At 36.6% G+C, this 72,089-nt stretch overlaps 1 protein-coding gene across 7 annotated transcripts; it reads right to left on the reverse strand.

Annotated features, from left to right (window-relative positions):
- Nucleotides 1–1,703: 1,703 nt before the first annotated feature.
- Nucleotides 1,704–60,353, reverse strand: WWP1 (WW domain containing E3 ubiquitin protein ligase 1). 7 transcript variants are annotated; one of them, XM_071421636.1, is made up of 24 exons: nucleotides 60,216–60,353; nucleotides 36,868–36,958; nucleotides 33,116–33,254; nucleotides 30,761–30,885; nucleotides 27,896–28,033; nucleotides 27,732–27,795; nucleotides 25,521–25,702; nucleotides 22,256–22,607; nucleotides 20,904–20,999; nucleotides 20,110–20,284; nucleotides 16,765–16,819; nucleotides 16,586–16,670; nucleotides 16,358–16,486; nucleotides 15,316–15,388; nucleotides 15,152–15,223; nucleotides 14,080–14,168; nucleotides 11,264–11,423; nucleotides 8,423–8,556; nucleotides 8,186–8,326; nucleotides 7,162–7,282; nucleotides 5,900–6,004; nucleotides 4,430–4,526; nucleotides 4,072–4,144; nucleotides 1,704–2,859 (listed from the first exon to the last, which is right to left on the reverse strand). In XM_071421636.1, exons 2-24 carry the CDS (start codon nucleotides 36,935–36,937, stop codon nucleotides 2,760–2,762), a joined length of 2,775 nt encoding a protein of 924 aa, XP_071277737.1. In that variant the 5' UTR covers nucleotides 36,938–36,958; nucleotides 60,216–60,353; the 3' UTR covers nucleotides 1,704–2,759. The 7 variants fall into 7 exon arrangements, with proteins under 7 accessions (XP_071277737.1, XP_071277736.1, XP_071277738.1 ...); XM_071421635.1 differs by having other exon boundaries at nucleotides 27,732–27,798; XM_071421637.1 differs by lacking the exon at nucleotides 5,900–6,004 and having other exon boundaries at nucleotides 27,732–27,798.
- Between the last annotated feature and the right edge of the window lie 11,736 nt (nucleotides 60,354–72,089).

The raw sequence follows: 72,089 nt of genomic DNA on the forward strand, positions 1-72,089 counted from the left end.
TCCCAACTACCATAAAGGAACTATTATTTTTCTATTAGTAGAACATAATAATGAAGTCATCTATGTTACAGTGTCTCAGGGTGGGTGATAGAGTGTTTGAGAGAGAATTTTCTGCATTCATATTCTAAAAAAACATCTGCATAGTTGCTTCCAGTAGCTTTGTGGCAGAGGCATCTTTATTTAGGTGCCTTTTCTACTGCTGCACAAAGGAAGAATATCCAAAGTAATAGCTGTGAAGTGTGTAGTGAAAAGTAGCTCAATTGCAGGAAGAAAGGAAACAACAAAACCCACAAACTACACAACAGCTCCTTCAAGTCGTATTACTTCCCTGGTCTGATCTCCAACCACTGCTGCTTTCCCTCTTTTTGCTGTCTTACTCACTCTCCCCAAGTATAGGTGAAATATGGGGAATTCAAGTGGGAAAAGAAAAAATTACAACACAGTCTGTCTGAAATTCCCAGAAAATGCAAGTACAGTACACAAGTACACACATGCACACAGGTATACATATTGCTTTCTTTTCCTCCAGAGTCCTTCTTTCAGTCAGGCCCTTGACACCAATTCACAGGTCATACACAGGAACAGAAAGCTACTGGATTTGGTTTTTTCATGCTTACTAATCCTTACCCCCACAAAAAACTACTGAAGGTATGAGACAGCTGAAGTTACCAAAACAATAAAACAACTACATTCTTGTGGTGTGCTGTCTTTTTTTATTTCGTTCAGTTACTCACAGATTCACAAAATTCAGCAGTTGGTAGTGGGTCACCACGTCATTCATTAGTGCAAATTCATTAACTGTGACATTTAGCCCTCCTTGTCTTTTAGGCAAGTGACACACACACTCCTGGTGCCTGGCCTTTGACCTTCTTGGTTTGTTTTCTTAAACTTCCTCCATTCTAACCAGCATAAGTGATAATTTACGTGGATTTGCACTTCAAATGAATTTAGTGCTATATAAAAATGGTTTTGCAAAAGATATTTGGTGGTGTATGAAAAACCCTCAAAGTGGTGGAAATTTCTGAAGCTCTTACAGAAAAGTTAATGTAAGACAGCAGTCTGTTTGGGCCTGCTGCACCACTGCTGTGACCAGAGCTCTGTACAGCTACAGCTCCAGGGTAAGCTGTGCATATTGAATACAAAGCCTTGAGACAATCCAATATGTAGAAAAATAAACTTTTGGCAGAATTCAGCTGCTGCATTGGAAAGATACATGAACAGATATAGCTGTTTTTTTCTGCATGTACACTTTTAACAGTGCAATATGATATGTTAACACAAGTGTGTTGAATCGTATTCTAAAATCATGTGTGTACAAAATTCTGTGTAATTTAAATGTAATGGAATTTACAGGTAATATTTAAAGCATATTACAGATGGTGATTTAAAACACATTTTTACTCTATAATAAGGAAGCACAGTTTGCTAAAAGTAGCATTTAATATAATTCACATGAATAAGGTGTTAAATTTTAGTATTTTTTTAAACATGTCTTTGCAGTTCAGCAAATATATGCCAATAAAATGCCAATAAAACTCATTTTAAAATGTTTTTATATTATTGTGCACTTATGACAAACTTGATCTACATAAAAGGATGACAGGTTTTAGATGTACTTTATTCAAATACATCTAAATTTCAGTTAAGAATTTTAGAGAAATGAGAGTATTTAATACTAAATAATATTTTTATCTGTGCAAAGCTTAAGTAACTTTAATTTTATTTGAGTTTACTAAATCCAGTATCTGAAACTGAACAAGAACACCGAAAGCAGCAAAATTCACATTTCCTTTTGTATACCCTTATAGCTCAGTTTACATTAACATAACTACAAATTTATAAAAAGGACATCACAGATTGAAAAGGAAACCAAACAAAACCAAATTAAAAAAAAAAAAAAAGCCTGCAAGACACCAGACCAAGAAGAGAATGGGTAGTATTTTCTCTTTTATTATTTTTTCTTTGAAGATTACCTAACATCCTCATGGTAATAACCCAAGGTACTATGTAAACAAATTTCAATGCTGCTCAAATGAATTAAAATACTCTGTTCAGCTCCTGCAGTAAGTCAGAACAGTGGCACCAATTCCTTTCAACATTACATCACATTCATCTCATTGTACATGACTCTTGTGCAAGTAGTAAAGGCTTTATTCATGACCTTGGCTACATCAGTAGAGAGGGATATATCAGCTATTTATGTATTTAAAAAAATTTAACTGACAGAAGAACAGATTCTGTCGTCTCAAATACCAGCAGCATCTTTCTACATATTTAGGATACATTTGGCCTAAGCCTTTAACACCTTTTAGAACAGCCATGCAGTAAAACAAACTTGGAGATGTTTCTTTAGAGAACACTGAGCAGTTTAAACATTTTTCTGAATGATAAAGCCAAGATAAAGCAAATCCAGGCCCTTTTAAATGGCTGCAACTTTTCATACACTTAAAAGCTCTATAAAACTAGAGCCCATTAGTATATATATTTATATTTTTATATATATATATTTTAAATAAGTCTCTTTTCTGCTTTCAAAATTTATGGAGGGGTTTTTCTGGTCTTTTGAAAGGGCAATAAATAAAAGTAGAAAAGGCTGAACTGTTTTGCATATATTTGTGGAAGAACAGAGAACAATTAAACTTTTAGAGTTCCAGAAAGATCACTGTACAGAACAGAAAGCTTATATACAATAAGGTGTGCAATTTTCGTTGGCTGGGCCTTTTATTATTCAAGATATCCTTTTTGACTAGAAGTCACTTCTACTCTTGTCCAAATCCCTCTGTTTCTTCAATGGCAAAGAGCAACTTCTCTTTTAGTTGTTCATAGCTTTTATATGGTGGCAAATCCAAACGATTAAAACTGAGCAGGAAAAAAACAGAATTTTGTTAAGTTTACTTAAATCCCATGCAGAACTCTACAATACTCAATTGTTATAGTAGAAGTTATAAATGTTCTGATCTAACAATTAGAAAAAAATAAATAACAATCAGCACAAATTCACTGCCTTGGCATTTCTACAAGAAAGAAAAACAGTCGAAGTTTCAGAGCAATATTTTAAGAAACAAGACTATTACCAGATGAAAAACCAGAATGGTGAAAGACTGTCCAAGATACAGGGAACTATAATACTTTGAAAAACTACAATATAAAAACATGATACTTACAATAATAATTGATTATAATAGTAATACATAGAAAAGGAAATTTTCAGCATGAAGTTTAATCCTAGTTTGATGCATCTCCAAATTTCAACATCATGAAAAAGCTGAACTTTTCTCCTTCCTACACATGCTTGGATATAGGTGGGTGTTTTTTCCCTGTAAACTTTCCCTAAAAGACTTCTGCCAAAACATTTCATTCCATGTCTTCCTCAAAATTATCCTAAACAAGGTATGTTTAACTCTTGCAAACATCACTCAAAACAAAATCCAGTGGAGAAAATGTAAAATGAAGGATACCCTTAAGTAGTTTAAAAATATGATGAATATTATTGTCACAGGTTGCCAAAGGAAGCTGTGTCCATTTTGCACAGTCTATATAAAAAACTGATCTGTGTACCTGATGCACCAGTTCAGTATGCACAGGAGTGCCAAGCCAATAATGGCCCATCTGAAGCCTGGTGGGAAAAAGTATCAGCATTCTTGGCTAAGCATCCATCTTTTGAAGGTTTGCTGTCATTTCTTTCATGCTACTTCTTCTTGTGACTATACATTTTATCTTCTATAATGTTACTTCATAATAACTCTACCTAACAACTCTGTGCCTACTATTAACATGACTTGTTCAGTTATTTAATATTCTCTAAAAGAATTAGGAAAGCACCTTTCAGTCCTACACAAGGATATTCTCATATTTTTGACAGATCTGACACTGACAAACTGTTGAGCACAGTTGCAAAATTTTAGAAGAGGGCAACTAGGAAAGTTTTCAATACTGGCATGTCAGGGCAATCAAATGAAGCTGAAGATGGAGACAGAGAATTGATCCAAATTAGATTTCATTTGATTTGGCCAATGCAAGCCTGGAAGAGATAAACTAGTAAAGTGTGAAAGTTATCACATAACAACTCACCAAGTGTGACTTCTTGGTAACCAGGTTTCCTTACCAACTTTTTCAATGCAGAATTTCTGAGGACCATTACTTCCTAGAAAATAAGATTTTGAAAAGTGTAATCTGTTCCTTTTAAGTACCATACATAATACATACGTGAATACTACACAACTCAGACACAGCAGAGTTCATTAATTACATGAACATGCTTCTCACAGAAACAAGCTAATTTCCAAATAGTTTATAAACATTTTCATGTGATTTACGATATAAACGCCTTTCTAGATCCAAGGTGATGAACATGAATTTCCTCCTATCTGTAACTTGCAGCAAATGAAACAGTGACAATATAAAACAGTTCTGGTCACCTTTTACTTACCCATAAGTTCAGCAAATCCACCCAGTGGTAATCTGCAAGTGCCAGTGACAAACTGCAGAAGTCGCATGCGAACCTCGTTGTCTGTTTCTTTTACAAACTAGGCATAGAAATTCAAATTATTTAACAAAAAGCTTTAACACAGCTGGACAAAACCAAGAACCTCATGAGATGGTTGAAAAAGTAGAATTCCATTTAAAAAAACACCACCTTGTTTAGCACTTGTTTGCATTTCTTTACTTTAGCAAAATGGGGTGGAGAGAAAAGAACAGTGATTTCAGATTATATGCACTGTCAGCCACTACAATGTGAAGGCTGGGAACAGCAAATAAGAAGACTCCTTGCCTATTATATTCTACACTAAAATATAAATCATGTCAATGCTTTGTATAAAGACTACTGCCATTGTCATTAAACACAGCACTAGTCCACTAGCCACAGACTTTGGGTATTTCAAGACTAAGAAAAACTTGCATATAAATGTTGGTGCTTAAACTTCTGGTTTAGATTCTTTCAGTACCAAGCATCTTAAAAAGATTTATCATCAGATCTTATGATATAAATAAGATAGGAAATAACTGATTTGCCCACTTTCCCAGAGAAACTTAGTCAAAAGCATCTCTAAAATGGTGGTTTTTCAAAAGATAGGAAGACCCTAGGTCTGCCTTCTCTTTAGGAAAATTTGTAGAATAATGACAGAATAGTATTTGAGGGTTTTCCTTTGTCAACTCCATTAAAATGTGAGTGAAGATTAGTCAGTGCTAGACTGCAACAGTTAATATGACAAATAATCATAAGTACTAAGTGAAATTTTTAGATCACTGAAACAGAATGGTTTGGGTTGAAAGGGACCTTAAAGATCATCTAGTTTCAGCCCCTCTGCCACAGCAGGCCTACTTCCCCTAGACCAGGTTGCTCAGAGCTCCATGCAGCCTGGCCTTGAACACCTCCAGGGATGGGGCATCCATAGCTTTTCTGGACAATCTATTTCAGTGCCTCACCACTCCCACGGCAAAGAATTTGCTCCTAATATCTAACCTAAAGCTACTATCTCTTTGAATCCACTTCCCCTTGTCCTGTCACTACATGCTCTAGTAAAAAGTCACTCTCCTCCTTTCTTCTAGGCTCCCTTCAGGTACTGGAAAGTGAAGATGTTCAGGTGTACTACATGTAAGAATATTAGAAGGTAGATCACTAAGAATAAAATAAACCTCACTGAATAATCAGTAAGGACAAGATACAGAAGAAAATATTCATAAGCCAGCATCCAAATGTAATGTGTGAATCTGTCTACCATTTCTCACCCTAAAGTATCCTCCCTAAAGACCAGTAATCCTCCTTTCCTTCTCTGAAAAGACAAAAGAAAGGAAGCTGTAAGAATCTTCATTTGGACAGCCCTCCACTACACATACCATTTGTGTTACAGATCAAAACAAAACCTACAGAAGTCAGAAATGTAACTGATTAACAAACCTGCCAGAACCATATGATCTGCTTGCTATTCCTTGTGTAATGACGATAAACAGTGTTCCTCTGCCAGTCTGCTAAATCTACTTCTTGCATACCACAGAGCATAACCTAGAAAAGAGAACAATTTCTTTATATTGAACACAAAAATTAAGAGTATTTTCTGTTTTATATGAGACATGGTAACAAAAATCAAAGTCTCTGCCCTGAAAAAAGGACTGGTAATTTTTTTCACTTTATTGCACAATTAGATTTTCCTTTATCCTAAGTTTACAGTTATCCAAAATTGTGTATGTATATAAGTGGTCTGAAAGACTGAATACCAGAGACTTGGTATCTTCCAACTAATAGCTCAGTAATAAAACCTACTACCTTTTTCATAAGAGAAATTTTTATATTAAGGAGTATATTAGCCTTTCCATTAAATCTTCACCTCATATTCCAGAATGATGATGATTAAATTGCTGCTACTACTAATAAAGATAAAACATACTGAAAAGTGTAAGTCTGAAAATTATTCATTACAAGAAGCAATGAAAGCTGAAAGTTCTAAAGGCAAAGCTTTCAACACTGAATAAGACTGAGCAAAGTCTTTTTTTTAGAAAAAAATCCTCCCTACTTAACTTAAGATGGTTTCAGAAAACTGCTCATTAAATACAAGGAAAGTTGTCAAGTCACACAGAAATAAATGAGCACAGCACTACAGAGCCTTTTGTCCCTACTCCAGATGACAAACCCCAAGAGTAAACACAGGCCAGGCTGATTGTTAAGTAAACATGGAGCATGCAAGCAATCCCTGTTATCAGCCTTTGGGTTGTGTACTGAGGATCTGCAAAGTTCCATTTCATGTCTTGTTGGTTCCTCCAAGCTTTAAATATAAGAACCCTAGAACCTGTCTTATACATTGTATTTAATCCTAAGCAATCACTATGAACTACAATCAACTTCTGTGTCATCTGTTGCAGAGTAATTCTACCCATCTACCACAGGGGGAAAAGTCTGTGACTCACAGATCCATCAGTGATCTCATATACTTTCACAAAAACTTTCAAAAATACATTTTAATGCTGAACACAAGAACACTGATTCAAGAACATTGATTCAATTTTTATCATGATTTAATCCCACTGCTCTTAATAAATTCTCCATGTTCCAGAAGCTATCAAATGCAGCATAAACAGACGAGAGATTCAACCTGACCTATCCATTTAATCTCTCCATACATATTACCTTAGCAAATGCTAAAAATGCTGAATAAAAACCCTTACCTCCAGTTCCTTTTCATCAAAATAATGTAGCCATTGTAGAGGAACTACTTCATTAAAACCATCAAGGAAAGCTTTGGTTTGTTCTCTAACTCCCCGAGAAAATCGCCACTCTGCCATTAGCCTGGGATAGAACAAAACCAAACATGAATTAATCATTTAGCATTTAACATGAAGAAGTTCAAACACATAGGATTGTCTATGTGTTCCCATCAGGTAAGAATCCCTCGTTTCACTTCTTACACTGTTCAATGCCATTAACTATAAGTAACCTGCTACACTATATTATCACAAATCTTCACATTTAGATAAGAGTAAAGTAGCAAGAGGTAACTTAGATTACCATTCCAGTTAAAAATAAATATTATTATTATATTATAGAAACTATTTCTCTGAGAAACTGAAGACTGCTAATGTAAGTGGAAACTTTATGTGCAGCACTGGACATACACTGTATCACAGAAAAGGGTCTGTGTACATCTGCTTTTGCGATCACGGAATAGATCAGAAACAGAGGTTAAAAAAAGGGCAGTGATAAAATTAGGCAATAAGCAAAAAAGAGTAGTAAAAAGAGTTTAAAAAACAGTTGAAATCACAGCATGTTACACACTATTCTGATTTTCAGTTTCCACATTTGTAGCAAAGTTCTAAACAATTTTAGGATCTTCTGTCAAATAGACATCTTCCCTCTACCTGGATTTGTTACCTGAAGTTACTGAAAACACGCTTGCTCATTTCAGTTTCAGCTGTTCTCACTGTACATATAAGAGCATTTCAGGTCATCTCTCCACATGGTCTCCTTTTGTACCAAGCAGTTGTGTATCAAGATAGCAACATGTACCAAGGTACTATTTCAATAACAGTCACAAGAATTACATAGTAACATGGGAAGAAAAAGTAAAACAAAACAAAACAAAACCACCAGAAACCAACGTGTCAAAAAAGACTAGAGCAACAGGAGAAACATGGAACATGTTTTCAGCATCTACACCTTTCTACCCAATATATTCTTCTTTGTTCTCCTTACCCAATATATTCCTCTTTGTTCTCCTCAGTTACCAAGATATTTGAACCTCCTGATTTCAGCTCATGTGAGGTTACTTTCCCTAAGAGCTCCATATCCACACAGAAGTACATTTCCAAGTTACACTCCTCAATGTTATTATCCCTGGATGAAAAGAAAAAAATATTGCAATGAATTCTATATAAACAAAAACAAATCCATAAAATATCAAACACACACACAAGAAAATAAACTACAAACCTTATCCAAATTAGGGAGTTGTAAAATTCAGTATCAATAGATTCCAGGTCTTTAATAGTAAGCTTTTTGCTCAGCATTCGTTTGTAGAAAGGCAGAGAAAAACCAGTGTCAATAAATTTCCCATGAAACAATGCCTGTTGAACAGAAAAATACGTTTCGTTTTTATTGAACTACTGAATTATTAAAGTGTTTCTGGACTTGAAGTCTTTTTTTTTCTTTCTCCTTCAAATAATGAAAAGCACCAAATAGCAGTAGCAGCTTTATAAAGCCATATTTATAAGGAACAAAACATTAAATTAAATGGGAAGCAAAAAAATTGGACAAAATTTATCCAAGCATATGTTATTTATATATATTACAATTTAGTATTTATTTATATATATTACAATTTTATATATATTACATATATATTACAATTTAGAAATTCTTTGATTAAAAATAAAACTTCTCATAAAAGGACTTCATCCCTTCTTCCCTTAGTTATATGAATAGGCATAATTGCCAAGTGTTACTTTATCCTACTTGATCAGAATATTTGATCTTACTTGAGTATTACTGCCATTTTTTACTACATACATACATCCAGCAACATCATCATTTACAGAATGCTACTGCAGCTTGTAAGAAAGAGCTTTGGGAACCACATTTTTTTGTAGGTGAGTAACAGAACTGAGGCATTAGGTTCTCCACAAAACTGAAAAAAAAAAACCCAAACCCAAAACATGGTCACACTTGTCTCACCACACATGCACTTAGGGTGTAAGCTGAGTAATAATAGTACTGAAGCACAGCATTACACACACACACACATACAGTGGTGTCTCTAAGAGCTCACAGAGCACAACCATAACCATGAAAACCCTTTCTTCCTCTTAGCTTTATCAAGTATACTTTCTCCACTTAAATAGCTCTTTTAAAAAAACCATCCTAAACATAGGCCATGTATGGCATTCATTGCTTCTCTTTCCTCTCAGCTGAAATTCTGAGAGCAGAAGAGCCAATTACAGCCCATTTCCTCTAGGCTCCATCTTTTTTCCCCACCTAATTTCCCCCTTTTAGGCTTAGCCTATTATGCATTTCTTCTGCTTAAGGAGACCTTAAAGAAGTTCTCTTAAAGGCCTGTATTTATTTGTTTGTTTGTTTGTTTGTACATCTATTTACTTTGAAACTAGTTTATTCTTCTCATGGGAGGCTGACCTGGTAGAAATTCCACGTCAAGTGCAGCACCTGGGCATATGGTTTTCTGCTATTGCAAAATTAAGCTCTTAAAATCAGGTTATTTGATGTGTATGATAATCTTATAGCAAAATATAAAAGTTGCCACAGCCAACTTCATTTAACAGGTTTTTATTATGAAGCAAGATGTGTACTCTTTATGTTTAATCCTGTTTCAGTTGAAAACAACTGTGGCTACTTCAGTACTTAAAACTAAAAATCTCACTACTATTTTAGAACTGCGAGAAGAACAGAAACTGCCACTTTGTTTCCCAGTTGCATTATTACCTGAGCTATCTTAAGCCACTAGAGGGTATCCCAGGAAGCACTGCAGAAAGCTCCATCCAGTATAAACCATGAACACTCAAACCTTGCAACAAACCAAATCAGGCAGCATTACATGGGTCTCTCTCTTGGCCCACTTGGAGAATTTAAAATATAAACACATAAATACTTCAGGAAATAAAAGTTTGTCTTTTAATTACATTAATTACTTTAATTAAGTTCTCTACTATGATCTGTACTGTTATGAAATAGCTTTCCTAAAGTTAACATTTCTTACAGACAAGATCAAAAATCACCAGCAAAGAAACACTGGCTCTAGCACCTAACTGGCTTTATCACACCTTCCTGCTGAGTGGCCCTCTAACTTGCTGAGGACTCTAAAATAAAGAAAAAATGTGGCAGCCTATTGAAAGTGTAAACTCAATGAGCTAAATTTTCATGACAGCCCAACAATTGTGAACTCAGCCATAAAACGCTTGAAATGAGAGATGTTGTCATAGCTGAATATAATTCTTAAGAAGCATCTATAAGAAAAGCAGAACTAAGAAACCACCCAAATCTAATTTATTTTAAGTCTGAAAGTATTTTTTCATTTATGTTACGCTTGGCTCGTGTTCATTCTAATTTTGTACAAAAAACCTGAACAACATGAGGCGATATGAAAATGCTTTCTACTCTTTTTGGTTTCACTATTCACCAGGTTGAGGGATGTTGCTGAGGACTACCTGTAGACGTAATGATTATGTGGAAAGATGACTGTATACTACATGGAGGGAAAGAAATGTGACAGAACAGGAGTCACTATAGAAGACTGACTTAGTGATACCAAAGAAATGATACAACGTGCCTGATCAGCTTGTGGTTTAAAAGAAATTGGATGGCAGAGAATCAGCTCCCTGACAGCTTCTGCTCTCCTCAGTGTCTGACTTTTATTTTCATTTAAATTAAGGCCCAGTGTACTCTGCAAAACATTCTAACTCATTTTTTCAAATATCCTCAGGTATACCAGGTCCAACTGAGGAGCCTTTTTCACAAAATATTCAGTCACATTTTTCAGAGCATCAGTATTCAGACACTCAGGCAACAGTTTGCATGAAGTACACACATCCAATTGATGAAAATAAAATATTATACCAAATGTCATATTAACTTTGATAACTCTCCCAGGAAACATGAGTGTGCAAGACGCTTAACTCTCAGGGAATTGGCTCAATAAACTTATATGCCTTAATCTTCCATTTCTATGAGATTAATATAACCTTTAATAACTGTACAAACAAATACTGTTCAGGAGTAAATGTATAGCTACAGCAAATATAAAACCTTAAAAATCTAACCTACCATGGCAATAAAGCGCCCAATGAAACAGAAATATGAAAGATGGTCAGGATTGATTGTTGATGCTGGATTTATCTGCAGGCAATAGTTGCTCTTGCCAGCATATTCAAATAGGCAGTACATAGGGTTCAGTACTTCATGGGAAAGCAAGAAAAACCATTCTCTAAGGAAAAAAAAACATGTATACACATAAAAACCATCAAATACAGATGTTTATCACCATTCCCCTTAGGTAACCAGCAAAATGGTCAAAATATATGCAAACTTTGAAAAATAATATAAACAGTGTTTACATACTGAGTATTAGAATCACAGAATAATATATGGTATTATATATTTCTTAAATATAGAAAATTAATTATTAGACCCAATAATGTTAGAAAATCATGGTTTCCAAAGTTTAGAAATTATTAGAAGTTAAGATTTTCATCTTGAACACACCCTCACAGCACAGGTTTTAGCTGCCTATCAGTAACATTTTTTTCTTACACAGTCCTTGCTTCAACCAGTACACAGCATTTACCCTGGTCATGCCTACTTTACTGTCTACAACTCACATCTTTACTCAAAAAAAGCACAGATTATTCCGTGCTTATTATAAACAACTTAGATAAAACGAAATAAAACAAAGAAATTGAAACCTCAGCACACCTTATTTGCTTTTCCAGTCTGACAGCAAAAACACATACTGAGTTACTGTTGTTTAACAAATTACCATGCATTGGTTAAGCCTACATGACATGAAAGTGTAAAAGTATCTTTTTGCTGAGGTTAAATGAATACATGTTTTTCACCAGCTTAATTTTTTTCAACTCAGCTGATCTGAAATAATACCAGAATCTGGTATTCAGTGTTCAGATAGGTGATTTTGATAATATTTCTTGCTTTCTAATATTTGTATATAGTATTTGCAGAGACCTCAGAACAGTCATACATACTCAGGGGCTTTTTCATCAGGCAATAAATGTTTGGTAGTAAACAACCAGGCCTAGAGATAGCCCATAAAAACAGCTGAAAGTCTGTTCTATAATAACTGTAGGGACTGAATTCCATTCTGACTGCCTTTCAGCTGTCATAGTTAAAAGGCATCTCTTCTATCCTTGCATTTATTCAAGATCAAGGAATAGAAATGAGGTTTGCTGGCATGTTTCTCCTAAGAGTGCCATGAAACTCAAGTCATGGATCATGGGTCACTATGATACACTTCCAACCCAAAGGCCAAGTAGAAAGAGTAAACAGAGAAAGGCAGCCAGGATCCAATAACCCTAACAGGGTTCCGTGTATCTTCCAGCAAGCACGAGAATGTTGTACAGCATTCTAGGCAAGTTTCATACTGAGACAATTACATTAACTACACAGAGGCATCAAATTTAATAGGCATTTAAATTAGAACAAGTCAGATAACAAGGGAGGAATAAACTAAATCAGCCATTAACAAGAAGCTGCAGAAGCAAGGAATTTTTCATATCAACAGCTAAAAACTTGCCACAGGACATAATGTCAGATTGGTCCTGCTACATGCAAGGTAAAAATCTGACAGGAACACTGAGTTTAGTCTGCTGAGAGACAGATGATCTATATTTGTATTAATGCTGTATTTCATTAGTCAGTACGTGAACATTTATTTAGTGTCACTTAAGAACTCTCAGCTCAATTTACAATGAGATCCTGGCTGGTTCTCAATTTCACATTAAAAATCTTGAGCAAGACTTAAATAACTATGAAACTACACTAGTTATATATTTTTTATTTATTCATTCTCTACTTTATTTGATTAACACACTTCAGTTGAATTATTCTAATATCTTCTCTGTGGAAAGATCTATGAACTGTTCCAGTTCCCACCCTAAACCTATGACCCTCACAATAGGGACGTCAACAAAACAAAACCCATACAAAGCAAAAATTGAATTCCTTCCTGAAATCACTCCCCCAAATTCTATGTGATACTGTAATGAGAAGCAAAACACCACATACCCAAAAGAAGCTCAACCTTCAGAGGCAACCTTCCTTGCATATAAATACTATACATTTTCACTGAATTCAATTTCAATGCAGGAAGCTACATAAAACCAGAACAAAACCAAACCCAAATATCTTTACATATTAAAAAAAAAACAAACCCAAAACAACCTAACAAGAAAAATTCTATCACCTATGACCCTTTCCTGTTCTCTGGATATACAGTAGTACTGACATTTTTTACCAAGCAATAACATTTCACTGAAGTAACTAACAGCAGTAGTCAGTGGCTGTATTCTCAGTGATCAAGAAATGAAATCTTGTCTATGGTTTTCCTGTTATCAGATTTTTCCCCTCTGAGTTCCACTTCAGATTCTAGAAAAACCCATAGTCCAGCTGTTTCACATTCCAGTGGAGCCAACATAGTCTGTCAGTTGTTCCTTCATGCCTGCACTACTCTCCTGTTGTTTATTTCCTTTCTGTTCTTATCAGCTCCAATCTGGTGTTTGCTTGCCATTTTTCCAAATAAGCAGAACACTTCATTTTCCCACAGCTCCCACTTCTAGGAAAATAAAACTTTCTGATAGAAAGTTTTTGAAATAACTCAGACAAAGCAATTAATTTCATTCTAATTTAAACACTACTCTTTGTCAAAGAATTGAAAAACTGAGACCATAGTTTTACCAATGTGAAGTTATAACCTGTGACAATAGCCAGTGCTGCCAGTTCCACCTCCTTAATACATTTAGGGGGACTAAAAAGGTATCTAGGGTCAGACTGCAAGAGAAATCAAGGCTAGAGTGCGATTAAAAAAATAAAAACTAAGAAATTTGGGAAATTAAGAAAATTTCTTTTACCTTGCCAAGCCACCATAATCCAATCCTTCTTCTCCTCTAAATATAACATATAATCTTCTCCTCAAATCATAGGGCTTTAATGCCATAATCTATTAAAAAATAAATTAATGTTATAAATTATGCATTGTTACCACACCACTCATTCAGATTTAATTTATGTTGATACAGAAATTGTATATATGTCAAATGTTACACAAATTTGAAAAGCAAGTAGACCATCTCATGGAACAAGCAATCAATGAACTACACACAAAAATACCAATTTGGACTTAAAATCTCTTAGCAGCAGACTGCTAGCAAGTGGAAGGAATATCTGGAAAGTAATGCTTTATGGGTACCCTGTTCTTACATTCTTCCTAAGGCAGTCATTATTTAAGGAAAACAGGTGAAAAGGCACTTCATCTGATATATACGATTTTTAGTTTTAGGGAAATCACTTAAAATAAATAATTTAATCCAGACTAAGTTCAATATACTTTCATTTATAATATACTTTTTTAACTTATAGAGAATTCCTGCCTAGAGGTCTTGTGGTGAGAGCAGCAAGAATTTTCATCACTCATTGGCTGCAGACTGTAAGGGCTCAAGGACTGTAAGCTTCAGTTACACAGATTTAATTTTTGAAGGACAAAGCAGTTTTAACTGGAGAAAACAACATGTCGTAAGGTATCTAAAGACACACAGGAGTCAGAAAAGCAAATCCAATGTGGATGATGCCACAGTAGTTAAGCTATGGAACTCCACCACAGGAGGCTGTAGATGCAAAAAGTTCACAAGAGGAGCACAGGCAAGCTCAGAGAAGAGAAATCCCTTGAGGATTAGTAAAATACTCAGAAACCACTTCAAGCTCAAGAATCATTTCAACTGTATACAGCTGGAAAATGAAAGATCATATGGTAAAAGTATTATATACAATACTTCTTTTCTTACAGTCTTCCCTAAGAAACCCCCACTAGCTAATACCAGAGGAAGATTACTGTGCCTGAAGGACCATTAGTCTGAACTAGCTATGGCCATTTTTGTTCTTCTGCTTTGTCTTGATAAACAAACACAATAATTTTTGCAGGCTTACTTGCTGGAAGGAATCCTCAAACAAAGTCTGTCTGGATACATTGATTTTCACATGACTTGGCAGTGCATTCGACTGTAATCATAAGGCAATAACATTAAAAGGTAGCACACACATTTGTAAAAACTCATATAATTTCAATAAATAAATAATTAATAAATCAGTACCTGACACAAGTAACGGAAATGAGCAAGTTTCCACCTAAAGCTACGCTCATAAGCAATCTGTGGCCCTTTATTTCTGTAAGAAAACATATTGGAGATACATTAAGCATGCAGACATCAAATCAATGCTAAATAACAGCATGAAGATTTCAAAAATACACAAAAATTGTTATTGTAAGATATGATCAAATGCACCTGGTGGTTTGGAATGCCAGTCTTCCTTTCCACCATTCCTTGCCCCCCCCTTTTTTTTTTTGCAAGTCAATTTACCAAATTTAATAGAAAGATAAAAGATCAAGAGGGCATAAAAACCCTATGAAATGTATAAAGAAAAAGACTGCTAAGTTAGGTTTTATAAATTCAGCTGCTTCTGGAACTATGAAGGACATTCTAGTGCAACATTCTACAGGCTTGTTGCCATCATCACTATTTGACAGAAGTAAACCCTACCCATACAAAAGACATTAAGAAAGCCATTATAGGCTGGGTCAATACTTTTAATCAAAATATTTAAAAGAATATAATATAAGAATATAATATAATATATAATATAATATAATATATAATATAATATATAATATATAATATATAAGAATATAATATAATATAAGTTTACATTTGCATGTAAACTTTTTCAGAAGTATTTAGAACTACTTTGTTTAGACATTACTGTGTATCCATTACTGAGTGTGTATCATTATAAGGAATACTCATAATGTCCATTTGCTGTTACTTTAAAAATGCAACTATTAGTTATATTAGTTCATTATTCAAGTTAACCTCATTGCCCCTCTCTATTTATAAAATTATTACAATCTTGGTATTTCAAAAGCATATAAAAACTATTGAACATCAGAGCAGTACGGCAAAATGTGTCATAAAGTCACAAATAAAATTTTTAAATATATTAAACTTATAATATAAAAACTTGTTCATAATTTAGTGTGCAATTACAGCTAAAAGATCATTTTATAGTATGAGAAAATTTCACTATTTAATTATAAAAAGGTAAAGCATTCCAAAATATATTTAATTTCTCACTTACACAGAAGATTTCCCAGTACGAGGATCATTGAAGGTGGTGGTTCTTGTATTGTGATCAACAAAATATCTGACACCTTCTCTGGTGTATCTGATTTCCCAGCCCTCTGGAAGAGGGTCCTCATTTTGTAAACTGCAAAAGAAATTGCAAGCAGTGCTTTTTCCCCCATATCATGACATAAAAGAATTAAGCAAGATCTTTTGAACTTATACAGTCATTATACACACCTACCCTTGAGTTCGAGGGTCCTCCCACTGTGTTGTCTTTGTGTTATGATTTACAAAATACACCCTATCATTTGAATCCACTCTTCTTTCTAAGGGAAAAAAAGAAAAAAATCCACTATACAACAACTGCATTCCAAATTTCTGTAGCTGCCACTTCCTGAAATCCACAGCTAATTAACTTACCCCAGCCTGGTGGTAAAGGCCCAAGTGGATCATTTTCTGCTGACAACATCGAAGCCTATTTAAAAACAAGAGGACTTTCAGTTAGGCCAAATATTATTCATATTATTTTCTCAGTGTGTTCTAAGATTATCACTAGTCCTGAAGACTATTCATTCTGCAAAAAAAAACCCATCATGCCATGTTTAATCTGGTTTTGCAAAGAAACTAAGATTATATGATAAGATAGGCTTTCCACACTTGCTTTCAATGCAATGTACCCTCCCTTTCCCTTCCTACAGCAAACTTGAGTGCTTATACAAAGAGGCACAGTTCATACAAGTTTTGAGGAAGCATGGATCAGCAGATAAGCACTAAGGTCTTGCTTAAGAACACATCTTACCATAATAAACATTTCCAAGCACAGTGACTACTGCCAGCATAGGGGGTTTTACTTCCTCAATACATGATAACTTCCCTGAATATTTGGCTATTTTCAAACATTGTCATTTTTTCTTAAAATGCAGCTGCATCTATATGCGGATGGATAAAATTATACTGACATACAGTAAGGTTAGAAGGGGGAAAAAAAGGGATTACATTATTATGTAAACACATGCTAAGCTCATAATATACTGTAACCTTGCAGAAGTCCCCAAGTAGCTCCCAAAAATACAAAGCAAAAATGGAAAAAACAAAAATAAAACGCAGAAATCCCACAGACTACAGGATCCATGCTCTGATTTATAATTAATAGCATCCACCCCTAAAAATTTGTGGACCTAACTTTTAGTGTGTGTGAGTGCAGAATGGAATTTTGATATAGGGTATATTTTCCAAGAGTGTCTTAGGAACTAATACTGCTTTATATAGCATTTGCAATACAAAAATTATCAAATAAGTGTTTACAGGAGCACATTCAGGCAAAACAAATCTATGATATTTTTTCTCTGAAGGAGAAATAGATTAAGGATCAGCAGGAAATGCATTAGTTACACTCAAAATCGAGCTGTGCAGCTGCCCCAGCCACCAGCTACTACATGTGAACAGAGAATTTATTTATTTTTCAGCAGTTAGTCTTTTCTGCTTTAGGAGAACATACAATCACAATAATCCTCTAACCAAAGACTTCTCTGTGGTGACTGTAAAAGAATAGAGTACGAAAGGAAAAAGCTGTCTGCCAAGGAACTGAATGTTGGCACGGTTCAGATATTTCCAACCTTCTTAATGGGTCCAAGGATTTGTGTATGGCTGCTGGCTACACAGAGCTGTATATTTAACAGAACACAGTGAAAGACCAGGCAGATTCACTTCCAAAATGACTACCATAAATTATTCCAGGTAAAAATGAAAGCAATTCAAATAACCATATCCCATCTACTTTTCTTTCTTTACATAGTTTAGCTTTGACCACTCAAGGTAATTGAAACATTCTTCAACTGAAAGTACTCATCTACTTTTTTCCCAAAAATAAAAGACAGTCTCACTCAAACTGCTATATAGGCAGAGTCCCGGTATGTCACCAGAACATGAAAAGGTAGCTATAGTTTGACCTTAACTATTCTAGGAAAAAATATACAGAATCACACTACAGTGTAAAATAAAAAAAGAAAAACAAAAAACCCCACTCTTTCTTCAATAAAATTTCAATTTTCCCCCTCAATAAACTGTGAGTTCTATCAGTGCAACAGATATAATAGTTAGAAAACAGAATTCTAACGAGATACAAGCAGTCAAGTTTTCTTTTCATTCAGGTATATTCTGTCTCACTAACAAATCCTCATTTATTGATTCTAAGGTCAGATGAGACATTTTAAGGAATGGGTCTGTGGTTTTCAGTAAGGGTTGTCCTTTAAGGAAGGAAGTAATATAATTTAATTTTTAAAATATATTGTTCACTGAAGGATAAATCTAGCAAAAAAAAAATCTTGGCATCAGAAAAGTGAAAGTTTTCTCAGATGCATTATGCAACTGATCAAAGTAGTACACAAAGTTGGCCAAGAGATTTTGGCTCTATGTGCTTCAAGCTGATTCTTGATTTTGCATTAGAAGTTACTAGTGTGTTTAAATACCTGAAGGAGGGCACAAAAAGGATGAAGCCAAGCTTTTCTCACTGGTTCACAGTGGCAAGACCAGAGGCAATACACTGAAACACAGGGGTTCCCTCAAAACATCACAAAACACTTTTTACTGGGAAGGTGACCAAATGCTGGCACAGGTTTCCCACAGGGGTTGTGGAGTCTCCATCCTTGGAGATATTTACAAGACATTAGTCCTGGATGGCTGGTTCTAGGTGGCCTTTCCTAAGGAGGGACATTGGACCAAATAACCTTAAGAGGTCCCTTCTAGCCTTGACCATTCTACTTTTCTCTAATTGCATAAAACAAATTGAATTTGATACATAGCCCTGGGAAAGTTCAGAAAATTACTGGTGATGCATGTTTCTGCTATTGCTAGTGACAAGATATAATGTCAAATTCAATAATGAGAGGCTGAGAATTTTTAAATGTAGCACTGCAGCATCCTTTACTTCAGAGGAGTGTGTGAATAAGGCCCATCAAATTTAAACTTAGGTCTGCACATGCAAAGAGTCCTATTCCAATGAAGCTGTTTTAGACTTGTACTTCAAAAGTTTCATGTTTAAAACACTCCAGCTCTTCTGCATATCACTTACAAAGTTTCTGGGATCAGATCATTTTTTTAAGAAGCCAAGCACAATTCTTAAAGTGTTTAGAGTGACAGTGACACACAGGCACCATAATTCTTAACTCTGAAGAAACAACTATTCTATTTATCCAGTCACAGATGGGAAAATCTGACTCGAGAAATATTCTCTATGAAGCTACTCATATTTTCTTCAGGCAGAAGTTAGCAACCATGTTAGAGAAATGGAAAACCATTTAGGAAATTCCAGAGTTGAACCAGATGCATAACCTTCAAAGTAAAAAAATTGTCACTTGTATTAGTGAAGGAACTCTAATCACCTGAACAGTTTTTAAGGCTATTTAATGCTCAAAATGACCCCTAACAGCATTTACATTCCTTTTCAGTTTAAGGGACATTTTTAGTTGTACCTCTTACTACTGGCATTAATAATGTTATGTAAAAATGCAGTACACAAAGCTGATGTCAGGAAACAAACTCAGAAGGGAGTACTTTCTGCCAAAAGTACTTTGTGATTTTCATCCAATAAAAGGATGATTTCTAACTTTTTTCAAAATAATCAGAATCTAAACTACTGATGCTTAATATCATTTAACCCATATGGTTGAATAGTTACAAAATCCCTTTCTTTGAAGTTAAATAACAAAGTGTATAACAGAGTATAACCTATATCTCTGTGCTAATTTGAAATGTTGTGTACTTTACCGAATAGAGGTATCGTTGGTTGAATTGTTGCATAGCTCCCTGCAGTTGATTCCGTTGCGATTGCCATTGCTCAAAGTTCCTCACTGACTCCATTGTTGGTCGCTGCCACGTTGTCGTTCTGGTGTTGTGGTCCACATAGTAAACTCTCCCACGATCATCAACTCTCCTTTCCCAGCTTTCAAGGAAAACAAATGTTAACAGTTAATTCTTTCAGTAGTGTTACTAACCATTTTTCTCTTTGCCAAATGCCAAATTCCTAAGTGGTACTTAAATTAACTACTGGAGTCACAGGCATGATTTCATGTTCTAAAGGACACAAAAGTACCTCAACTTAATTGACAGATGAACTGATGAGCATACACAGACTACAAGCAATTGCCTGCTCAGCTCTCTGTCACCTCATTCTTAACTTTGTAAACACCTGTGACTGCAAGCAATGTTGGCAGACTTCACAAAGAACACTTTGCTGGGAAATCTGAGTTTTGGAACCAGGGCACTACGCTTAGTGGTGCCACCTAAATGAAGGCGATCAAATATGCATTATTTCATGCTTAAGTTTTAAAGGAAGAACAAAATACTTTAGTAGCTGTATTTGAACAAGTGATCAAACCTAGTGACATATCCAATATCAACATTCCTGTAACAACAGCTGTAATTTTATATAATTAAATGAAAGCTAGAATCTCTTAATATATGATATAGAATTCAGTTTTGATGAGCTGCTGTTTGTTTCCAGCAACAAACAAACAAAAATATAGTAAGTTTATCATATTTAATTCAAAAGTGTACATTACCCAGGAGGTAAGGGCTGTGGTCTTTCCCATGTTGTAGTTCGTGTGTTGTGATCAACATAATAGGTTCTACCATGAGGATCTTTTCTTTGCTCCCACCTTCAAGACAAAGAGACTCGCACATAAGTGAAGATGCAAATACATCCTTGGGACTTCCCACTAAGACAATAAATTATCTTGGCACTGAGTAAAAATACCATGGTCCAAAACCCATTCTCGAACACCAAAGAAAATTCATAACAGAATACAGATCAGTTACTTCCTATTTAACTGATATCACTGTAAAGACTTTAAAGCATTTAGCACATAATGAGCATACATCAATATTCACAAGCATTTTTCTATTATATTTAAGTTTGGAGCAAAGTCATTAATTATCTGCTCAATGCTTGGATGCTAAAAAAACCTCATTCCAAAAGTGCTTAGAAAGATGCATTCTTTGTATTTCCAAGTTCATGTCTCTCAAAAAATGAGTGTTTACATTTTGAAGCTCTGTTCCCAATATCCAACAAATAGCATCTTTCAGAGTGAACCTGAAGTGTGTGCTATCAACTCTTTTTCCTGTGTTTCTATTTCCTATCCTGGTAAATTCTGTATCTGATATCCCTGGGGATTACTTTGTTTTGTGAAACAATCTTACACTGAAGATGGAGCTAGACCAACAGCTGAAGTTTCATAATGCTGAGAACTACTGCAATGCAATAAAAGTATGTATAAATGACAAGGAAACCAGGAGAAACATTAGATGAAAAGGTGAAGTGCTTGTCCACAGTTGATATATATTTATTTTTCTTACATAAACACTTAATTAGTTCCTAAAAATGTAGGCAGAACACCTGGCCTGCTACTACTAAAGACTACTAAAGCAATTTCAAATAATCTAGTAAAATTAAAATATTCCAGCTCTTCTTAGCACATACCTACATACCCATCAAATCTTATTATTAACTCTAACATTTTTGAACTCATTCTTACACAGCAAGCACCTACAAGCATTTATAGATTAGTCATTTTCACTTCTTTGTGCTTTGGTCCCTACTACTAAGAAACAAAGGAATAATTAATTATGGCCCAAACAAGTTTGAAAATATCAAATGAAAAGTCTTCACATCTGTTACACCCAAGACTTTGTCTGTTAAGATCACAATACCATCTCAGCAAATCAGTTATCAGTTTTACTTTCTGGGACAAGACCAGCCAGTTATAGCAGCAGTACAAATCCCATTTTAGATCAAATAACCCCATCTCAGCCAGCTGACCTGCATTTGAAAATTCCTGTATAGAATTAAGTTTCTGTTTCTTTATATGCACATTTAGATGACACAAAATGATAGCATCAAAGCAAAACAACATACCCAGGTGGCAAAGGTTCTGTACTGGCACTACCAGGCTGCTGTCTTACAGGTTCTGCAGACGCACTTGGCGTGGAGGAGGACTCCCTCGGCTTTGCCGCATCTGCTGCTGCGCTGTTCCGAGCATTAGGCTGAGCACACTCTGTGGCAGCTGCAGGTTCTAGCTCAGCAGACACAACAGGTAATGCAGAAGTGTGGCTTTCAGAACAACTAGCTGCTTCTGTTGCTGACTGAGGTTCTGCTGTATCATTAGTGCAATCTGCTGAAGACACAGGAGCTTCATCTGAACCCGTCGGAGCCTCGGAGACAGAGGAATTGCCAGCTTCAGGTGCAGAGGCAGATGACTCGCCATTAACTGAGAAATGGGAAATAACATTTGTGTATCAGAATCTGATGAGATTTACTTTTCAAATAACTTCCAGAGTAAATTACTTGAAAGGAATGTATTTAAGTTGCACCTGCCACAAGTAGCACTGTTGGCTAAGATGACAAAAAGTCACAACCCACTTGCATTCAGTTAAAACTTACAGTTTGAAAGCCATTCTCTGTACCTCCCTGTTACATAGGGATACATATATATATATATATATAAGGTATTTATTAGTTTCTCCATGTCTTAGTCAACTCAATGTTGCACCTCAGTCTAGATTAGAAAGAGGCACCCATCTGCTTTCCACAAAACTGTACAGCCTTTTTTAAAAATCTGAATTTATAGTGAAGTTCAAAAATGAATCTTAATCAGTACGACATGAAAACAAGTATTATGAGATTACTCTATGAGATTTGGAAAACTAAGAGGCATTTCCTACAGACAATTTCTTTTCTTTTTCAGAGCTGACGTACCAAACCCTACAATTAACCCTACACCTGTGCAACTTGGAAAAAAATCCTCCTCCAAAAGAGGGATTAAAATATAAAAACTATTACTGGCTAACACAACTTACATAGTTCAATGACTGAAGAAAATTACTTTAGAATTACAAAGTAAATAAATTCTGTCTTTTCTAGAACAATAAATATGCCATCAAACTGAATCAAGCACAATCTCGTAAAAGGTTTAAAGCAGGCATGGATTAACAGACAAAGGATGCTAAGAAAGCTTTATTAGTCCCAAGCCCACTTGGCAAACAATACACCAATCATCTGCAGAGCTTAACTGAACAGTCCCTCAGCAGATCAAGATCTTGTCTAACTTAGACAAGTGACATCAGGTAAAGCAGTCTGTAAGACACCCATTAAAAGTCAAGGCCCTATAAAAAGCAGCGCCACACCATTCAGCACTTTCATTTTCTGCACCACTAATCAACATCCAACAGTGACAGTTCTTAGTAGCTCGTACCTGTTTTAAGAGTTGCAACAATTTTCTAAGAACTAAGGATATGCAACACACGCTTCAAGCAATTTTCTTACCTTACAGTATATTATCGCCTTACCCTGCTAAGGGCTGAAACTAATTTAATTCTATACCCTTAACCTTATTCATACACATTTGCAAAATTTAATCCTACACTGGTGCCTATAAAATGTTGTTCCATCATTTTAAAGAGTTCACTTGTTTAATTCTGTCATCAGAATTTAAATTAGCAAGTCAGTTTCCTTAAAGAATTATCACTACACCATATACATTTTCCTGATATGAGTAAGCATAAGCATGAGCATGATTTTACAGGCAACAGATTTTTAAGTTCTATAAAGGCACTACTTTTTGAACAAAACTTTTCCAGGGTAACACACACTGCTTCCAGATGGCACAAAAGAAATTAACTACATAATACATATCAAGATTTTATATTGTTTCAGCATGACATGAAAACTATGAGCACATGAAAATTTGATCACGTTTCCTCAAATTTCTGCTTATACTAGCAACAACTTAATTTACACAAGAAAAAAGCCAACTGAAATTTCAACTTCCATTTAAAAAATTCAACTCATCCAGACTAAAGAATGAATAGAATTACATAACAAAGTTAGAGGCAAAATAATGAACAAATCATCTGCTCTATTAGTAAGTTCATCTCCAAAACAGATGTATAAAACATTACATCAGATGATTACTTCACCAATTATGCCTAATACAGCAATTTTGGCAACATCACGTAAAATTACAATCCTGCTAAAGCACAACAGTGGGGAAAAAAGTGTCATCGAAAAATGCCAGAGATCAGTTTTATGCCTTGCCTTAAAAACATTTTCATCCACTGGTAGAGTAGTTGATTACTCCTATATCAATGCCTCAGTGCAAGGTCAGTGATGATTTCATCAATATTACCACTTGAACAAATCAATTATTTTTCAACTACCCTATTCTAATACAGATTTCAAATGGCTCTCTCTGCTGTTGAAGAAAAAGGGAGCAATGCCTTAATAATATATATGCCCTCTAGCCTCGAGCTGAAAAGAGAGGGGAATCAAATTAAAGTTCTCCAAATAGAGAAAAGCTTCAGAGAAGACCTAATTTAATTATAACTTTTTAAAGTTCATAATTCTTTCCGTTATCTTCCAACTATACCAGTCTATTACAGAGAGTTTGACAATCACTGTTCTACAACTTAGTAACAACTTGCCTATTTCTATTTACAGTTTTCTTTTCTCTCTGGTATCACTGTAATCTCTCCCAAACAGCTGAGAAAAGACAAAGGGCTTACAAAGCACAGTTATTATTAGATACCAGAGAAATGAAAATCAAAAAAACCTTTTTTTCAAATCAAAAAACTAGTTTCACTGAACCAAAAGTGAACTGTAGTCAGAATCAATGTTTTGGTGTTTAAGAGGGAAACAACATTCAGTATTTGCCACTAGCTGTTTCTAAATGGAATTTATGAAAAAAATTGAAGGCACGGAAAGTCTGCAACACATCTCAACTCAGAGCACAGCAGTTTCCTGCCTAAATCAGATTTATGTAATGTCAGGAAAAATTTAACCATAGCTACTCAAATTAATTGTGAAAGAAACCTGATTTTTCCTCCAGACAAACAGTAATATGGTTTCATCATCCGGGACAGAAAAATGGAAGATTTTGGACACTTTGATCTTCCTTCATCAGAGAAAAGAACTTATAATAAGGTGTGAAACTCAATATATTTAAGAATGGGTCTACTGCAAAAAAAATTTACAGAAGTGGACACACAAAGTTATAAATTCAAGCCACATCCTTTCAGTACTTTTGAATTCCAACAAAAAGTTTATAGAAAAAGTAGCTCAACTTGAGAAACAACTAGACAAAAAAGCCTCATGGAACACATTGCCATAACTCTCCCCTTCTTACCAGTGCTGTTGACAGGCTGAGCTTCAAGTGGTTTTGGTACTGGTGTATTTTTGGGTCTGGCTGCAACATGATTAGGAGATGATGTGCTGTCTCCATTAACAGCTTCCACACAGAACGTATTCTGTATTACAGAGCTGGAAGGTACTTGATTGTCTATCCCATTAGAAATGTCACAAGCAGATCTTGGTAAAAATAAAAGATGATTTCAGGTTACTATAAGCAACATGTTAAATGGTTACACAACTAAACTAAATGCTACACTAAACCATGCTATAGAAACAAATAAAGAAATGGTGGTAAATTCACAACTGTTTATATTGTGGTGTTTGCAGCCTAGATAATTATTTTGGTTTCACACTTCACTGTTAAGAAAAAGGCAAGAATCGGTTTTGAGGATTTCAGATACTTGTAAAAGGTAAGAGTTTCCATTTTTACTTTCTCTTTTACTTTTCATGACATATCAGAATTTAATTGAACAGACTGATACACCTGCTGCACCTTCCAAAATGGCCTTAGGGACCCTTCCAAAGTGCAGCTATGAGCAGGAAAGCCTTTTCTCTCATTAAGAGGAAGAACTGGTTTTGTTAATCATATCACTAAAAATACAGATAACATAAGAAAGCAACAGAATTCTCCCTCAGTAAAAGGAAAATAAGATGAGCTTCTCTATGCAATGGCAGGATGGGACATTGTGAGGACAACTAAGCACAGGCAGCTCTGTGTTTGCAAGGCCACATGGATAAATATATTTTAAGGCCTTGTGAATGGAAAGTTTTGCTCAGTTACAGTAGTACATTGGTTTTCCACTTAAATCTCTTTCAGAATGCTTAAAGCCATCCACCAGAGACATATTTTGAAAATTACACTCAATGCCAACTACTTATCACCTCAAGGAGTAGAGGTTAAATACCTGATTTACTATTTTATCTCACAAAAAATGTCAGAACAGTTAGAAGTCCAACTTTGTGGAGTAAGAAGGGAAGAAGCAGCATTTCCATGCTACCTTACACAACTCCAAAAGATCAGTATAGACAGACTGATCAGCTCTGGATTACAAACTCAATTTACCTCCAAAAGACATGGAGAGAAGCTACCTTAAATCTTTTCTTCATCTCTTAATTTTAAAACTGTAAATCAACACAGCTGGATAGTTGTGTAGAAAACTGCAGTAAATTAAAATATCAACACCAAAAGCAGGATCCCAGTAAGAGATTATCTCCAGCAACAATAGCTGAATGAAAACAAATGATTGTTACTACTGCTTCAAAATGGTATGCAGATGTGTTTCAAATCACTTTTAGCAGTCCCAATTTTTTCTAACAAAAAAGAAAAAAGCAGAAGCACTGTTTTATTCTCACTCAGTCATCTTGAGCGTGCATTGGGGAAGAGAGAAATATCCACAAATTCAAAAAAAGAATCAAGTCAAGCATATAAGGGCAAATGTGTCCCTGTCACTCAAATGCATAGCAACTGTATTTTTTTTCACTCCAGTTAGTGTCAATAACTTAACCAGAAATGGGTTCACAGAAGGTAACTGAGCAGACCAGTAACATTAAATTGATCTGAATTGACCTATTTGTCTTACTAGAGATGAGGGGACAAAAAAATCTATTTCTATTTCTCTCCAGCCAGTCCTTGAGCAGGTTAGAATGGTAGAGAAACCAAGAATTAAGCTCTTAATTGGTCTGAATGTCTTTTTCTTGCCATTTCAGGAGGAAAAAACAGGCCTTGGCCTCAATGTTACAAATACTGCTTGTGAAACTCAATACAAGTCTCTTAAGTTCCTGATTATGACCTTAAAAAGACTGAGGAGGAAGTAATTCAGGCTTTTTTTTTCCTCTTCCTTCCATTCAGGTGCTACATTGCAAAAAAAAAAAAGCTGCTAGACATTAATAGAAATGGTTCTTAAGCAGCAAAAGAAAATAAATTGAGTAAGTACATAAAAATACACTGAGCTACTGCTCCCCTAACTTCTGCTGCAGCATTTTTATAGATTTCCAAATCAGCTGAACTAAACTATGTAACTAGCAAACAAATAAGGTTTCTAAAACCTGTGGCAACATAATTTAGACCTCAGTGAAAATCTCTCATCTTCAAAACCATTAAAAAAACCAACAAAAAACCCACCAAAACACAAACAACCCAAACATTTCAACTGATAAATTTGCTGATACACTTCATATCGCATAAAACACAAAAATAAATTCCAACCTGGATGAACTTCTTGCTGAAGCATCTCTGTTTTCATGTACAGCCTCGCCATTTTGCTGAACTTCTACTGAACAGTAAGAAACAAATTCAACAGAAATATTCTATTATATCTGTTTGAAATCTTAATCTAAATATTATCATCTGACTTAATTATTTTAACTTACTGGTTGCTGATGAACTGAGATTTGTAAGAGATTCTTGTTCAACAACCAAACCATCTAGCACAACAGTCAGTTCACCTGTTTGCACCATGCCACTCTTGTTTTCCAAAGAGAGTTTCAATTGTTCTTTCACCTTCTCCACTAAAAATGGAGTTGGGGTGGGTAAGGGACAAGAAGGAAAGAAGGGATAGAGGAAAAATTAAATTCTAAATAATATTAAAAGAGATCTTCAACACACAAACGTGATATATGCATTTAGATCTATAAAACTGAACACCAGAGATCTTCAAATCAAAGCAGAAATCACTGTGGAGGTGTATATATTTACAGCTGCTGTGTGTACACGCACACTTTAAAAAGAACTGTCTGTTTACATTGTATATTCTATAGGTATGCCAAAGAATCCATGTGGATTCAGTACTTTGTTGTTAATGATTTCCCAGGTCTGCCATTTCCATTAAGCCCTTTGGAAATTAAGCACTACTTACATAACATGTGATGGCTTAAAGTCAAACAACTTCTGAACCACACATCCAAATATTAAAAAGTCACTGGGAACCCTTCATTTTACAACCAGAGCCTATATTAATTTCTCTTAGCACCTTTCAAAACTAATTCTAAAAGACCACTGAAAAAACCATCTCTTTGAGGAAGATGAAAATGCAAAGACTGCATAGTGTCCCCACTCAATTTTAAAACTATTTTTAATGAATCCTTACTAGCATTTTCATAGATTGCAACTCCAAGGATTAAACAGTAAGAGAGGATGCCTCAGGTAACCAAAAGTTAAATCAGATATTATTTTCACTGAAAGAAAATTTGAGATAACTGATGGTGCAGTAAAATAATTCAATCTGACTGACAAGCAACACACACATTTGTAGAGAAACATATATAATCCAGAGGTAAAACATGCTGAGGATGCTACGTAATTCTCTCTAAATCAACTGCTACAAGTACAACAGTTAAAGCTACATGTCATAAATCCAAACACAGTCAGCTAGGAGCTCACATTAATCAGGTTAAAATGGTTAAGACCTTTTAGTATTTGTGCTCTCAGATTAAAAGATTAGTTTTTAAAGACATGCCATCATATTTCCCTCCATATGATAGCATTCCAACTTAAATTTAAACTAGGCACTTCTAGTGCCTAGAAGAAGAAGAACAGGGGAGGCTGCCATAACCTACAGCCAGATACCCCCAAGCTATTACTTGAAAGAGCAGGTTTGACAGCGTAGTTGGGCAGCAGTTACCAGCAGACACACACTGCTGAGCTACAATGGATTTTAAGGGACTTCAACCCTCTGTAGCAAGCACAAAACTCCTAAATCTATGGGGTTACTGATTTAGCAATACACATTTTGGAAAAAAATACTATCTCAAAGAAGAGAAGAAACTAACCTATCACTGAATTGTTTAATTAACACATTTTTTAATTTTTGCAAAGGGTGGTTGGTTTAACTTCTGCTATTTTATAGGTTATCTTCCTAAACTAGATCAGCTGTTGGCTGTAGCTTAATTGAGCTGGCAAGAAAACTGAGAGGTGTGTGGGCAGCAATTTAATAGTTGTGGTGTTTAGCAGAAAAAGGAACAAAATTAATTCTAATGTTTCTGCATTTAGAGGACTTCCCATTCCATTTTCATCAGCAAAGAGCCTTTCAAGTGCTGCATTTTAGAATAGGTATCAATAACTAAATGAATTAAGGATACCAGTCAGACCATTCTACCAGTGAATTCTTAGATAATCCAGTAAGTATCTAACTACTGACTTGCTCAAATAAGAAACATTGCACATAAATTACTTTTGTTGCAATGTACAGCAAACTCAGTCAACCATTCCCTGAAAGAATTTGTCAAGCTGTTAGATCCTACCTGCCCAGGATCTAGAGTAATAAAATGTTAAATATTTTGTTAGAAATTTGTTAGAAATTTTGTTAGAAATTTGTAGAAAGTATTTAGAAATATTTTTTGTGGCTAACATTATTATAACCCAATTTATTCTGATATAGTTTTCTTAGGTAAAAGAAAATTTTCTGCCTAACTATGAAATTTACTGCTGAATCGTTATAATACTGTTGAAGAAGACTTACTCAATACTGGATTCTATTTCAACTTTCTGTAAGAATCAGAAAAATTTAGCTTTTTTTTTTTTTTTTTTTTTTTTCTCATTTATCCCCACTGTTCAAAACATTCACCTCAGGTTTAAATATATATATATAACTTGTGAGAAAGGTTAAGATTGGTTTAGCTTTTAGCTGGAATTCTACTGCCACTCTGGAGTGGAATTTAAAGTGTGGATTCACCATCTTGTTGTACTAAAGAAAAAAAATTTTGAATAGCAAATCAGATATATTCTATTAAAAATATTTAGAAAATATTAGAAGTTACATGGAACAATCAATTTCTAATGTACTAAAAGGAAGATCACAATTGTTTCATTAATCAATGTTTTCTATTGCTCTCTGGGCAGCTAAATTATGAGGGAGAAATATCCAGTGTTTCTATTAGTGACTCCAGAGAAGAAAAACTTGAAAAATTACACAGCTTTTCTGAAAGTTTAATTATTTTTTTGGTCACCAAATCTAAAACAGATCTTCTATCAAATTGGTTACTAGCTTGCTACAAAACATTGTATTTCTGCTTTTACTTTCAGCAACTAATACTCTACTGTTTGTTTCAATAGTATCATACCCCAGTGTTACATTTAAAATGCTCTCAATAGCACAGACATCTCTAGAAGAGACAAGATTTCGATTGAGAGTCAGTTGTAATTACATGTATAGTTAGTAGTCTGGTTGCCATTTTGATATATAGATTAGTAGTAATAATAATTTTACTTTATTCAAAATATCCTTTATGATAACTTACATTTTCTATTGTGTACTTCCAAAGCTTGTCTCAAGTCTACAGTGGCTCTTCCTAATAAAGCATCTGCCTTTAAAGTGTGATGGCTCCACACTCTAAATTCCAGCGTAGTCTGTGGAGTCACATGCCTGCATAAAAAATAAATTTAAAAAAAGATACATACAGATTTTTAAGAATTAATTCTTGTTATTAGGAGTATTTGAACTTTATTCACTTTCTCATTCTATTTTTTGATACTAATGAAGTGCAGTTTTGTATTGCATGGGGAAACTTAACTAAGAACTGCAAACACTATGATATATACACTTAGGAAGAAACTTAAAGTACATTACTATGATAGCCTAAGGAATTTGAGAAGCATCAGAATAACCTACACTCATCTCAAATCTCAGCTATATAAAACAAATCTTGATTTATGAAAGACTTATTTCCCCTCGTCCTCCAGAGTTTTAGCTAAAAACTTACATTATTAAATGTAGCGAAAAAGGTGGGAAGTATATTTGTCTGTCACTGAAAAGAAAAATACTAAGTATTTTTCAAAAAGGAAAAAAACAACAAAGCATCTATTTTCAAGCAAGAGCCCACTCAACAGGTATCAGCCTGCCATGGAAGTGTTGATAAACATTTTTTGTGAATCTACAAATATATACAAAACCATAAGGCATACTCACAGAAATCAGAGAGGAAAATTCAAATGATGAAGCTAAAGTAAAAACTGGAGGGAAGCAGAAGGTAAAGGACCCAATTGCAGTAATATTATGACAAGCTTTGGCATTGATCTCTCCCCTGCTCAAGCTATGCTAGGTCCTGGAGAGTAAGTTTTGTAATACAGGGTCTAGTACTTCAAAGGTGGTCCTGGCTGTGCAAAATAGGAGTAGAAGCACTTAATTGCAAAAAGTCAAAGGCCACATATCCATAAGTATTGACCTAATATATACAGAAAATTGTATCAGCAATGATGAGAATAATAATAAAAACAAGCCCCACTCTCCCAACAACAGGACTAATTCTACAGTCACTTGAATATGTTGGACAAGCTGGATCATTTTTGCTGAAACACAAGCAAATATATTTTTGCATTTTGAATAGGCTGCCTTCTAAGGGAGGTCTTAGTAAAAGAGCAGCTCAACAAAGTAAAGGAAAAAATCCCCAACACCTACACACACAAATATATAGCTGACTCATAGAAGTGAGGGGAATTTGGTAAGCCAGAGAGGTCACTTAACCTCAAATACCATTCCAATAGTCAGAGGACGAGGGGGCCAGAATACCTTAAAAATACCTATAAGGGTAAGACCTTGCGTAAGCAATACTCATGAAATGAGTCTGCCATTACTATGCATTGCAATTTACCTAATTTCTATCAGATCACCAAATCCTGACAAAGCAAACCTGCCTCCTCAAGAGAAACTTAGGTACCTGTGAGTATACTGATAGCTCTGTAATTGTTCTAGTTCTTGATCCCAGAAATCATCCTCAGGTCCAAGTCTATGTTATTCTCTTTTGCAACACTGCAAAGGGTGAATAAGTTCACTAAACGTAAATACCAAGAACTGAGGCACAGGAATACCTACTTGCTTCTGAGCAGGTCTGGAGTAAGTAAGTGTTCCCAAGCAAAGAGTTCCCCAAAGATGCACCAGTCCTCACTCTCCAGCACTTACTGGAATCTAGCATGGCTCCTACTACTAACAAAGCTGGCTATTGCACACAGACACATCAGATGCTGTGAAATGTTCTGGCCCAGGCTCAACGCCACTTGATAGGAGCTATGCTGTTCCCAGACCCAAGTCTGAACCAATATAATCTTGCTTGTGAATAAAGCATTCTAACCAAGTGTAAGATTGCCAACTCTTCATGGAGTTCTATTCAGGTATATCTACACCCCTGGCATAGTTAAACCAAACTAAACCACAAGAAGATTAAAACAGTCAAATATCGGGGTAAGGTGCGAGGTAACTGCAGTTTTTGTGTGCACATCCCTTCACTGGGAAATTCAAAGGAAGAAGTGAGCTTCCTCATAACTACTACTTATCCAGTTGAGACTTTTCCTTCTAAAGAGAGAATGACATGGTTACAATTAGTAAGTCTTTCTAGCAATGTATGCTGAACACAGTGCTGACAAATATCAAGACTATATCATGTAGTGCCACTGTATGCAAGTAACACACTCTGTAAGAAAAAAATATTCTCAAAACATTGTAAGGATTCAGAAAAAAATCATTTGAGATAAATACCAACTTACGTCTGCATTTAGACATCAACAGCCAGAGCAAACTATGTAGGCAGCCAAGCTTAGTAAATATTTGCCTGCAATGTCTGTCTAATAAATAGTATCAAACAACCAAAAAATCTACTTACACTGTCAGCTGCTCATCCCATTTGGGATTTGAAGAACTACTTGATTTTGCTGTTTTCTTAATTTCTCCATCTGCGGTTAATTCCGTGTAGAAAGTTGTTCCAAACCAATTCTTTTTCCGTTTCAGTTTGGCACTAGAAACTAATAAAATACATTGCTTTATCTCTAATAGCATACTGTTGCTGAAAAACAGAAAATGTCCTGCCTACACACTGTATGAAATACTTTGCAAGGCAATGTTTTTCCTCACCTACTCTACTTCTGCTGAACAGAAAGAAGTCAATGCAAAAATTACCATTTTATTTTATTAGTAGCTTTTATTTTCAAAAGGTACTTTGTCAGATAGTTGAAACCAAGTGTCACTCTTTTCCCCACACACTGGCAGGACTGGTTGTACAGACAGCACAATTATTTTAGGGATAAACACTGGAAATAACATAGGTTATTTTCTCATTGTTCTCCCTATTCTTCCCTTAACTGAAAAATGCCTAAGTATATCTGATGATGCATCTGAGGGATAATGAGACAGACTATTCTTTAGTTATATTTTGTTATGAAAGTTGATGCAGTTCACGCCTATTTCAAAATGTCCCTGTATAGGAAAGCCTGTATACAGAGCTTCATTTCTTTGCCTGTATTACTGCATGGTTGAATTTCTGGGTTTACACATCAGTTTGTAACAATTAAGAAAGCTACTGTTAGCTTTCCTCTATTTAAACAGCTTTGCAGATGAACTCAAAGGTTTCAGGTAAATATTCAAAAATTAAGAAACACCACTGACCAAAGAAGCTACTTTCACATCCAAATCAGTGGTCAGTTCCTCAGTGCTCCTGAACATAAATCTGTTCACCCTCTTTCATGCCCAGTTGAGGAAGTCACTATAAAAACCAACAGCAGCCCAACTGCCAAGATTTTAAATTCTATTTCAGGCAGATGGTGTCTTGAAAAGACCACAAGAATGGACTCTCAACTATATTTACCTGCTGGCTCTGCCTTCTCTCTAATTCCTCCCTTGCTTCAGTGTGGTTCTTGTTTCTTCCACTTGCAAACTAAAACAAGGCTGAGTATCTTCAGCCATTTGAAAATAATTCTTCCCCATTCCTTTCCTTTATGGTACTTGCTAACTCAACGTGGAAGTTTACTAAACTGAAAGGGAGATGTATTTCTGGATTGCAGTATTCTGAGACGTAAACATTAGTCACTTAAAAGTTAGTGGGATGCAACCATCCAAGGCTCTAAAGGAGCTAGCCATGGACTTTTATTTGTTTCAAATAGAAGGTGCCCAGTCTTAGTAATGCATCATGGGTCATAAAAGGCAACTGATAATGATGAAAGCTGGATTGTAGTAAACTAAAACTGCAATTCCACACACAAGTCATATTTTTTCATCTCAAATCATGATATATTTTTAAACTTTGACAACCTCTACTTCTTCCACATTTCCTCCACAATTTACTTTCCAAAGGAAAATACAACATTTATTAAAACACAGGTATTTAGTAATGATATTCAAGCTTCCTCCTAATTTCCCCTTTTTTTGTCTGATTATGTTTTGTTAGTAAGTTTTGAGTCCCCAAACATAAAAGGAGACCATTATCATCTTTTGGTTAGGACATCTTCTTAAAAAAACTATGAATAAGTAATAATACCAGCAATTCTTCCAAAAGAACTAACAAGACAAGATCTCACCAAGAATATTTCAACAAATACTGATGGCAAAGCATGCCTACAACATGTTGTATCTGTCCAAACTCAAACAAGTCCCCACTCCATACAAAGTCTTTGTTTGCAAAATGAGTATGATACTTGCTGCCTTTATAAAAGTGCTTTTTAAGTATAAGTGCTTTTTAAAGTGCTTTTTAAGTTCTTGAAAAAATTATAGCTTCTACAGCAGTATAAACAAAACTTCACATAATTATGCAGTGTAGGTCAGCAATACTACAGTCCCACACTCCCCTGCCTCCTACAACTCAGAATGCCATTGGCATTCATTCCTGTGATCCTGCAATAAAGACTAGGTTTAGAGAACTAAACCTTCAGAAAACTAACCACAAATGTTGTAAAGACTTCTTCCCATTTGAGCCCTGACCCAGATTTCTTGGAGTCAAAAGAAGTCCCAGTACCAGAAAAATACAAGACTATTTACATAAGGAGGAGCTCAGCACAGGATAAAAAATTACCATTTCTGTAGACACAGATCTGAAATTAAGGGTCATTTGTGTAAGTCAGTTTACAGTTACATTTTTACATTCAATCTACAGGCGGCTCCATCGTTGCAAATTAGTCATTGCCAGTTTTGATGATTCATCACATTATTGAGTAATCTGCTCCTTACATAAGGTTAATAATTTTTGAGGCCTCTCTCTTATCCAACTTCATAAAATATCCATTTTGGGGACTCTTCAACGACATATTTTATCTCAGATAACCTGGCCATCTTTGGATCATCTAGCAAGATGCACCTCTCTTTAGATGTAGCCTTTATTAAGACACGGTACCTTACTCATGTTTTTCCCAAATTTTTTTCAGGATAGCTTTAATATATTCCTAGCCATGCATGCATTTTTACTTCAGCATTCCCAGATTTCTCAAAATCCCTGGAAAGCTCAAGTTAGTTATCAATGGTAAAATAATACTTATACACATAAATACACATATATATATTTATGGTAGGTGTATTTATGTACAGTATCTTACCTATGTGCTGGTAAAATTTTTACTTTTAACTGCTGTAACACTGTCACTATTAGCTATTGTTTACTTAGATGCACTTTGCTTATCTTCAGACTACCAGGATGCCTCAGTTCTGTTCTGCCATCCCACATAGAGTAGCTAAGACTGACAACAATTGTCACATCTTTGACCAGTCCTTGTCCATCAGTAGCAAAATGCATAATCTACTTGGCCTGTTCAACAACTACTGAAAAAGTGTCCCCAGGACTGTTTTCCAGAAATTTCCGTGGATACTGGGATGGCTTATTTCTGCCTCAAACTATGAACACCAGCAGAGCAAAAGGAAAAAGGAGACTTCACAGCAAATTGTAACTGGATAGAAGGAAAAACATTCAAATTGACATGGCTTATCACAAGTAAAGCTGGTAATCTACAGACTTTGAGATACTGAAAATTCAACTGGACAATATAATGAGCAACCTGATCCAACTTCAAAGGTAGCCCTGCCTTCATCAGAAGAGTGGACTAGGGAATCACCAAAGGTCCTTTCCATCCTAAGTTATTCCATATGTCTGTTAAGTTTAACTGGTGGCCCTAAGGATATTATATTCAACAAATATTTACCTGATATTTAATGAAAGAACTTAATCTTCTGAAGGGCTAGCAAATTTTGTGATCTCCTCCAGTTCTCCACCTTCACTACAACATTGCACCTATTTTCAGCTTGGGGTTCACAACAACCACCAACCTTTTTCCTAGAATTTCAGTAATCTGTGCTCCCTCTTCAGAATACATGTCATTAAGCACTTGTTCCCAAGCAAAATTTCTTGCAATTGTCTGTACTGTTGTACAGAATACCTTTTTTTTTATTTTGAAAATTTATTAAACTCTATCATGCAATTCACTGTATAATCTCTATTTAGCCTCAAATCATCTACATATATTATAGTCACATTATTAACTGTAACATTCATATCATTAAGATATTAACTAGCTCATTTTTACACTCACTTCCAGGATTGCTTTTGTAGAATACATATGCTTTCCTGTAAAAATTTCTATGAAACAAATCACTACTTGCCTGTTACTTGCATCTGCAATCTTCCATTACAGCTGTGACTTGTATCAGATCTTGGTGAGGCTGTGGCCATGTCAGAGGTTTAGGCTTCAGCCTAAAAAAAGCAAACAAGATAGCTTATTAAAAAGTACTTATCTCTGCATGCCAGCTACAGCTATTAAATAAAATGTTCAACTAATCAAGAAGTTACCAAGTATTATTTAGGTACAGCAGAACACATTATTTCATAACAGCAGCTAAAAAAAGCAATCGCTTTGGAAATTTGTCCCACGTTGCACCTCTAAGGATGCCAAGAGACTTCAGTAACATATATATTTACATAGCTTAGAACAACTGTGTAAGGCAAGAATAGAAATTCAGCTGTGATATATCAATAATTCTCTCTCTAGAAGACATACTTATGGTCTGATTTCAGATAAGCTGAGCACCAACAATTTCAAATGAACAAAACGTTTGAAATGTTTACATGCTTGAAAATCATCCTGTCACCAGAACAATACACTCAAACAGTAATAATAGCAATTCAGACAAACGTTTGCATTCTATCCCTAGATTTGCCACCAGCTTCCTGCCCCACTGCTGTCCACCCACAAATCACTTCCCTCATCTATTCAGACAGGAAGCACTTCACAAGGACACCCAGCTCACCACTCAGCAACTAAAACTGAGTGTGTCAGATCCCAGCTGGGGCATCCCAGCACATACCCATGCAAACAGCATCACTCCTGTCCTCCTGAACTATTACAACTGAAACACATCCAGGAGTAAAACATTCTGTGTCTATCAGACAACTACTTTTCACATGAAAAGAATATATACGTGTAAAATAGACTTTCCCTGATCTGGATAAACTTCCACATATTTGCTTTTGTGAATACAACTGGTTTCAATTAACAATATAGGAAGAGCTGTCACCAAACCTTTTTGATCATGCACTTCTATAAGTATGAAAATTTTGAGTACATACCCCCCGTACATGTGTAGTTATTTAGAAATAACTTTATATTTACGTAGTTTAATTTACGAAAGTAAAGTGTACTTACGAAAGTAAAGTAAAGTGTACCACTTTACTAATACACTCTGTATATATTACAACATATAAAACCAGAAATTTAAAAGGATGAAATGAAGAAGAAATAAACAGTATTTTGAAATATTTTAATGGTAAAAAACCCTTATGCTCTTACTAAAAAAAAGTGGGGTTTTTTTGTGAGAGTCATGTGATTGAATATGCTTCAGCATTTTTTAAAATGTTGACTTAGCACTTTGTAATACAGTGATTTGAAGGTCTAGTTTCAAATTCAGTTTATTGGCTGTCATAGCTGGAAAACACAATTTACAGAGATATGTACATCAAAATCAAAGTGCATCACTGGCTACGCTTTCTAAATCATGACACTCATTTTGCATCTCCATCCACTAATTATGCAAAGGTTTTTCTTGAAATATGGCCATAAATTTCCATCTTCCCTGATATCAATCACTTGTTATCATAAACCAATGGAAGGCACATTTTATACTTCTATAAAAATTTGAGATTCTGAAACTCTTAACTGGGAGGACTTTTAAGCAGATAAGGAAATTCTGCTTCCAAGTTTAAGTCTACAAATACAGAAGGTTTTACAGATGACAAATCTTTTTTGGCAACAAAAATCACATAAGGAAACATTTCAAAACATCCATTTTCAAAATACTTTCTCAATATCATCAGTTTATTTCAAAAAACAATAGGTTTCTTGCTTGTTAAAATACCATCTTGACCTTCAAGTGAGGGTGTCTTAATTGTCCTTTTTTTTTTTTTTTTTTAAATAACTGACAGTCAGCATACTGCTGACTGTTATCACCAAACAGGTCAGGAAATTCGTAACACTTGTTTTTCTGCGAGATGAAACATGTAATTAATCTTTAGGTTTTACAACTCTTCTAAGCACTTTGCCATGATAACTAGTGATCCTCTGCACAGCACACAAGATCTTCCTGGTCACACCCAGTGTCATTACAGATTATGTTAGATACTCAACTATTTAAAGATTTTGTTTTCATACAATGAACCACAATAATGACATCCTGCAGCACTTTGTGCTCTTATGGCTCCAACTTTCTTGTTGCTTGCCTATGCATGATGCAGTGAATGAATTCTGCAAGTCGTGCTCAACTTGTAACCTTAGCCAAGAACCTTTTTTTTACTTTGGTCAAATCAGCCACTCCATCTGTCCATCTGTGGTTACTTTTGTACAGTTTTTCCATTTAATAAAAAGTTATTTAAGAAGACACTGTTTAGAATTTATGTTTATGCTTAAGAATGTCTCTTGTCTGGTACATCTTTCCCTAACAACTTAGTTCTTTGTGAATTTCATTATGCACCCAGAATCTAGCAATCACCGTAAGTCGAGCCACACCACAAACACCTATACTTTCATCCAAGTGTCTGTAGAGCAAGCCTCTCCCACTGTGTAATTTTTTCTGATATTTGTTTCTTCAGAACTTTGGCAATGTTTTCCAGACATCTTCCAACAGTATCTGCTGACAAAAGAATGTGTTTTAGTTTGTCACCACATTGTTTACCATGTATTATTTCAGACATTTATAGTACTGCAGGAAGAGGAAATGCTTTCCCAACTGTATCCGTGTCTTCTGCTACTAAGAAATCTCAAAAGAGGCTTCTAATGATCTATCACTAAGTTTAGTGAAATCTTGTAAAATCTTGGATTGAGTTCATCATGACTTCAACATTGCTGAAAAAAACCTGCAGATGCTTGCATGCTTGTCTTCATGTTTTGGGTGTTTAGTTTTTAAATGCCTTGCTAATTGTCATGGCTTCATACTATCATCAGCTGATACTTCAAGAAACAATGTTCATCATTTCCAATAGCGGATGTACATCCATATTTGAAATACCATTCTTGATAAACCAAATTGTTTTGGCTGACTTCTTGTCACCTGTAATTGCCAATGGTTTCATCCCTTAATACACCTGACCAAGAGCTCACGTTAGAAGCAGAAGAAGCATCAGCTCTGCCATGTTCTTATTATTTATATTATTAGTATTATCTTCAATCTGTGGTCTCTTTGCAGGAATTTTTTTTAAGCTACTTGCCTACTTTGTGAGGGTTTGCTTAGTAAAACCTAAATATTATAATCCACAAATCCTCCTAACTGGGCCCAAGTAAACTGCCTCCATCACAATACACTGGAAGTGAATGAACAAATGAAGGTGTTACTGTGACCCCATCATACTGTGGAATACTAAATCTGTCTTCGGGACACCTCATGAACCAAATGTGACACAGGACCATCCAACATACAGACCTACAGAGAGTGCTAGTGTCAATACTAAATAAAGCTTAATTTCTTTATTATTTTTCAGTTAAAATATAAGTCCTAGACTTTCTTCACACATTCCACTGGATGGTCGTCTACACCAGACTTTGGAGGCCGCTGATATGGAAAATGTCATAAAATCAACACATTTAAACAATTCAAATAAATTCAAATTCTTTCCAAGAAACCAAGATCTGCAATCTAGTTCTAAAGACACATTAAAAAACTAGTTTAGGCATACTTCTGTAATTGACAAATTATGATTATTTCTTTCCTTCAACTGTTTAACCTATGTAGATCTAAAATGCTGGGGTGGGGGGTTGGTTTTCATTTGGTTGGTTGGATGAATTTTGTGCTTTTCTTAACTTTACATCAAGGATGTGCAAAGCAAAATAAATACAGAAATAAATAAATAAATAGTGACAGAATTCTCAAGTAGACAATTCTCAAGTTCAGTGTATAGTCTCCTCAAACTTCATGTGCTGATTTATCTGCAATACCACCTGCCCAAACCTGAGTTTCTGGCTCTGCAAGCTACTAAGATGCTAACTGCATTTGGCAAACACGTTTGTCAATCTTTTGATAACAGGGAAGCAAGAATTCACTACACTTAGCTTTGTATCTCTCCTCTTGAAAGAAAAAATTACCATGATACCTGGGAGAAATTATTGCACTGTGAGGGAGAGCTCAGTAGCTGACGGAGATGAAACAAAGTTAGGCTTGCAGTTGGCTGAGGGGCATGACTGCAACCCACAACAAAAGTCCCCCAATGTTCTGCTCTGACCCTGCTGAATTAACATCCTTCTATAACAGAAATCTATTTTATATTCTTGCCAATAAGGTACACTTAGGCGCATTTACACCTAAGCAATGATTATAGTTCCACATTTTCAGTATGCTGTAAACGAAATACTGACATGCATGTCAAATACTATTTAGGAAAACACACTAAAATATAGGAAAGTTTTTTTTAAAGCATTTAAACTTTTAAAAATAAACACAGGTTTTTACCAACAATACAGAAAGTTTTGTGTCATGGTTTATATTGAAAAGGGCTTTACTGAACAGAACAAATTAGTTGAACTGACTGATTCTGTTTTCATCTTGTTCCAAAGATTCTAACAGTTTCCATCAGGTTCCAAAGATTCTAACAGCTGCAGCCCACTCACCCTTTCTTAACTGATTAAAAATCAAGAATGGGTTAGGAACTAAGAGAAAGGAAACATTAAATTTATTTAAGGCTTCAGTCATCAGTTATTTTCATCACTAACTCAGCTACTGACATTTTTAAATTAACAGGTTATTGCCTAATCAGCTCGGATGAAGGTTGATTCTTTCAGGAGACAACCTGCTCACATGACAATGTTTGTCATTTTCATTTAAGATCCAAAAAGCCACTCTAATGTTAATATTTAAAAAAAAAAAAAAAACAACAGTCTTCACTGCCTGATGCACATTGGGTCATACTCACTTCCAGTCAAACATGTTTTTACTCCAGGTAAACAAAGCCTTCAAGAAGGAAAATCAGCCACACTAGATTGTACAAGATGAACTATTTTATCTAGAGCTTTGAACATCTATTAGTCCCTAAAGGCTGGTCTATGACAAATGCTGCGCACAATTAAAAAAGAGAAGCATAATCCAAAACTTGGCCCTTCAACCTTTGACAGAAAAATTACTGGTGCAGACATGGCAGGGAGCAGAGGTGAGGTGAGGTGAGGTGAGACAGCGGGCAAGAACTCTATCACAGGAACCGTTTGCAGTGCTGACAAAAATAGTATTACTGACATTTGTAAGGTACTAGTATGGATTGCCATACTCAAGTAAAAGACATTAAAAGCTTTTCTGGGGTAATAGACCATGAAAGAGCAGTCCAAAATTAACAAAGACTGGAAGTAAAGAGTGTTGACATAAACGTTCCCAAAAATCTTGGGTTTCTGGGGAGCAAGGCTGCTGCAGAGAGACCATGCATATACTATGCATGAATGAAACTAAGCAGGGACAATAAAGAAGTCACATAAGTAGAAGAACTGACAGACTTACATGAAGATGGGACTACCATCGTTTTTTTACTTTACTAGAAGTAAAACCTTTTATAACCTGAGGAAGATTTCTGGAAGTTCTAGTAGGCATTCTTCCAATATTGAAAATCTGAAAGTTTCAAGGACTAGCAACCTGCCGTCTTGATGAGCCAGAAGAAATTATATCTGCACAGCCAAAAATAAACAAAATTTCAACTAAACACATTGTTTGATCTGCAGAAATGCATGGGATGGCAATTAGACCAAGCTAAGTGAAAACACTCATTAGGAGGACTGAGTAGTTTTCACATTCAGGGTAATGTCAAAAGCAAAATACCTGTATTTTCTTGATCTAATTTACAAAAAAGTCTCCATTAGAAAGAAAAATAGATAGTGAAGAAACACTGAAAGATGAGGATTTTTAACTAAACAATTTCAAAAGTCATAATTCAAATAATGCAAGCCCTTACCACTAATGGACAAGGGAACACTATGTCATAAGGACACTATTTACCGTTTTCTTGCATCATGGACAAATTTTTTTCTCCTCATCCTTAAATCCCTTTTTCTTGTCTTTTAAAATAAATGCCCAGTTTGGCTCTTGAATATGTCAATTAAGGGTTAAAATCTTTGAGGTTATCTTTACATAATCTTAAAAAGAGGATTACATACAGCAAATGTAAGTCACCATCTTTGTAGTTATAATCTTCCTGAAAATGAGGGGATTAACTCTGACAGGGCTACAATCACCACACATTCCCAAATATGAACTTGCTACACCTCTTTATTCAAAGTCTAGGTTAAACTTCATTGGTCTGAAGGATGTGAAGCTTTACTTTCAGAACTGTTCATCAATACATACAAATACCACCCCCAGCCTCAAAATTCCTGGACAACAAAAATTCACTGAGAGACTCTGGAGAGCCCCACGAAGACCACAGTGATCACAACCCTTCTTTCTAAACCACCCTCATCATACATAACTGTTACATCAACTGAAGAGTACAATCTAGTTATTAACTCCTACAGCTGATACTTTAATATTACTTAATATTACTTCAGTTGTCATATATTATTTTGGGTAACTACAGATTGATTAGGACAAAATAAGACACAAGCAAAACCGTGGAATGGACAACATAGAAGTCTATTAAAAAAATAAAGGATCATCTCCTAATTCATATGAATCAACAGTTTCATGGAAGTCAGTCTCATTAACAATAACAACATTTATAAAATTTACACTTCTGTGAACAATACTCTCCAAATCTCAAAATGCTATTAAAACATCAGAAATCAAAGGGAACAACTACAGTGAATATTTCATTTATTTATTTTTCAGTCATTAGTAGAATAATTACTTATTCATAGAATTTAAGCAGGCACATTTTAAATGGCATTACTCATTTGAAAATGATTGCATCTAGTGCAGGTATTTCTTGTAAAGCTGAAAGTTAGGAAGTATCACTGGAGCAGCAAACACACATTTATAAATTGCCTGATGCTGTGAACCAGTAATTGAGGAGATATTTAATGAAGAATCAAGGCACTCAGATGTAAAAGAGCACACCCACTAAGAGAGAAAACTACTTTCTTACTCATACGATACCACAAGAATCAAGTGAGGAATAAGAAAAAAAAGTACCAAGATAGTGTGGTCCAATTACCTGTGATATCATTTCATAACATATGAAAAATCCCATCACAGAAAAGAGTTAATTTTTTTTTTCTACTTTAATTCATTAATGTAAAAATGTCAATTAATGCTAAAGGTTAGAGAAGTGAACAGTGATTTTGAAGGCTGTAGGTGTCAGAATCTCTGTATTATAGCTGTTCTGATCTTCTGAGTGTGAGGTATGGGAAGGAAAGATTCTAGGGAAACTCTGCCCATGGTGGAGCATGCAGGGTGACACAGCAACCCTGTGTGAGCATCTTTCAGGAAAAGACAGCTGTTCCACTTTGTTGGGTAGCACAGAAAATCACCCACACTTCTAGTCCTGCCTCCAGGCCCTCTTCTTCCACCAAAGAAACAAGGCTGGGTGGGGGGAAGGGAGTTACCAGGCTGATGAAAATGAGCAAGTATAGGATCAGAAGCAAGTTTATTGATGTAAAAATAAGAAGAAAAAAAAAGGGGAAAAAATGCCTTTTCTTAAGTCAGATGCAAGTAAGTTTCTTAATCAATCTCTTTCCATTAAGACTTAGAAAATCCAGAATTTTTATTCAACACAGTTCTGACTGAAAAGTCCATTTCACTATTTATCAACGTTAAAAACGCTGATGACTTTGTCACAGCTACTCGAACAGATGTCTAATTAACTGGGTTTTTAAAAAAAAAAAAACCAAAACTGTATTACTTCCAGAGAGAACCAGTAACTCTATTATCATTTTAAAAATTAAGGATTTCTCCCTTTGCCATCAGGAAACTTTCACCTCAGTAATTTGAGATGCACAAACAGAAACCAGACCTGAAACAGATCTGGAGAAATCACTGTAGACCCAAAAATATGTTGGCCTTTCTTACACTGAGCAGGACAGTAAAGTTACTTCTACAATTCTTCTTGCCCTCTGCAACATTTACAAAAAAAAAAAAAATCTAAGACTTGGCATTCCCTATATGGATATTTCTGATCATCAAAAGTTAAAATTACAGTAATAATTACACATAGGCAAATAGAGAACTTAAAGTTTTCTTTCCTCGAATGCCACAAACCTTACCACAAACCAAATGCCACTTTAAGAAGCAATGGAAATACTTATCACAAACACCAGCAGGGCCTTCTGAGAACCACTGAACATTTGCTTCATGTTGAATACAAAACTAATTTGTTCTTCACAAAAATTTCATCTCTCCTCCTCCATTTGAGATGTTCTCCTCCTCTAAGATTTACTATTTCAGGCCAATTCAGAAAGTCTGCAGTTCCATTCTCTTTTCTAACAAATATATGTTAACCAGGAATATACAGTAAAGCCCAATACAAATTTTGGTTTAGGTGCAATGGACTAGGGATAGAAACAAGTTATCATGTAGGCAAAGGTATTAGCTTTAATTAATCAGCAATTAACTGGTGTATGGGGGAAGGCAGGGGAAGAAAAGACAATCTTACTCCTGTGAACATTAGCTTCCAGTAAAATCTGTATTTATGGACATATACACTTAATGAAAATATTTGCTGGTTTATTGCTTTCAATAGAACGTCAGAATTTAAAATACTCATAAAGCTGGCAAAATGGTACCTTGACATGCTTCAGCCACTTAGAAGAACTCTTTCACATATGCACTCTGTTGCACTGTTAAGGAGCCAAAATTGTTTAAACACAAGAACAAACTTTAAGAAAAAGAAAATATTGCCTAGCTATACTATTGTTTTAACTATTTTACATTACACATCTTTCTAGCTGGCAAAGGCTTTAAAAAGGGTATATAAAGCTCTAAATGAACATATTGTAATAGTTAAGCAGGCAATAAGTCACACTAGAAGTTGCAAAAACATTGAAGAGATTTTTTTCAATGTCAAATAAAAGCCTTGACAAGCTTCAGTTAACTGAAATTAAGTAAATGAATTGAACAAGAACGATGGAGTAATGAAGCACCATTAAGCAGCAGGTGGGTTTTTTGTCATTCTAACAGATACACTGAAAGAAATGGTTCAGAGGCAAATCCCAGTAAACAGTGCTTCAATGTGTGACTCCTGCTAGACATATGAGAGAAAAGCAAAGTCCAAGTTACACAAACAGCTCTAACCTTTGATTTTTAATCTGGATGCCTTACCCTGAATGTCTGGGATTCTTTCAATTTAACTTAATAGATCTGTTTATATGACACTAGGATATTACTTTTTTTTCTTCACAGACTAAACCAAGTTCCACATCTTCTGCTATTCTGTTTTTGCCCCAAGCAGCCAATTCCCATACCTTTTTATCTGCATGAATTTAAACACTTCCTGGTTTTTGAACCCCTTATTTTTTTGTTCTCACCTTTACTACCTTTAAATTTCAGTCCTATGTATATTTTTCTTTGCATTTGATACCTATATAATCTAAAATTTTTCTGGGAGATATTTTAATTATTCCACAGAAAAATACACATGAAATCCGTATGTTACAAATAAAAATATTTAGACTGGAACAAAGTAGCATGCATGCTTACCATCAGGTTTTCTACCTATGTCTAAAAATTATGCATGAAACTGAAGAACCTGAAACATTACAAGTCCTAACTTATTTGACAGTATGCTCAATAAAGGAAAGATTATTAACTTTTAGAATCCCTGTGAAAACAACTTAAGCAATAGTTCTATGCTCAAACTGAATGCAAAAGATGGTACAAAATGTATTCAGAATCATAAAGCATAGATAAGTTTAATAATTAGCCAGTAAATTTGTAAGATGCTGTGAGTAGTACTGAACAGCCTCCTCACCTATGAGATACCATTTGTAAAACAGTAGCTTAAGTCATTGTTTAATGGCTTAGAAAATACTAGAAATGGAAATCAGTTTTTCTCTGATCATTTAAAATAATGCTAAGAGCAGTGATTTTACTTCTCACACAATGGAAACACACAGTGACAGTACTTCTAGGACAGGACTGTAGTAAAGATTGTAGCAAAAGTTTGTTGAGCAACAAATTATTTTCTGTGGTACCTACTGCTAAACTTGAGTCAGACAAATACTGAGAGACTGAAATGTAGGTCTCTACCTTAAATAAAAACCTAGGATAGTTTATAAAAATGCAAAGCTAACAACTTGAAACTATTTAATAGAATAGTTAGGTACTTATCAAGATCATAAGATTCCTTCAGATCCCTTTAGTACTTACTCCAATTCCTTAGGCATTGATGAGTTTACAACACATATGCTAAAAAAAAAAAACTGTTGCATCAGGCACATAAATATCACCGATACAAACAGATCTAGAAAACCTGAAAGGACAGTAAAATGTACTATTCAAAATATTTGTAACTGTAGGACATATTCTACGCTAATAGTGAATATTGGAAACTTTTTTTTTTTTTTAAGTAGAGGTGCTCCAGTGCCTTAATCATCTTGATGGCCTTTAATTAAACTTTCTCCAGCACATCCATGCCTTCTTTGTACTGAGTAGCCCAGTACTGGACACAGCACTACAGGTATGGCCTCATCACCAGTGCTGAATAAAAGGCAAGGACCACCTCCCTCAACCAGACTGAGATTCTTTGTCTAATGCAGCCCAGGAACCAGTCACCCTCTTTGTCCCCATGGCATATTGCTGCATCATGTTCAACCTCATGTCCACCAGGACCCCCAGATATCTTCTGCCAAGAGAATGTTTTGCTTCTCCAGTCAAAACTCAAACATGGTACCAAAACCATCTTCAACTTACAATATCCCTCACTCCTTTATCTAAGACCAGCTTACAAGTATTACCCTAAAAAATGAGAATTACTTGAGGCTGAGAGATCTGGAAAAGGACCAAAACTTGTTAATTAGTACTTCAACAAAACAAATGAGAAGAAAGCTATGAGAATATCCTCATACTTTCTGTTTTCATCAACATACTTTTGGGAGTGAATCTTCAGACCAGCGAGAACAGACAGGAATATAGCAGCATTTAATTTCTCATCTTTTTGCCAAGGCCACAGTACATACTGGTGATATAAATACAGTAGTGGTTTCCTTAGGATCTGCTTTCACAGAGTAGAATGTCAGCTTCAGCACTCTCCACTTCCAAGGTTTACAAGGCCTTGACAATAGGACAAGGCACTAGTTTTCCCTGACAGTAAACCAACAGCTTCTCTAGAGATACTCCAACGTCCCTGATACACTGTAAATATTTTGTTACTAAGTTCCAAGTTGCCAACCCTGCAGCAGATGGACAGAGAACTGAAGTGGAAAGCAAACTGTAACTCTTCTTAAAACACAGGACATTCTGAGATGGAAGAGAACCCAAAGGATCACCCTATCCAATTCCTGACTCCACACAGTGCAACATAAAAGTTAAACATCTTTTAACATAAAGTTAAAAGTATCTCAGAGCACTGTCTGAATGCTTCCTGAACAGGATGGATTGGTCAGTTCCCAGGGCTATGATATTATTGGTGGGATGAGTCTCATGGCTGGAGCACTGGGATGGAGGGCTATAGGCTGTCCAGGAGCAAAAGGCAGAGCAGGCAAGGTGGAGGAATTGCTCTGTTTGTGAGCAAGGGTTTGATTGCACAGCCTTACAGTTAGTGATGATATATGATTGAGAGCCCCTGAGAGAGGATTAGGGGTATGGAAGAAAAGGAGTTGTTGCAGTGGGCGTCTACAACTGATACCCCAGCCAGCACATAATCACTGATGAATTATTCTCAAGGCAATTTAGGGCAAACCTATGAATTTGTAGCCCTTGCCCTCATAAAAGATTTCAATTAATATCAATCAGGAGCACCATACCACTGTGATGAGGAAGTCTTGGAAATTCTTGAAGTCTGTAGGAGGTAACTTCTTGTCACAGGTACTCAGTGAGCCAGCTAGAAAAGATGCCCTCCCAGACTTGCAATTTGTGAATACAGAAGGACTCGTGGGGGATGTGACAGTAGTTTGCTGTCTTGGCAGCTGTGATCATGAAATGATCCTGTTTTATTTTACATCCTTCTAGGATAAGGTCTCTGACCTTGTGGATGAAGGGAAGGTGGCAGATATAGTTCTGGATTTTAGCAAGGCTTTTGATACTGCTCCTCACAACATCCTTCAGGACAAGTTGCCCAACTGTGGGAAGAGCAGGTTTGTGGTATGCTCAGTGAAGTACTGTCTGAAGGGCAGAGCTCAAAGGGTTGTACCAAATGGGACTACACCTGACTGGTGACCCGTCCCAGTGCTGTTCCTCAAGGCTCAGTTCCAGGGCCAGTCCTGTTCAATATTTATATCAATGATCCAGATACTTGCTGCAGTGTGAAGCAATATCCTGTTTTAGCTATCCCAATTTCCCAAGTGTGTCAACCTCTCCCTTCCCCTCCCCCTTGCCCCCTTGCTAAGTGCTGTCCGTCAATCTTAACATTCCAGCAAGGGCGTTGTCTGGTTGGTGCAGTTCAAAAGATGCTTCTCAGCCCTGGGGTCATTGGCCAGTCTGGGTGTCATTGTCCCCTGAGACTGCCCCCTCTCCCACCTGGTTGGTGGCACACCTGCCCCTTCCCCTCCCCCTTTCCCCAGGCTTAAAAAGACACGGGACCATGCGGTCTGGATTCTGTTGGAGCTGTTACCAAGGTTCGGAGATCTGTGACCACGGAATAAAACTCTGGATTAACCCTCCAGCAGAATCCGTCTCCTTTTCCTCTTCACCTCGCCTAAAGCCTTTCCATTAGAGGTAAAAACTGAATTCCTGCTTGCCTGGACTTGTTCCAAGTGCCTAGGTGCAACATACAGCCAGCCAGGGATGTCTCTGAGGTGAAAACACCACAGCTGCTGCCTCTGGTCAAGCAGCAAGGGCCAGAAGGGTCCAGGCACATTCCACCTGGTAATATTGGGATCATATTCCAATAGATACTGGAGTTGAATGGACCAGTAGCAAGTCTGCTGACTGGAAACTGGGGAGGGAGGTGCTAATCTCCTCTTCAGGTTGTTTAGTGACAGGACATGTAGAAATGGTTCAACATTGAGTCAGGGGAAGTTCAGACCTGACATTAGAAAGTATTTCCTCACTGAGAAGGTGGTCAAACACTGTAACAGGTTTCTTAGAGAGATGGTCTATGCCCCAGGCCCATCAGTGTTTAAGAGACATTCAGACAGTGCCCTTAACAACATAGTTTACCTTGCTGTCAGCCCTGAACTGCTCAGGCAGGTGGACTAGATTACCACTGTAGGTCCCTGCTAATTGAAATATTGTACTCTATTTTATTCTTGCAAACTGACAGCCTGGGGCCATGACCACTTCCCTGGGAAGGTTGTTCCAGTGCTTGACCCCACTTTTGAGATCCTTTCCAACATACGCCATTCCATGATTCAGCAGAGAATTCCTTATTAACCAACCAAACCAAAACAGTTTTAAGCAACTCCTTCACCTCCTATCACTGGACACCAGAAGATCAGCACCTCCTTATCTGTTCCCCATCATAAGGGAGTTGTAGACAGCGATGACGTCACCTCTACGTCTCATCTTCTCTAAGCTGAGCAAACACAGTATCCCGAGCTGCCCCTCATAAGTCATGCCCTCTACTCCTCCTTTGGACAAATTCTAACATTCTTCACATCGGGTCTGATATAAATATTACTGTATGTTTATACACAGTATAAACCCTCCTTCTTAAGCCAAGCTGTATGCATTTTCCACCCCTCCATCTCAGAAACCAAATCTTCATCTACTCCTATTGATATAGAGAGCAAGCTATATACAAACAGTATTTTCTCCATTTTTTTCAAATACATTCATTGACCATTGCTACAAATGCTGCAGAATTGATCTGTGCATTATCTATAACATATTACCAGCCTCATACAAGGGTCTAAGAAAAAATATACTACCATTACATAAGTTTACAAAAAACTGCATTTCTGAGTGTTATGCAAGAGGCCCAGACAAATGACTATGATTCCATTGCACACATCTGCCTGTTCTGGTCTGCCATATACTTGGCCCTTTTTAGCCTTGTTTTCCCAAGCAAACATCACATGCATGACTCATACTGTCCACCTGCCTCTTCCCCCTCTTCCTTTCATCTCCATCCCTCTAAGTGAATCTGTTCACCACCAAATCCAGTTAAAATAAACTGAGAAGTAATATCTTCTGAAACACTAAGTTCCCATGAGTTTCACAAAGTTCAATAGCCTAGCAGAGGAAAGAGACACAATTTCATGTGCTTGCTGAGCAAAGGCTGCAGCGTGAGTTCAAGCTCTCTGCACTGCCTGACTCAAAAGCTACACAAACACCACAGAAAGCTCTGAATCAGTCTGAGCTGCAGCAGTGCACAGTGCCTTTTTTATTACAAGTAAGAAGGGTCTAGAACAGCACATGAAGCAAAGAATTGTAACTGTAAGAAAAGTCTGTATGGAGCCTAGTTCCACTGCTACAGAGCAACTTACAGCAAAATATTTACAGCATGCATTGCTTGCAAATCTTAATCACAATGATGCTTCTAGGTCCTACCACAATGCCTCCTCTGTGTGTTACAGATAAAAATGCACATGCAGTGAAACAAACAGAGTAAACAACTTTCAGGTTTCTTGAACAGAACAATGGTAGGTAAAGGCCAACACATATGTCAAGAAATCAGAGAAGAATATTTTCTCCTTAATTCTAATATTTAGCTGAATAGTTCTCATATCTGTCAGAACATGATATATGCTAGCCACACAAGCCTTCTGGGTTGTCTTCTGTTATGCAGAATCCTAATGCTTGGTATAAATTATTGCTTATCAGACTTACATCAAGAGCAATGTAAAGCAATATATTAAGATAGATTGTTAAAATGTGGGCAGATTTTAGTGTACCTACACTGCAAATCGAAAACTTTACCCCCTAGTTACATATAGGTACTTCCATATTAAATTATATAGGTAACCTATTTTCACCACATGGAAAATGGAGAACTATGAGCTTCTGAACAGGAGGAGAGCCTGAGCACATACCAAGAGTGCCCAGATAGCTTATAAAATCCACTGGCAGGAATTTGTGTCTGTCAGCACCACCTTATTAGTTATAATAGCTTTGACTGGTGTAAACACATCTCTGCTGCAGCCATAGCAAAATTAGCGAACATGGAACAACTTTAAAGACATTAACCAAAAGTGCTGCTGTTACTGTTACATCCCCCCACTATGTTTTTATGGGACATGAAAAAGGTGACTAAGGAATACCAATAATGGGAACTACATTATTACTGATCCACAAAATAGTTTCCCAGCCTCCCCATTGTTTTGATAAGTCACAAAAAAACAATAATTCAAAGAGGGGAAGAGAAGCCTACTCAGTGTTATGAGAAAGTGGCAGAAAGGGTTTTGCACAATTTTTGTCAGTAAGACATTTGATGTGATCCACCTCTCACCAGTAACTTTATCTCAAAAAATAGCTCAAAGAGGTATAAGTAGAATTCACTGCATGTTCTCACTCTCTTTTCTCTGAATATTTGATTTTTTAAAAGTGCTATGCAAGGCTCTTTCCAGCTGTCAATCTCAGCAGTGTTAAAACACTAAAACATGTCTGTCCTACTTCCAGTCACAGACTGCACTAATCTTACCTACTGCTATCTGAGAGCATTCAGCCAAGCACTGTCGCTTGCTTTTTCAAAAATAGCCCTTCAGTCTCTACAGTGCTAGAGAATTCAACCTGATCCTTACTAAGGCTCTAAGCTGATGAATAATTCTCATGTCTTAAAACAAAGAGTTGCCTGTTTCTGCTAATTATTTTCCAGTCCAATTTTAGTCTGAGTTAATATGATTCCAAAATTTAACTACAAAAAAAAATCAAAGTTGAGAACATGAAAATTAATAAAAAACACGTCACTGTTTTATTAATAAAAATTAATAATTGATTAATAAAATTAATAAAAAACAGGTCATACCAGAAGGGCCTTGACTTCTCAAGGGTCAATACTGAACCACAATAATATCTAGCATAGTAAGTTTAACACATCATTACAAAAGCAACAGTGAATGAAAACACACTTTCATGAAGGTCAGTATCCTTTCTAGAGAAAAGCTAAAGACTAAGTTATAAAACTTAAAATTATCAACAGCTTATTCTTGTGAGCAACACTGCTTTGAAATCAGGTGGCTACAAAAAGTGCACAGAAAAGACCAGCTTCCCACTGAAGGAGGTCAAAGTTATTCCCTAATTCAGGTTGATTTTCGAGGGACTTGTGAGGGTAGATAGAGGAAAGACAAGCAAGAGAAAAGCATCTCCAGCATGTTTTACCCACAAAATATACACTTGCATGATACGGTCAACACACAGGCCTTCAGCCTGAAGAGCACTAAAAATGCTTAGTCATTCTCTAAGTCTTCATCCATCTGAATCTCTCCTCCTCTTGCTGTCCTTTCTTATGCCTTCCCCAGTTGTACTGTACGGCTTTCAAGACGGGGCAGGACACAGAAAAAGTTGAAAAAATACACAAAGCATTCATTCAAGCTAGAAATGCACTGTGCACAGAAACAGTGGCATGATGACATTGTCTGTTTTATTCTTTATTCTATTCCTACATCTTCTATATCAACCTTTAGAAACACCAGTTTTTAAGCTGTGGAGTGTCACTGAACATCTGGAAAAATGTTCTTAGCTCCCCTCTGTTATAAGGGAAGGACTGAAACACAAAATGTTCAAATATGCAGGAAAGCAAGCCCAAAGTATATGTCTCTGCTAATAGAGATTTATTTAATCAATTTTGATTTCTTATAGCCTTTAAAGCTTTGAAACTGAAGCAACCAGCATGATAGATTTATACAACAGCAGCCAACTCTGAAAGTAGACTGTCCCTGATAGTTATATGCAAAAAAACCAAACCAAAACATAAAAAACTGTAACCAAAAAAAAAAAAAAAGCTACAGTGGGCAGTCTAACTAGCTCTTTGAAAGTATTTTAAAATGCATTTAGTTTACGCACTGAAGTACAATCTGTATAATATTTTTATTAAAATCCCTATTTCTTAGCAATGAATTTTCTCCTTGTCTGTTTATTCCTTATTTTGAATCATACATCAGTTAATCTCAACTGAAATGTGTAAGAATTACTTCTTGATAGACTACCCTCCACAACTTTTCAAAGTGTTCTCTAATACCTTTTTGTTTAGTTATATGACACAGGATTAAAAGCATGAGCTGAAAGTTATATTTAATATATTAAATATTTAAGGTTCTGTGTGCCTCTGCTAGAGGCTTCTCTTCACTTACTTTTAATGCTAAAAATTAACAACATTTTTCATTTTATTTGCACAGAAGCTGTACTACTCTGATAGTTTTCTCCTCAATCAGTTATATTTTCCTGATCAAACACTGAATACAAACGACAAAGAAACCCAACAGCTCATTTGTAAAATATCTGGGAGATTCCCAAAACCATTTACCATAGAAGAGTAACAAATATGCTTATGTAAGTAATATAAAAATAGCATGTAAGCTCATACATGTTATATTCTGAATACGTTCCAACATTTAGATTTTTACTCCATTTCTGATGGGACATTTTCGTAAAACAGTTCTTCACTACGTTTGGTTCTTGTTATACCAATACTTCATTACACCTCATTTTGAGGAATAGTTGTAGCTACTCTTTCCAACACTAGGTCTTCTACGTTAACATAGAAAATGTACCTATCACCAAATATTACACTACCCTCTGTTATTTCCATCTGAAGGTTCAACTACTCAATTTCCGATTTTGTCCGTTCATTAGCAGAAGACTTTTCATCATGTTATGAACTAAGATTCCAAATAGTTTTCTTTTCCATGGCTATTCCCTTAACAATGCAATTTAATTCACCATCCCATGACAAAATTTTGTCAGCAATCTCTTACAAGACACTCAGTCAGGGATTTATTTTATTCTGGAATGACATACAGATATCAGTCTTCCACCAGATTTTCAATACTAACTGATTTTTTACTGTCCTTGTAACTGGCATCTTGAAGTCAAAATCCATCTTCTTTTCATTTCTTTTTTTTTTTTAATGCCCAAAATCTTTTCAGCTACTAAGTAAGAAAAGTGATCATTTTTAAAAAGATAACACTGTACAAAGATCGTTGGAAGTGGAAAATAAATTGTGCCAAGAATGGAGGAAAAAGGGAACTGAAATTTAAGAAGCAGCAGTTTCCACGATTCTAACCTGAGGAGAAAAGGGAAGTTTGCCAATCCTATTACTATTCATCTTCTATTGAGCTTTCCTCTTATATTTTATTTTGCTCTTTAATTGCTATGCTTACAAACATAATTTTATGTCATCACAGATGCTAGGAAATACAAGAGAGAATTGTGTATGTAATTTTGGTACACCAGTTAATAAAAACAAGGTCAGCTTTTAAGACTAAGGTATCATGATCTGTTCAACAGTTTTACTCCATCCTTACAAACAACAAACAAAAAAAAAGTCTTTCTGAATTTTTCAAGAACTACCACAGCACTCTGTTTCAAAACTGGACATGTGTTATTTTTTTCAGTTTTGATGCCAAAGCATATTGTGCAATTTTACAGATTATCAACTTTATCTTTCCTGTTTACTTTAGCCCATTCTAAAACTACAACTCATTTGATTTGATTTATACTGAGAATTTCTGGCTATCTTGAAATGCACATAAAATCCTAAATCCTCCTATATTTTTCACCCACCTACATGAGGAACAGGTAGAAGTTTTTAGTTGCTTCCTTTTTTAAAGGATTCTTCTGCTAATCTCCGGCTCCATTCAGATCTTATACCAAAAGATCTGGGTTAAAAACCCCAGTGATGAGAAATGTGTGCAGAGTATCCTGTTTACTGCTCTCATGCTCACAGAAGCACAGATAAGAGCTCTCCTCTGCCCACTTCAGGCTGCAAGGTGAAGACACTTAAATGCATAAACCAGAATTATTTTGCTGCTTATCTTTAGAATCTGACTTCCTCTTCTCATCAGTTTTTAAATTGCTTTCCTCGATCTTCAAGACAATATCCTGCAAAATAAGCCTAAAATCCTAATGGAATCAAAGTAAATGGGAGTAATTCTATGCTGTTTGAACTACTTGAGGGGTCAGATACTAATATGTATTTGCATTTTCAATGCCATTTACATGTAAGACAAATCAAGAGATTGTCCTACTGTGTAATAGATAATTTTATTCAGAAAAAAGTATTCAGGTTTAGAACTGGTTACATTTAAGTATGCTCAGATGCTAGCCACTTAAAGCTGAACAAAAGCATATCTAACAAACTCCAATGAAAAGAAAAACGGTGGTTAATAAAAACTGAAGAACATAATCTGCTTTGTTAAACACATGCTTCACTCCAACTTTATTGATGACTTTTATTTTAGTCAAAAGCCATTATAAAGTAACACAACCAGCTCAGTAAATTTCAATTGACTCTTGCAAATTAAGTAGAATTTCTAAGTTAAATCCAAAGCCATACTCTCTTTTAACAGGATTTTAAAAGTGATTTTTTGACAGTACTGCATTATCAAACTGTACCTTAGATTAACAATTTACACAGTCCTCAACACTGACTGACAGGAGAGCAAATCAAAATATAATTGTTTTTTTGTCATACATAGGCTGCTATAAAACTACAGCAGTACAGCCATGTAAACCTGCAATGATTAATTACTTCTTATTGTATGCGCAATAATTAATAAATCTATATGTAAAAGAAACCTAAAGGTTTTCCTGACATACTTTCCCTGCAATGCTAAGAAATTAAAAAAAAAAAAAAAAAAGCCATGAAAACAAAACAAAACCAAACCTAGCATGCTCCCCTGTAAACAATTCTGACATCCTATAACCACTCTGACAGCTGACAGCTTACCTGGAATCTCCAGTGTTTCTCTCTAAAGCAACACTACACTTGGAAAACAGAGCTAAACTTAAATACGTGTCTGATTAAACCAGCAGCTCCTCAAACACAGCAAATACAAATCACAAGCAGCAGCAATTAGAGCTTTTCACTTACAAAAAGCAACTAAAAACAAAAACTCACTCTTACTCTCTCTTAAAGGTATCATAGCACATTTTAGCAAAACCTGTGCCATGTCAGTGTTTTACAGGGGAGAGGGCCAGGGCAGGGAAAGAGGGTGCACCACTCTAAGACTTCATCTTTTTTACAAGCCTTTGGAATGCCTCTTCTGGACACTCCCAACTCCTGCTGATAAGTAGAGGAGGTTTCTCTTTCCAACTATATTATTTTTCTTCACGAAAACAGTGGTGACACCTCCAGTATTTCCAATGATCCTTACCTATGGCCACTTTATGTAACCACAGGAGAATCTCCAGCACACCACAGTAAATCTGAATGAACACCGACACAGAAAGTGGCACCTACTGATGCAATGGCAGCAAACTTTGAAAGAAGGACCTGGATGTAACCAGCTCCTATTGCCTGCACTGGGACTCAGACCTGAGAATATAGAAGAGTGTCACTATATTGCACAACTCAGAACTCAAATGATGAGTTCAGCAGTTCTGGTTTACAAGTTTCGCAAGGACAGAAAAAATAGCAGGATTTTTGCTAATATGACACTACCATAGAAACTGGGGGAATCCTGCCCTAGTTCAGACACTTTATTACAGGCACACTGGAGCAGCTTTTCTGATTTTGAGTCACTATGCAACTGATTATCTGGCAGAGCCAGAAGGGTTTTTGGCTTTTTTTTTTTTTAATTCAGGTGAATGTTACACTCTGCAGAAGCAGGCAAGTGCAGAAGACTTGCCTAAAAGATAGTACATTTTTATCAGTAGCTTCACTCCTTTTCAGTCTTCAGGAAGAGTCTTTTTAACACAGCTAAAAGTAACTAACAAGAATCACTTAAAGACAGCTAGCAGCAAGCACTTATTTTGGTTATCACTCCATTCATTACCTCACCTAGCCTTCACACTTCATTATCTCAACTCAATTCTAAAATGAACTTGAGGGTTTTTGTGGGGGATTTAGATTGCAGGGCTTTTTTAAGCTAACAATAAGTATTTACCTTAAGTGCATAAAGAGAAGCCATTTCCAATTAACAGGCATGGCTTAGGTCATGATGTTTTGATCTCGGCACCTTAATTTTCAAGTCTAACGCTTCAATGGCATAGGAAGTACGAAGAAACTGAATGTGATACCAAACCTTACTCCTGATTCTTCCTGTTCAAAACCCAGAAGGAATCTCTTTCCCCACACACATCCTTTCATGAAAAACAACGGGGAAGTGGGGAGAATTCCAACTTATCAAAATTTCCAACTTCATACTGAAAGCTAAAAAGATGAAGATCAGTAAAACTAGCAGACACTTCTCCTTCCAAGGGTTCCACAGACTCATGAAAAGGGGTTGGCTCTGAACTCCATCAGTATTCCTGTGATTTAAGAAGCACTTGTAGGCAAAGTGATTATTTAAAGTTTATTGAAAACCCTTTAACAAAAACACACTGGCTGACTTACAGTGCTTTTTTCACTGAAATCAAACAACAAATGTAAACTATTTTACAAACAAAAATAATCCATATTCTTTTGGTAACAAAGTGTCCCATACCAAGAGAATAAATCAGTCCAAAAGCTGTCAAGCTTTCAAGTATAATTTTGTATTTAAGGGAATTATTCTACAGTGTCATTGGGGAAAGTCCATGGATAGTACTAAGCTGCTCAAGCTAGAAGCACTTATAGGACTAGACCTTTAAAATATAGCTCAAAATCCACACTGAGGAGGTGATAAAGGGATTCTAAACCCACAAGTTCACAAGCAGCATCAACCAGAAGTATTTCTACTTCTCCATTTGAAAGCACTTTTGTCATGAATCCAAGTAAATTGTGTTTTTGCGGTTGTAAAATTTTTCTTATAAGGATGAAAAGATCTCAGATTTTTTCTATAAGTAAATTTATTTATTCTTTATTAGTATTTAAATCAACCAGAAATTGTTATTCAGTTTAGACCTTGACCAAACGGACTCAGATAAGGCAGTATACAAAATTCTTTAAAAATATACAACCAGTTCAAGTTAGTAAAGCTTTATCACAGCCAATATCAGTCCCTTTGTTTCTATACTGCAGAGATTAAACCAGAATACCAATTTTAAGAGTAGACTTATTACAATGAAGATCATACTGTCTTTCAGAGGTATGTCCATATATAACCCAGCTACCTGCAGTCAGTGATTGCATCTCCTAGTAAAGCAGTATTATTAAACTTGCCTACCTGAGTTTTTTTCAATGCACGGCATCCTGATTACTTTTTATAAGACACAGCTGCCCTTTGAAAGTGCAACTGAAATATGAATACCTTTTTTTACAGTTTCACCCAACATCGAAGAGCTCTCATTAAAATAATTAGATGCTGTTAAGTCCTTTTCTCTCTTTGATGTACAGTTTAAACATTTATAGATCTGGAAGCAGAGCTAGCTTATCCTAGTTAAACTGGGATGAGAATTGGTATCATTCCAAAAATAAAACAACTACAAATAAAATCAAGTAAATAAACACACCGAGTTGTAACATTTTGCAACAACATAAACAAAGATAAAGGACACAAACAGGTCTTTTGAGGTCTTCAATTCACAAAGTCCGCTCAGCCAAACACCCATCACAGGGACCCCGAGAGACGAGCAGACACCTAAAACCTGAGCGCTGACCGAGAACACCCCGTGTCCCCTGCGCCTGGCACCGTGAGGGGCGACAGCAGCGCACCGGGGAGAGGACACGGCTCCTCACCTCCTCCCTCCCCGGCTCCACCAAAGGAAAGTGAACATAAACGCCACAATATCCTTCTCCTCTGCTTTCACCCGCACATAAGCGAGCCAGGGCCGGCCGTGGAGCTGCCTCACTGACTCCTGGCCACTAAAGCCTCTCGCAATCCACTCAGCGTTGACACAGGTCACGACTCAGCCCCCAGTCACCCTCGCAAAGGCCGTAGACAGGAATAAACAAGGTTATTCGCTGACACCGGACACCGGCGACACTCCCCCTCCCTGTCCCCCCGCCCCACAGAGACACAGGCTCACCACAGCCCCGACCCTCCCTCCCCTCGCCAGGTGCGGGCCCAGAGGCCCTCAGCCCTGTCCAGACGCGAGCCAGAGTGGGAGACGGCAGGGAAAGCCAGCAATTTTCCGAACACCATGTGGGGCATCGGGAGGGGAGAAGCAACCCCCCGCCAGCAGAGCCCGAGGGGTGCGACGAGTGGAAGTGCCGGAAAGGAGAGACCGAGACCTCCCTACGGCTCCCTTCGCCATTTTAGCCCCCACGCCCATTCCCCTCCTCCCCGCCCCTCGGTGACAGGGGCAGATCGCAGCCGTCCAGCGCCCACCCCCCTGGCTGCCCACGGCCGAGCGGCGGCGAGGAGCGAGGACGGCAGCCGCGTTTCTGCCGGGCCAGACCGCAAACCAGAGAGGCTGCGGCACAGCCTGTTTTGTGCCCTTACCGTGCTCGCAGCCTCACAGCTGCTGCCGCCTCCTTCTCCTTCCTTCCACCTTTCTCTGCTTCTTCTTCGCTTCCTCGCCGCCGCGGCGGCTCCTCACCCCTCCGCGCCGCGCTCCGCCGCCGCCGCCGCGCAGAATGATGCCATCTCACAGCGGCATCGGCGGCTCCCGCACAACAGCCCTCCTCCCGCCCCTCCCGGCACCGCTCCCGCTGCCGCTCCCGCTGCTCCCGCCCGGCGCCCCCGACGGCCGGGCCAGCCTCGTGCGCGCTCCCGGGGCACGGGCAGCAGGAACTTGTGGAGCTGGAGCCGGAGCCACTGGAGCCGCCCCGGCGGGAGGGCCCAGTCGGGACCGAGCAGTGCGCAGCGGCGGTGGGAGGGAAGAGGCGAGCCTGAACCGAGGCTCTTCAAAGGGGACAGGGCTTATTCCTAGCGCCTGCCCCGGGCTAAACCAAGTCGGGCGCCGCGGCGGGGAGAAGAGCCGAGAGCACGGAATCGACCTCGGGGGAGGCAGGGCCGGGCTGCAGCCCCGGGGCACCGTCCGCGGGGCAGAGCCTGCTGGGGCAGGATAAGCAGGGCTCCTGCAAGTCTCTGTCCCCCGACAAGGCTTCTCTGCGGCGCGGAGAGCCAGCACACCCCGGTGCGGTGCGGGCGATAAAAGCAGGGGGTGTCTCCTCCACCCGCCTCCCGCCCTCTCTTCCCGGCCGTGCAGGCAGGGCGGGATCCTGTGCCCCGCCGGGAGCCTCTGCCGCCGCCGTGACAGGAGTCCCTGTCCGTGATACCCCTGGCTGGTGCCCGTCCGCCACCGCCGAGCCTCTTCTGCCTCTCTGAGTACCGCCGCCCTTCCCGTTGTGGGGCGGACGGATGTGGGCAGGGAGAGCAGCTCCGCGCAGCCCTCGGCAGCGGCGCAGAGCAGCCCCGCTGCGGGGCGAGACACCGCCCGCCCGGCGACACCTCTGACAGCCCCGGCATGGGCGCGGGGCCGGCTTTCCCCTGGCAGGAGCCACAGGCCTCCCCTGCGGATTTACAAAGCCAAAAGTAGTTATATGCATAAGTGTGTGGAGCTGAAGTTGTGTCTTACATTGAAGACCAATGAAGCTTTGTCTTCGTACCGCACAACATAACTGCTGTGGAGGCAGTGATAGCATGAACTTTCGGGCATAAACAAGGCCTTTGAGTGGTTGTCCCAGAAAGTCCAGCACTACTGTTAATTGAAAGGAACAAAAGCTTACAGTATGCGACCCTGAAGCAACTTTCAGCAACGTCTGGTATTTCATTATTCTTAAAAAACAACATGGGGGCCAGCAATCTGATTTGGGCATGTAAATTCCTTCAGGAAATAAAAGGAATGCTCTCAAAAGTACTACTTTCCAACCTATTCATTCTTCTTAGAAAATCTGCAGGAAAACAAAGTTTCCTAATAGAGTTTGGAAAGGAAACAGTATTTACAGTTCGGCTTTAAAAGTATCTTAGAGTATTCTAGAATAAAAAAAAATAGTGGCCTTCTCTTGACTGGTGGTAATACTAGTACAAGCGACTGAAAACTGTGATGGGTTGAGCTTCCGTACACAGCAAATGTAACAGAATATATGGGCTCTACACTCACAAAATCTGGCATGGGCAGTAAAATGAGCTGTATGCAGTTAGCAACCTAGTTGCTAATTGCAAGGTAACCAAGTTAATCCATGTGATTTACAGAATTCGGCATATACTATTTTCTCTACAACAACTAAAACTTAGATTTAAAGAAAACTAGAGTCCCTCTTTAGTTCTGAAATTGTCCAAAATTAGGAACTTGCTTACACAAAGAATCACTTTTACAATATTTTGGTAGCATTTCCGGAGTGTGGTAATAAGCTCTATCTTGCTTTCCTGGCTGTTTGTTTTTCTAGTGTAAAGCAATCTAATTGAAATGCATGTAGCATTATATTCCCAGCTGCAAAGGGTGGGTGTAGGTGTATGTGGCAATATTCTATCTCTTGCAGAAGATATTAATTTCTCTTCTATAGAACTTTGCTTGTTGCTAATATCAGTAATCTGATGCTAATATTCATGGAAAGTATGGAAGTATGGAATACTTCATGGAAACTATTACTTCTTAGTATATGTGTAAAATTTCTAGGTGCTTCTTTCTTGCCTTATGAAGTATAAAAAGTGTGTAGTTACTTAATACTCTGTAGACAAGTTATGGGCTTCTTTGGCTTTCCTCCTCCCTGTTTCAAAACAAATTTTGTCATACATTGTCTCACTCTGGGGAACAGTGACATTCCAAGTATTCTTCCATCTTAAAAGACATTTGATACCCTAATTAGTGCAAAATGTCACAAGTTTGTTAATGCCACAAGTTTGGTTTTAAATGTCTTACAAAACCTCTTCAATATTTCTGACTACTTTTAGAATAGTAGGTAATGGAAACATAGAATCATAGAATAGTTTAGATTAAAAGGACCTTTAGGTTCATCCAGTTCCCCATGCTCCCTGCCCTGAGCAGGGACGCCTTCCACTAGACCAGGTTTTACTCAGAGCTCCATCCAACCTGTCCTTGAACACTTCCAGGGATGAGGCATCCACAACTTCTCCAGGCAATGTGTTCCAGTGTCTCACCACCCTCACAGTAAAGAATTTCTTCCTAATGTCTAATCTAAACCTACCATCCTTCAGCTTAAAGCTATTCCCTATTGTCCTATCTAGTAGGTAAAAAGTCCCTCTCTGGTTTTCTCCTAGGCCTCTTTAGGGACTGGAAGGTGCTGTACAGTCTCCCAAGAGCCTTCTGTTCTCCAGGCTGAACAATGCCAATGCTCTCAGCCTGTCTTCATAGAAGAGCTGCCTCACGTTGCAGTCCCCTGGTGGTATTAAACACTTAATGGTTAAAAGCCATGCATTGACAACTTGCTGAAAACATTCAAGTTATGGAGTTATACATGTATACTTATACCTGAGAAAGTGCAAATACAGTTGTCTTCATTTTGCAGATAAACACCTTTGTTTGTTTGTTTGTTTTCTTCTTTGTTTTGGCCAGAAAAGATTACAGACTCTATCATACAAGGCTGAAGGCTAGCAGGAATTAATGCAGGTCTGGTGTCCTTGTTACCTTAGAGCTTTTCTCTTTGTAGGGTGAAATAAAGAGTTTTTATTAATCCCTTCACCATCCCTTTAGAAAAGTTAACCTCAGGTAAGGTTTGATAAGCCACTAAACTTACCAAAACAAATCAACCAAAGTTGGAATTTTGCAAGAGGGTTAGCATGAAGATTGAAAAAAATATAAGAGTACCTTCTATACACAACATTCCTGAGATAGTAATTTATGATACTAGTGAAAGATTTTAACAGCATCTCCTTGTGTATTTCTGACTTTTTTTTCCTTTATTCTTTACAAAGTGAGGAGAGCTTTGGAGAACTTTGATTCAGAACAGATCTCTATAAAACAGACTCCAGAATATACTGGGTTTATCCTCAGATTTTATTAGATCTTCTCTGGCGTGCTTGAGCAATGTACATTTGATAAGCTTGGATTTTTGGACAGGCTATTGCAATATCTAGGTTTTAATAGACTAGAATGTATCCAGTGGCTGGAATTGTATCTTACCTTTTCACTAATTGTTTTTCTGTTGTATCTGCACAAACAGGAGTGGCAGTGAGCTCTGCCAGCCTTTAATTGGAAAGTCTGAGTGACAGTAGTTTTGCTTAATTTATACTTCTGGAGAACTCTTGTAGACCTCAATAGGCAGTAAACCAGTACAATTGCAAATTAATGGCTTTCGCAGCCCATAAAATTACTGTACAATACCATCTATTTGCATTTCGGTTTGTCTTTGATTTCTCTAACATTTTACAAAAGCTTTGTGTTAAACTAAAATCCCTGAATGTTGCAGCATAGTTTATAAACTTCTGTAGAAAAGTGTAAGTGAAGTGTAATGGTCCAACTTCCTTAACAGTGATGCAGTAGTAAAAGATGAGGCTGAAACCAAATCTTTCTGCTATTAATAGACTCCAATGAAAGCTGATTTTACCTGAGCAAAGGCATGTAAAACTAGTTGGTGTGGTTTCTCTTTGAAATGAGCAAAGTTTTATAATACAAGTCTTAAATGCAAATAGTTAAGTTGATTGCTTATTCAGTCCTAATTTCCAAATTGGGGGGGGGAGGGGAGTTGAGGGGGTGGGGAATGTATCTAATGAGAGTAGAGGGAAAATTTCCTTGGTAATTGTTGGTTTTTTGGTTTTTTTACATGGAGATTTATTGTTACAAAACTCATGCAGAGTAAGAAAATTTTTGGACAAGTTTCTTTGGACCATATTCAAAAAAGCATTTAGGCACCTGAATTGTGGTTTAAATAAAACATAAATTTTACCTTCAAGAGCAGAAGCCACAAAACCCTGTAGATGTAGTCATCCAAGTCTGCCAGTGGATGTACTCTGTGTCCGTAGGCATTGGCAACAGGCATCTGATCATTGCAGTAAAAAAATACTACTTGGCTTATGCCTAATTTGTTTGGGGTCCAGGTGGTGGGTAATATGTCACCTAAGATCTGTGGAAGGGTGAATCAGGGAAGTGTGGTTAAAGCTGTCAGAATCAATACAGAGTACAGAAGTTACAGTGAGGGCAGAAGCAGGGAGAAACATGGTAGCAGTGATCAGCCAGCATTAGAGTGCCATGGTTGGAGAACTCAGAACCTAAAACAATCTGTGTTCTGTGCCCTCCTATACTCAAACCAATCTCTCTTTTCAAGTCAGGCTGTGACCAATTAGTGCTGTCTCATTTGGGACCAGGATTATCATTCCTGTGCCAGCTTTATGGAGCTTTGCAGAGTCCCACTGAAGTAGTGCAGCAGAGTAATGCTGGACAACTCTGCAGCTAGGGAACATGAGCTAGAACAGCTGGGAAGTTTTAGTTTCTGGTCCTGCTTCCCAACAGTGTTCAGACATTTTAAGCAATGGTTTTTCAATGCACAATATTGGCTCCTGTTCCAGGACAATAAACACTCCCTATAACAACTGAATGTCTGCATTTTTGGCATTCTGTCAGTCTTCTCATATTGCTCTCCCAGATTCCATGGTTGTTATGTTCTGAAAGCAGAGTGAGTATAGTTATGTGTATGTTTGACTTATACACATGCTTGTGTCTGTAATATTATATCTTAAACATATATTGGCCTTACAAAATATCTTATTTATATGGTAAGTAAGGGATAAGGGTTTGTCCCTATGTTGTTATGTGGTTTTTTTGATGTTGCATTTAGAGTACAATCCTACTTTAGTCACTTTTTACTGTGTATAATTAAAAGTCACCAGTTTCACAATGGTTAAGGAACTTGATTTCTGCACCATCCAATTATTTTGTCCAATTTATTTATTTCCTTCCATCTGTCAGAGGTTTCTTCTCATTTAAGGTGTGAGATATGCATTCTGCTATTATGTGTGCAATATTTGGCACAATCATGTTCAAGTTTGTAATATAAGGGGTTTTGTACATGTGGTAGTGTAAATAATGCATTACAGTAATCACCTTGGATACACTTAATTTAACCTGATTCCTCACAATAATTTGCTGTGTGATTGCATTAAAATAAGTCTTTAAAGCAGTATTGTGGAGAAATTAAAATGAAAAATTGCAAAGACTTGACTCCAGTTAGTATGAATCAGTAGAATTTCTTGCCTCTGGATTTAGGCAGTATTAGTTTCTTTGTCTACAAATTTGGAATTAAAAGGAGATTCTTCTCCCTACACCTTTTTCCAAGACCAAAATTGTTAATTCAAAAGTTTTAAATTTTTAAAGGAATTAATTAATTATTGAGGGGTTAAAACTCATTGATTTTCATCTGCAGGTCTAAAAGTTGTATTTTTTTGTGTACAAAAATGTCTTCCAAAATGTATTCACAAATACAGTTATTTAAATACAGGTTATTTCAATACCTTGATATTGTCAGCTTTTCAGATCTGTTAATCATCATTGAGACATCAGTGAATCAGCAATCAATGCTTTTTTCTTGTAAGTCTAGAGGTTGATGTGCCAAATCCTAAAAAACTATGAAAATAACTAGTCAAAGGGTTGTTGTTTCTGTGCCATCTCATAGCAGCACAGAGTGTTAGATTTATTTTGGGGGGTGGGGGAAAATTTACAAACCAATACATCTCATTTGATATTCTAATGAGATTGTGTTGTAATTTCCTTTAAGTCTGGTCCTGCACAGTCTTCTCCAAAATCAGAAACCTTAGATTTTATGTCAGCACATTGTAATGTATTTGAAAAACAACTAAAATATAATTATCTTTTAATCAAGTACTGTTTTCCCAATGACAATAGCGTGAAATGTATTAATGGAAATTCACTTCTGTCTTGACATTATAGTGGATAAGTGTTGAGCCACTGTTGGAAGTCTCTTGTTGTGTACTGGGTTACTTTTTTGAAGTAAGCCTGCCCTCCTGACTTGGAAGTGGGGCTGAGGTTGAGCACAAATATTGAGTAAGCTGAATGTGGCTTAGGTGCCTGAGATGAGTACAGAGACAGGTAATGGAGAAAAAGGGACTCCAATCCCAGTGGAAGTGGTAAGTCACAGAAGGGTGTGGAGCACAGCAGCTCACCATGAGGTGGAGAATGGAATAGGGTTGTTTAGAAGGCATGAGTTATGGGGAGGGCATTTAAATAAGGGAAGACAGATAGTTTTGTTTATTCTGTTCATATTCCAGTGGCAATATTTTGTATTTTTTCTCACCAATAAATTTTCAGTGAGTTTTGGAAAAAAAATCAGAGTATGGCAAGTTATTTTATCCTCAATTCACATGGAAGGAAGATGCATGTTTACCAAGTCTGTGCAATTACCCTTAAATCTCCATAATAACTTTTTTGAGTTCACAGGCCAACTTCAAACATGTCTAGTAAATCTGATAAATTCTTTTTCCTTGAGAAAATAGATGGCAGAGTATAGTAGAAAGCTTCCGTAAATGTTCCCTGGAAGGCCTGCAGACAAAGGAAAAGCTACATCATTAAATTGCACACTATTAACCACTGGAGAATGGGGAGTAAGGAGAGAGTCAACAATAAACCAGGCAGCCCTTATAAATGCCTACCATAAGAGAAGACTTCAGTTGGAGTTTGCATTCTTAGGCACCAAAGTCAATCAACCATGAAAAACAAATCTTTAAGAGACCAAGCTTCATTAGTTCCAGTGCTCACTGGGTGATGTGATTTAATTGCAGCACTACCTAAAGCAATGCTATGCAGCCCATAGTCTGTGGGTAATTGATGGTCAATAAAAATCAAAAGGGAGCTCAAAAAGCAAGTCAAAACCAGACATTCCTGCACAGCCATATTCTCTCATATATAGAAGCAGAAGGGAAGAGGAGAATGATAATAAGGTTAATTTTTTAACCTTTATTTTTTTTTGTCTCTAAAAGATGGCCATTGTAGGTACTTTGGCACAGTAAGCACAGGATAGCTTTTGAATTTGTTTTGCTTCCAGAGGTTAAGTGATCCTTCAGTTGAAAATGTTGAGAAATGTAGCGGTCTAGAGATCACAGTCAGAGAATCAAGGTTTTGGTTGTTGTAAGAAACCCTATGTCCTTTTTCCTTTATTGCCCTATTTAGGTTGCATAACTGAAAATGATCAAGTGAATGTAATTTGTGTTTGTCCTTTGTCAGAGCATGGCCTAAGTGAACCAGTCAGCCATCACTTTGAGTTGCAAATTGTTTTTGTCTTTTGTTGAACCTTCTCTGAGAATTAATCAGAAAAACTAAGAAATTAAAATCTTCAAATTTGTATTTTCTTAGACTTAGCCATATATTCTTTCTCTTAACATTGCAGTGGTTTGTCTAGTGTTCATGCTTGTTTAAGAGCTGAGAGCTCTCTCTCCCTTTAATATAGACTATGTGCTTATTCTGTGCTGAACTCCTGCCATGACTTTCTTTTATTCTAAGGAAAAACAAAGGTCTCGAACCTCAGCTTTCTCCTGACCTGCCTTTCTGATCTTTCTTGGATTCTTACCTGCAAGCTTTTTTTGTTTGTCAAGCCTTAGAACTTTTTTTTTGTCTCTGAAAACCCCCTCTTCTATTTCTCAGCTGGACATAAGAATTAGACTACAGTATTGTATGCATACTAGTAATAAAATAGACTTATAAATTCATGCATGTGTTTTAACAGCTTGGGAAAGTCCTTTTTTTGTCAGGTATTTACAGTACAGTACTGTTTGTTTCTTTATGAGTAATCCCAGCGTTTAATGCAGTTAAATGCATTTCAGTTTTAGGACAATGCACCTCCTTGGTAGTACATGGCAATCTTGGTAAACCATTCCTTCCATGACTGCTTAAACTGATAATGGGAATAAACTAGGAAATGTTTAACTCTGCCACTTTTGATTTCCTTATTATTCTCTTTTAATGCCTCTGGGACACCTTTTCCCCAGATCACTCTTGAAATCTCACTTGCAATTTGTGCATGTTGTATGTTTTAAAATAAGATATAAAATTTATACTTATGTAAATGTAAAATCTTTTAGGCATAGATAGGAGTCATAATATTTTTAAATTGTTGTTTTTAAAACTTCATTTTTCTTATGACTTATACAGGAGAGTTTTAACCAATTAAATATTAATACAGAACATTTCAATGTTTACTGTAGAAATCAGTGTACTGCTGCTCTTTAAAAGCCTTTAAAAATGCATTTCTTTTTTCTCCTACATACTGCACATTCACCTTAACACGTAAATTTTTTAGCACAAATCTGATGGAGTGACAAAAGACATGTTTGAAGTAGAGCTGCTTTTGTGCTCTTTTTTGTCTTCTGCCTTCAATTAGATTACATCTGTTGCTTTGGTGGGCCAGTTTGTGACACGGTCACTAAAATATTGGCAATATCACATGTAATGCAGCTATGTTGAGGTCTGTATTTCCTGTTCAGCTGTTTGATGTATTGCAGAGGGAAATGAGCTTCTGCCATGAGTAAAAGCCCATGAATTTTAGTTTAGAAAACACAGGGTTTTCCATAGTTATTTCTCTGTCTGAGGTAAGACCTTGAAGAAGAGGCTTAGTTCTGAATTTCCTCGTGCAGAGATTCCTACAGGCAAAGGTATGTGGAAAATATATGTGGGTATGTGGAAGATATATGTGGGAGGTATGCTCAGATAGATCAGTTGTGTTTTTAAAGGCTGAGTCCTGTCTTGCACATCTCTGTGTGTGAACTGTAGGACTCTCCTTTGGCTTTCTACCAAGTCCTGAGTGAATTACAGAACTGACTGTGCACAAAACATCTCCTTTATGAATATGGCCTCTGGGATTGTTCCTATTTTCATAAAATAGTACTGTGTATCAGTTTTCTTACCTTCAGTGGATTGTAAGTGAGAGAGAAATGAAAGCAGGGTTGAAAGGAGAAAGGTGATGGACAATGGATTTTTTAAATTATAGAATCGGAATATTAATATATTATAAATTGGTATCATTATAACTATTATTGTTATCATTGTCATTATTATTCCTGCTGACAATTCTAGCTCTTCCTGAGGGATAAACAATATGTAATGTACAACAATGAAGTTAGTATAGTTCTTTTTCAGGTGTGTTATTTTTCCTCTTTAGAATTTAAAGAAAATACTGCTTTGATATTCAGGAAGAAATTATTAACTAGATGGAGTAGTGTTTGCATGGAATTTTTTAAATTTAAAAACAATTTTACCTGCAAAAAAAAAATTTGGAACCCCAAAAACATGACTCATTTTCATCCCTGTTTCAAAAAAAATACTAGGGAAGAAAGGTATTTTGACTGGTATTGTTCTTTTCACAGAGTTGATTATTCTATTTAAGTCAGCACAATATTAAAAAATGGGTTTTCAGCAATATCCAGTAAAATTTCTAGATACTTTAGGTAAAATAACAGTTTATTTGAAAGTGCTAAAACATTTCGACTTGTTCTGAATATTTATAATAATATGAAAATGTGAGTTAGCAAGTTCCCTAATGACAAAGATTTTATTATGAACAAAAACTAGATTTGGGAAGAGAGAGTTAACTTACCTTTCTCAAATAGAAGTATTTTATTTTCTCTCCTCTTTCCCAAGATGTAGCACATTAACTTTGTTAAGGAGCATGCTAGTCTTGCCATATTGAGAAAAGCCACAGAACAATTTTGTTATTTTTTTTGTATACTAGTTTATTTTCTTATTTATTTTATGAAAGAAAATGCAAAGAAAATTAGTTTTGAAAAGCTAACAAAAGTGGAACTCAATGAAATGGGAGGGATAAAATATTAATGTAGTAACAAAGTGAGAACTCAAATGATTTTGGATATGTAATTTTTTAAATGATAAGTCACCTTGAATCTGAGTCATTTTGTACACTCCTGAAGGTTTGAGACCAGGCACTATTTAAAAGAGAAATGGTAAAAAAAAAGCTGAAGAAAGTGTGTATATTTCTGCAAAATAATATCCCTTCTGAGGCAGAGATAATTCAAAAATTATTCTGAAATAGTTCACTTATACCAAACAATGGTTTGGGCTTTCTGCAAAGATATGGAAATCTATCCTTGTACCATTATATTACCCTCTAGGTAGGAACAGAATTGGATTTTTCCCCTGAAGTGTTATGCATAAGAGTGATCCACATACTTAACCTTTGCTGTTTCCAAGGTATCACTTTTATTTTTCAGCAGCTGCGCCTGCTGCACTGACAGTGGCCAAACAGCAAACACAAGACTTGGACAACAACTAAGAACTTGTAATTGCATTTTCAGTCAATCTGAATTACATTCTAATGGAAATGAGAAAGCATTTTCTTTCAAAAAGCAAATCTTGAACATACAGTTCTAGCATAAATTTTATATATATGTGGATATATATGGATTCTAAAGTTTCACTGTCATTTTTAATATACTGAAATACCTGCACACAAATAATTGGTAACAAAACTGAGTTGCAGCCAATGTGATTTTTTTTTTTCTTGCAACAAACATAACTGACAAAGCTGGACAGACTTCAATCAGAAGAGTCAAGTCAAACGATCTTTGTGAAGGAGCTTAATTTTTTAAATAATTAGATAGTGGAATTGACTCTTTGTCCCATCATGGGCGGTTATTAAAATCTCTCCTGGCCTTAAGCATTGTCAGTACTTTGATTGTGAAAGAGCTGTTTTCCTGTACTCCTGGCCTGAAATGTCTACTTCAGTTTAATAATACATTGTTTTTCTGTGTGGTTTAATGCAAAATCTGCCATATAAAATTCAACAACAAATTGTTGTTGTTATTGTTCTTCTCTCATAATTAAAATCAAAAGAGAGCAAAACAAAACAAACCACCAACTTCTGAAAAATCACTGTTAGGAGATTGCAGTACAAATATAAAGAGGATCAGGCAAAGTCAGTGTGTAGGGAGTTTTTCCACTGAGTTCAGTCCTTCACATATTGAGGAAAAGAACTGACTTAAATCTGGCCAGTAAACTGACTGGTTGCAGTTTCTGTGATGTATGTAATCCACTTGATGGCATAAAATGTTGACAATTTTATGAAGACTTCTGTAAGTAAATACCAAGATGTGCAGTGATGGCGTCTTGGGTTGTTTTTTTAATTACTGTTTTAACACAAAATTAGTTTATTCCATTTTTCTTTCTTTCTGTGCTTTTCCCAGAGTGCTTTTCCTTACTAATGTAGTCCTCTCTGACAAGGTAGTATAATTCCTGAGCATCTAGCTTTCAAAAGCCAACAAGGCTTTCAAAGCCAGAAAAATTAATTAAGTTGAAATACATCAAGTGTTTCCATGAGTTGCATACATTTCTAAGTTTGCTTTTACCCAGTGCTCTCTTTGAGACAGAAAGGGCCCAAATTAGGATAAATTTAATTTTCTATTGTTCCCACTTACAGCTTGGAAACAGGTTGTTAATTAACTTCATGTGGCTTGCAG

The sequence above is a fragment of the Agelaius tricolor genome, unplaced genomic scaffold, assembly GCF_023055355.1.
Source record: "Agelaius tricolor isolate 1412-34295 unplaced genomic scaffold, bAgeTri1.0.p SCAF_2, whole genome shotgun sequence".
In the NCBI taxonomy this organism is placed as follows: domain Eukaryota; kingdom Metazoa; phylum Chordata; class Aves; order Passeriformes; family Icteridae; genus Agelaius; species Agelaius tricolor.

Coding starts and splice junctions, on each gene's coding strand:
- WWP1 (XM_071421635.1), bottom strand. CDS start 36,937: ATGGCCACAGCCTCACCAAGATCTGATACAAGTCACAGCTGTAATGGA. Junction 16,820..20,109: donor ACCAACGATACCTCTATTCG/GTAAAGTACACA, acceptor GTTTTTAAATAG/GCTTCGATGTTGTCAGCAGA. Junction 16,671..16,764: donor GCCTTTACCACCAGGCTGGG/GTAAGTTAATTA, acceptor TTTTTCCCTTAG/AAAGAAGAGTGGATTCAAAT.